This window comes from Heterodontus francisci, chromosome 47 (genome assembly GCF_036365525.1).
Source record: "Heterodontus francisci isolate sHetFra1 chromosome 47, sHetFra1.hap1, whole genome shotgun sequence".
Lineage (NCBI taxonomy): Eukaryota > Metazoa > Chordata > Chondrichthyes > Heterodontiformes > Heterodontidae > Heterodontus > Heterodontus francisci.
The window spans coordinates 13,753,238-13,824,846 of NC_090417.1; the positions used below are offsets into that span (position 1 = coordinate 13,753,238).

General features: G+C 45.4%; 2 protein-coding genes across 3 annotated transcripts; one reads left to right on the forward strand and one right to left on the reverse strand.

Moving 5' to 3' along the window:
- Positions 1 to 11,505: 11,505 nt before the first annotated feature.
- Positions 11,506 to 45,715, reverse strand: cds2 (CDP-diacylglycerol synthase (phosphatidate cytidylyltransferase) 2). 2 transcript variants are annotated; one of them, XM_068023111.1, is made up of 13 exons: positions 45,500 to 45,715; positions 35,188 to 35,309; positions 33,501 to 33,597; positions 31,368 to 31,465; positions 29,184 to 29,323; positions 27,266 to 27,324; positions 26,567 to 26,649; positions 25,450 to 25,537; positions 23,883 to 23,951; positions 22,336 to 22,488; positions 21,951 to 22,070; positions 19,798 to 19,901; positions 11,506 to 18,147 (listed from the first exon to the last, which is right to left on the reverse strand). In XM_068023111.1, the coding sequence occupies exons 1-13, from the start codon at positions 45,557 to 45,559 to the stop codon at positions 18,024 to 18,026; spliced, it is 1,317 nt and encodes a 438-aa protein (XP_067879212.1). In that variant the 5' UTR covers positions 45,560 to 45,715; the 3' UTR covers positions 11,506 to 18,023. The 2 variants fall into 2 exon arrangements, with proteins under 2 accessions (XP_067879212.1, XP_067879213.1); XM_068023112.1 differs by lacking the exon at positions 45,500 to 45,715 and adding an exon at positions 35,481 to 35,592.
- Positions 45,716 to 47,024: 1,309 nt separating this feature from the next.
- pcna (proliferating cell nuclear antigen) lies at positions 47,025 to 51,896 on the forward strand. The gene is made up of 6 exons (XM_068023324.1): positions 47,025 to 47,381; positions 48,781 to 48,878; positions 49,713 to 49,780; positions 49,904 to 50,098; positions 50,705 to 50,828; positions 51,565 to 51,896. The coding sequence occupies exons 1-6, from the start codon at positions 47,161 to 47,163 to the stop codon at positions 51,642 to 51,644; spliced, it is 786 nt and encodes a 261-aa protein (XP_067879425.1). The 5' UTR covers positions 47,025 to 47,160; the 3' UTR covers positions 51,645 to 51,896.
- The last annotated feature ends 19,713 nt before the right edge of the window (positions 51,897 to 71,609 follow it).

Genomic DNA, 71,609 nt, shown 5'->3' on the forward strand with positions numbered 1-71,609 from the left:
TGCCTGGGATAGACTGGAGGGTGGGCAAGAGTCACAAATATTTACTGGGTGCCACCAGTAACAGGGGTATTAACAATCCAGACAATGGCATCACTGTCCATCACCCATGTCCCTGTTCTGAGAGTCATAAATACCTGGAATCGAAGTAAACTCCAAGAGTTTTGTTACACTCTGTTTGATCAAGGTGAGACTTGTTTAACTGGACGGGTCAAACTGTGACATCACAGAGCAAGTCTGACCCTCACACTGAACATCACAGTGAGATCAGACATCACAATCGGTTTGTAAACTGATTTAAATTGAGGCTGGAGGCTGTACGAGCAGTTTGAGTGAAGGAAAGGGAGCTGCACTGACCGTAACCAACTGGCTGATCTGTCTCGCAGTGAAGGTGGTCGGGGAGAAGATCTGAGCAGTTTTGTGATGGAGAAGACAGTGAACTCAGAGAGGGGAGGGAGGAAGAAAACCTTCACAAGATGGTGTGACTGACAGAGCCAGCTATTGGAGCAAATAGGTACGTTATCAATCCCTTCCATTCTTTGGTGCTGGAGGTAACATGGTCTGTAGGTAGTCATGTCTTCCAGGGGGTGAGGGAAGGTAATGGTCCTGTTAAACAGATCATGGAAATATTGCTCGAGTTCCGTTCCGAAAAAGTTTAGATCTTATTTAAAACTGTAAAAAATCTGGAGCTCAGTCTCGGCCTCAGTCAATGATACTGAAGGTATCGGTTAGAAACACTTGTCCCAAGTATTTCTGCTGTCCTCTGACCTCATCAATCCCTCGCTCCATGCCAAGGCCCTCCTCCCAGGTCAGATGCCTCAGGTACTGCCCTCTAAAAGCCTCTCATTGTGTCAGATAAGCTCCTGGTGCCAGTGACCCTGGATCACCTGATGGTATTGCAGCCATTCTGGAGCTTCACTCTGATTCTGGAGAAGGAATCAACTGATTGACTCCAGAATCTTTAATACTCAGCTAACATCAGAATCTGTGGCCAGGAACATCAGCAGAAAAGAGACACGTCCATAAGTAATGGTGCACTCTGAATCTGCATTCAGCATTTCCAGGTTAAATGGTTTAACTAGCAGTGGAACTAGAAAATGTCTAGAGATGTCTCGTTACAATCCAGTGATTCTGATCTGTTTTTTTCTTCTTCTTCCAGACATACATGGTTGGTGTCAGGATGCGCAAGAGGAAATTTCCATCAAATTACTCACAGACTGAAGAAGGTTGAGTATCAAAAGCACAAAGAACAAGTGCATCACGACACAACACAATAACAAGCAGCACATCCTGCCCCAAACCAACTCTAAATACCACAAAGGAGGGAGCAGTGTCCCTGAAATTCTCCTCACCCCATCCCTCTGTGTTCCATCCATTTCTCAGTGCCAACTCCACATCTTTTCATTTGTTGGTTTAATTTGACGGCCAATAACAACCCAGCCACTGGTCCATCTAGACACTCCTCCAACGACTGGAGGTGGTGTGAAACCGACTCTCTCTCCCTTCTGGTTTATTTCCCATTCCCACCAGGTCTATCATCCACACCAGCTCCTCCTAGATTTACTTTGACATCTATTTTTAATTGTTCATTTGGAAATTTGCCCCACACCCTCTTCCCCATCTTAGCCCCCAGGCTGGACCTTCACATCCAGCCCTCATGTCCCCGCATCGGCATCAAGCAGTAACCCTGCTCCAACTCCAGGTTCAGTTTGATATTGCTCAGGACTAACTGCACTGGCACTGGCTAGGACCCAGTCCGTACAGTCAGCTCTGACCAATATCGGCTGGAGCTCCACCTTGGGACTGAAGTTGAAGGTCTCGAGGGGGAACGCTCCGGTTGTTGCCTCGATTGTGTAGAGTGGGACCAGCTGGTTCAGGCCACTCGCCTGCCAATTGCTGCCATCCCCTCCGCACAATCGGGTGAGGCCCCGGTACCAACGTGTACCGAGACCTCCCAGAATATGAGGAAGAGTCCTCCCCTGGCACCAGCTGGCCCTGAGGAGTCCATGCTGACTGGTGCCAGTATAAGGCTGGTTCCCCCAAGCGCCACAGCTAGTGTTGGTGGTCCTTCACCAGGGACATCTGTGATGCCCTCTGGTGACACCAACCCAGCCCTTGGACGTTGGTCTCCAGTTGGCGGCAGCTTATCTGGGGGACACCACCCTTGGGGGACTCGACCCCACTTGGGGTCACCTATGTTGGGGGTGATTGCCACTTTGGTGAGAGCAGTCGCAGGTCTCCATTCACTTTTTATAGATCTGTGTCTGCCTCCTCACCTCTGTGGCCTCACCTCCAGCCACTCCCTTCAATTCCTAAGGGGTATCTAGGTTCCAAGGGTTCTCCAATACAGGGAGGGTACGTGTGCCTCACTGGCACCTCCCCCGAGTGGCAGGGGATCATGTCTCGAGGGTTTATCTCCATCGGCCCTCGTGTTCATGAGCTCGTAGCTGATTCAGCCGCCCTCGTCTCTGTTCCCAGAGACTTAGTATTGTCAACCTTCCCTGTCGGTTGAGCCCTTGGAAGCTTCTTGGAGGCACCTCGCCTCGGAAGCCCAGTTGGGAGCCTGAGTTGGACCACGACCTCCAGTCGTTTAGGCTTTCATGTATTTAACACAAGGGTGACCTCGAGTCTGAAACTGTGGCTTCCGGAAGTCCCTTCACTTGGAGGTTTGAGTCCATGCTTGGGGTTTTGCAAAAGGCCACAAGCATCGACCTTTGCTGGATTCTTTTTCCCTTGATAAGCGTCCTCCAGTTAAGGCCAAGTTAGACAGTATCCATAGGACCTCCAGCACCCTGCTTCACACCTTGCAGTTTACTGGTATCTGGTCAACTGCAGTCGTGAAGGTATCAGAAGGAAAGTTATCGCCTGGTTCCACCCACAAGTGGGATCTGGCGCAGCTTCCTGCAGGGTTTGGCACATCTCCGCCAATTCCCCAGTGGATCTTGCAACACTGATTAGTATGGCCAAGCACCTTGGGCTTTCTTCAGGTACTGCAGATGCCCCTTGGTGCCGAGGCCTTCTTTGGTGAGCAAGTGGAGGAGCTGCTGCGGCAGAACCTTCAGGCATTCCCCAATTGGCATTTAAGATGTGGACACTGCTCACTCCAGAACTTAGTCTGTCGGCCCCTTCCATCAACCCACCATTCCACTCACATACACATACACTCACTCTCACCAATCCACTCACCTCCAACAGCCTTTCCCAGGCTGTATCCGGAACGGAATGTCCTTTGTACCATGCTAGCTCCCTGCATTGCAGATTAGGACCTGGAATTCAGGCAGCTAGCGACACTTCATCTTTGATACCCTGTCCGGCTGCACCCCCCCAAGCTGTGATCCTGCCTTTGCCAATTGCCGGAGGGTGGATCACTCTTGGGTTAACGAGACCAGAAGTAGTGAGTATCCTCTGAATTGGCAGCTTGAGCCTCCATGTTTCTCACAATGTGGTTTGCTTTGATGCTCAGAGGAACCATCTACCAGTGGCCATTCTGGCAGGTGACACCATGGTCTTTTAGTATTGGGACTGAGAGTCAGGGATAGTTCTCCAGAAGAGAACTGTTGGGGAGATTTCTCCAGGTGAAACTTCTGGATAACTATCCCCACTGCCAGTAATGTTTCCACAGCTCGCCTTTGTCACAGCATCTGAACTTGAGCTGATGCTTTTGGGGAACACTGTCTTCTCCAGGTTCTTCAGCTAATGCTTTGACAAATGGGTGATGTTGGGGGAGGTCACATTCAGGATGAATGGGCTTCCAGGCCAGTGGGCGTGCTTGAGCTCACTTGGCATTTCAACAGGCTCGGTCAGGGTGTGAACGGTATATTAGGACAGTGTGCACTTTCAGACTCGGGACGGCGGGGTAAGTCAGTGTGTCTGCAGACAGACAATATGACAGTAGTCCGGTATGTCTACAGGGTGGGACTCCCTCCTGGGTCCCTCTGTCAAAGCGATGCGTTGCTTCCCATTGGTGCTTGTAGGACGGGGTGACACTTTTGCTGCCACATTTGGCCGGGGTGAACAACACAACAGTCGACACACTCAGCTGCTGTGTAGTTCACCTTCCGAGTGGATGATCCACACTGAGGTGGTCCAGAATATCTTCAGGACTTGGCGGGGGGTGGTTACCAGATCGATCGACTTGCTCGTATCACCGGACAATCCCCAATCTGCTGGGGGACCTCAGGCAGTCATGGTGGAGACTGGACTGTCTGTGGTTCTTTCGTTTCGAGATTCTGTTGCTCAGGGTAGCCTGATCTCCAGGATGCTCGGGAAATTTACAGCAGATGGTGGTTCTGGTTAACCTTTCATTGACCTCACAAACCGTCCTCCTACATCCTGGTGTTGAATACTGCCGGTCTGATTTCAGGAGCCCACGGAGAAAGCCAAGTTGTTTGGAGATTGAAGACGACCCTACTTTTAGGAAGGGAAACATCAGTTTTCATTCCAGCGTCCTCCACACACGGCTGGACACTGTCCAACTGGTACTCAGAGTGAGAAGGGTGGAACCTGCATGGGAACAGACTCCGGCTCCCAGGACAAGTTGATGAAAGTGAGTGTTATTCATGGGAGCCAGCGCCAGAACCAAACTGGAAGCTGAAGGAGATTTGGGTCTTTCCAGCTTCTGATTGACGGTCTGGCTGTTCAGATAGAATGCCCATCAGATTAGGGTATAGCAGCAATGTGGCACTCATGGTTGTGATGCTCACTTTTATCATGTCTGTCCTTGGTCTCTTTAGCCCCTGTTCACAGACAGGCCTCTCCACCCTCCTCGTCCTCAGCACTACTTGGTTCGTCGGCAGCAGTGCATCGAGAATGTCTGAATGATGATCAGCGCCCTTGGAAGCTGATCCTTTGCAAGCTGCTCCCTTGTAAGGTTCTCTTCATTCTCCGAGTGACGTGGCTTTTTCCACCCACCTGGGTGCCCCTTGGGAATTGGAGGGGGTGTTTGGTATGTAGTTTCCTCGTTCTGGGTTGTCTTTGGGTGTCAACAAGCTGAGTTCTGGGGTGTGCTAAAATTGAACACAGCACAGGAGCCGGGGAGGGACGGAGGGAGGGGAAAAGCATGTGGGCGTGCCCTCCACGGATAAGGCATTGAAAAAATGTCTTAAAAGGGAGGTCACGCCTTACGAAATTTTCCCCAGGGAAATTGTGCCGATGCGTCCCGATAATTAGATCCACATTCCCCCCCATTTGGCCGTCAATATTTCAGAGCTGATGTTCCATCCAAACATTGCTGGCTATGTAACTCAGTTCCAATCGACTGAGAGCCCAGCACAGACTAAAGGAATGGCATCAGTTCCCAACAAATTCAAAGATGTCACAGTTAGGACTTTTTTGAGAAAGGATTGGGGAAAGTTTTCGTTCAAGTTGGAACGACACAGAAGTGGGAACCCTGGACAGCCCATCAACTGGCTTCAAGTCAGTACAGAATGCTGGGCTTGTAGCTGCTATTGCAGAGCTAGAGTGCAGATGGTTGGAGACTAGGCTCTGAGGCAGTGTGTTCAGATAGTGTCTGGGAAAGCTATTGTCTTGGAAAGCAGTGGCTGAAGAGGGCTAGAGTGATCTCCTGGACTTGTTTCGATCGCCTAAGGGGGTCGGAGAGGAATTTCCCAGATTTTTTTCCCGAATTGGCCTGGGTTTTTCTGTCTGGTTTTTTGCCTCTCTCAGGAGATCACATGGTCTAGGGTGGGGTGGGGAGTCAATCTGTGTTGTGATGACAAGGCATCGCCGTTGTGTGGGACGTGCTGGACGGAGCAGACAGGAACCTGTCCATCTGTCAATTCTCTCGATCAAGTCACGTTAATTCAACGACTTCAATGTGAAATCTGGAAATAAACGTGAATTCAAATTGGACAAACTTTCTGTGTTTTTTTCTGATTTGTGCGCGGGCTAGAATAAGGACCAGAAAGGGATCAGTAACACTGGCGAGGCCAGCATTTATTGCCCATCCCTAATCACTCTTGAGAAGGTGATGGTGAAGCCACCTCCTTGAAGAAAGCTGTGTGGCTTGTGAGGCTACTTCAGAGGGCAGTGAAGAGTCAACCACATTGCTGAGGATCTGGAATCACATGTAGACCAGACTGAAGGACATTAGTGAGCCAGATGGGTTTTTACAACAATCCCCTAGTTTCATGCACACCATCACTGATACAAGATTTTTAATTCCACGTTCTGATTTTATGAATTGAATTGAAATTCCCCAGTTGCCTTGGTGGGATTTGATCTCGTGTCTCTGGATTATTAGTCCAGCTCTCTGGATTACTAATGCAGTAATATAACCACAATGCCACTGTATTGCCCTCAAGCTGGGCTACTGACTGGGTGAACTTTCTGATACACATACGAGGTAAGACCTCAACTCGATCCCCAGTCTGCGACACAAACATATAGAAAGACTATCAGGTCCATCACCCCATCCAGTAGAACCTCACGCTCTCATGTCCCACCTGACATATTAACGCTATCTCTTGGAATGGAAAGGACCCTCACCAATTCAGGAAAATCCTCTGGGCAGCTGCTCTGTCAACACCCTGAGGCTCCAGGAGGACACATCATAATCTAACCTGGCCACTAACTCCATGTAACTCACAATGTCCTCTCAGGACCTTAGCCAGTTCCTCTTTTAAAGGTCTCTCAGTTGCACGTGTTTGTTCCAGAGGGCGACGAGCCTCTGACAAGTGATGGAGTGGTACAGCACAGAGAATGACCATTCGGCCCATCGTGCCTGTGACAGATCTTTACCGGAGCCGCACACCCAGTCCCACTGCCCTGTTCCCTCCCAACAGCCCTATCACTCCCAATAACCCCCAGTCCTCAAGGAGACATCCAATTCCCAGCTGATGGATAGAAATTCTGTTAACCAATTCCCAAAGTTCCTGGAACCAAATCCTTTGGAAGCAAACAGGGAACTTGGCTTATTTAATGACCGAGGAACCAACAGAATTTTCAGGGAGTTCCTCCAAAGTCTGATTAAACAAAACATTATGGAAAAGAAATCCTGGGGGAGGGGTTGATGGCTGAAGAACTGAGTGGGGGAAACTCAAGCCTGACCCAAACACACATTGGTGGGAAGCAAAGAGATATACACTAAATACATGGAGAGGAGGGGATAGCAAGACAAGGGCAAATATAAACTGGTTCGAAGAGAAGTAAAAAAAAAACACAATTCGGCCAATGAACAAAAGAGAAATATTTTAAATAAACCAATGGAAGTCTGGATGGGAACAGGGGTATTTAATGATGGACATGATACTACAGCAACAACATATTTATATCATATCGTACAACATCCCAAGGTGTTTCACAGGAGTGATAGCAAAAAATATCAGACACTGAGTCACAAAAAGAGATATTGGGGCAAGTGACCAAAATCTTGGTCAAAGAAGTCAGTTTTCAGGAGAGACTAAAAGGAGGAAAGTGAGATGGAGAGGCGCAGAGGGTTTCGGGAGGATATTCCAGAGCTTAGGGCCCAGGCAGCTGAAGGCACAGACACCAATGGTGGATCAATTAAAATCGGGGATGTTGAAGAGGCCAGAATTAGAGGAGTGCAGATATCTGGGAGGGTTGTGGGGCAAGAGGAGATTACAGAGATAGGGAGGGGAGAGGCCATGGAGGCATTTGATAACAAGGCTGTGAATTTTTAAATCGAGACATTATTTGACTGGGAGCCAGCGTAGGTCAGTGAGCACAGGGGTGATATGGGAATGGGACTTGGAGCAGCAGAGTTTTGGATGACCTCAAATTTCCGGAGGGTTGTATATAAGGGACCAACCAGGAGTGAGTTGGAGCTGTCAAGTGTAGAGGTAAGGTTTGGGGAAGGGCAGTGGAAGAGGGTTTCAGTAGCAGATGAGCTGAGACGAGCAGAGTCCAACAATGTTCGGGTGCTCGAAATAGACGGCATTAATCTCCAGGCACTGATGTGTGGTGGGAATCTCATCTTGGGATCAAACATGACATCAAAGTCGTGAACAGTCCCGTTTAATGTCAGACTGTTGCCAGGGAGAGGGACGGAGTCAGTACCTTGGGAATGGAGTTTGGAGCAGGGACTAAAAACAATGGCTTCAGTCTTCCCAATATTTAATCGGAGGAAATTTCTGCTCATCCAGTATTGGGTGTCAGATAAGCAGCCTGATAATTTAGCAACAACAGAGGGGTCGAGGGAGGTGGTGGTGAGGTAGAGCTGGGTGTCATCAGCGTACATGTGAAAACCAACGCTGTGCTTTTGGATGATGTTGTCAACGGGCAGGAAGTTGATGAGAAATGGGAGGGAGCCAAGGATAGATCCTTAGGGAATACCAGAGGTAACTGTGCAGGAGCAGGAAGAGATGCCATTGCAAGTGATTGTCTGGCTAAAATTAGCTAAGAATGGAACAGGTGGGAACAGCCCAAGGATGGAATTTGTGACTTTGATAAGCAGGTAATGACAGAGAAATCACATAAATATTCAAAAATTACTTGGCTGCAGTATTTGCCAGGCATACAGGACAGGTGGACATGACACCAGATGATGAGATGAGAAATGAGATAACACTTTAAATGTGATGATTTAATATTTTAACTCTCTTTATTTGAAGAGGATAAAATCCCTGTTAAATCCAGACAGATTACACCTGCGTATTTTTAAGAATAAATTCAAGGGAAGAGATAGCAGACATTACTACATATTATTCATGAATCATTGGAGAAAGATGTCGTGCCAGAAGACTGGTGGACAGCTCACGTTATATCTGTATTTCAGAAGGGAACGAGAACATATCCAGGGAACCATAGACTGGTCAGCTTAACATCAGTGGTAGGAAAGGAGAGAGCAGAAGAACATCTAGAAACCAAAAATATAATGATAAATAGTCAGCATGGATTTCACAAGGGAAAGTCTTGCTTGACCAAACTGGTTAAATGTTTTGTAAAGGTAACACAGAGAGTAGACAAGGGTAATGCAGTAGATGTAATTTATCCAGATTTTTTAAAAGGCCTTGGATAAAATACCACATAATAGACTCATGAATCAGGTCAAGGGACAAGTTGCAGAATGATTAGTTAGCCGACTGCAAGACAGAAAGCATAGAGTAGAGGTAAAGGGTTGTTATTCAGAATGGCACGAAGTGGGGTCCCACAAGGAGTGATCCCAGGACAGAGTGTTTCGTGAACTTGAGTGCAAAGTCGGGAGTTTGATGCAGGTGGGAATTTAGCAGAGAGTATGAAGGAGCTGCTGCTTTTTGTACTTGATGAGTGCTCTTCTGTTGTTTTAGAGCTTGGAGACTGTAACTCATCTCACTAAATGAATAACGCATTGACTAATGAAATGAATAAGATTGGACAGACATGGCAGGAATGGTGTTGTGCCTTGACTGCAACATGTGGGAGTCTGCAGAATGCATTGTTACCCCAGACAGCCATATCTGCTGTTCGTGTCTGCAGCTCGAGCAACTTTGGCTTAGAGTTACTGAACTGGTGACTGAGTTGCAGACATTGCGGACATCAGGGAGCGGAGATTTGCCTGAACACTTTGTTCTGGGAGGCAGTCACACCCCTTACGTTTGGGAGAACCTGAGGTGATCAATGGTCTGGGACAAAAAGCTGTGAATGCAAGTCCGGCAGCTACGGAGATCCAGAATGTAGTGATCAATGAGCCTCATCCCTTGACTTTGACCAACGGTGCAGGACACCATTCAAGTGTGGGGAGTGAAAAGGACTAATCGGGAACAGTATAGTTAGGGGGATAGATACTTTTCCCTGCAGCTGCGACCGGGAGCTCCGAAGGTTGTGTTGCCTGCTGGGCGCCAGGGTTAAGGACGTCTCCTCAGGGCTGGAGATGAACTTGGAGTGGGAGGGTGAGAATCCAGTTGATGTGGTCCACATACCAATGACCAACTCGGAGTAGATTGTATCAGTGTTTACCGAGGAAGAAGAATCTAACAATCTAATCTTTACCAAGGAAGAAGCCGAGAGAGTCGAGGCAATGGATAAGGTAAAAATTGAGAGGAATGAGGTACTGGAAAGGCTGGATATGCTTAGCATAGATAAGTCACCGAGTCTGGATGGCTTGCATCCCAGGTTGTTCAAGGAAGTGGGGATGGAGATAGTGGAAGAGATTTCCATAATCTTCCAAATTTCCCTGGATATGGGTGAGGTGCCATTGGATTGGAGATTGGCAAATGTGACACCCTTCTTCAAGAAAGGGGGTAAGGACATTCCTCACAACTACAGGCTGGTTAGTTGAACATGAGTAGTGGGCAAAGTTTTGGAAAGAACAATGAAGGGTTCAAAAAAACAGGTCCTTGGAGAGGTTTCAGTTAATTAAGGATAGCTAACATGAATTTGTACAAGGCAGGTTATGCTCGAATCATCGAATTGAATTTGTTGATGAAGGAACAGAGAAGGTTGATGAAGGGAATGCAGTGGATGTTATCTGTATGAATTTGAGGAAAACATTCGATAACGTACACCATAAAAGGCTGGTTAACAGAAGTGAGGCCTGTGGAACAGGAGGGTCTGTGTCCAATTGGATAAAAAATTGCCTTAAGGACAGAATGGTTGTTTTCAGGAGGATGGTAGACAGTGGTGTTCTCCAAGGGTCAGTGCTGGGACCACTGCTTTTTTTTTGGACCTTGGAATAGGGTAGAATTTCAAAATTTGCTGCTGATACCAGGAGTGGCCAAGAGTAAGGATAATATGAACTGCCTGCAGCAGGACAGAGATAGGCTCAGAGAATGGGCAGACAGGTGGCAGATGGAATTTAATACAGTCAAACGTGAGGTGATGCATTTTGGCCGAAGAGATCGGGTGAGACAATAAAGACTTCATGGCACAGTTCTAAAGAGTGTGCAGAAACAGAGGGACCTGCGGGTGCACGTGCATCCATCTCTGAAGGTGACAGAACATAATCGAAAGAGTGGTTAGGAAAGCATATGGGATCTTGGGCTTCATAAATAGAGGCATGGAGTACAGAAGCAGGGATATTATGCTGAACCTTTATAAAGCTCTGGTTAGTCCACAATGAGACTATTGTGTCCAGTTCTGGTCGCCACACCTTTGGAAAAATGTCGGAGGTGCTAGAAAAGACAACATTTAGTGCCCACCCTGAGATGAATTGAGAAGGTGGTGTTGAGCCTTATTCAACCAATGCCCTTTGTGGTGGTTTGATAGACCTGAGTAGCTTGACAGGCCACTTGAAAGGGCAGTGACGAGTCAACCGTGCTGCTGTGGGACTCTGTCACATACAGGCCAGACCACGTAAGGATGGCAGGTTTCCTTCCTTCAAGGTACATAGTGAACTGGTTGGGTTTGAAACAGAAGATTAGAGCTTCCTGGTCTCTGAAAGCACAAGAAACTACTTTGTCATTTCATAAGGTACTTTTTATTTGCAACATATATAAATAGTGTACTCTTTAACACTGTCATATATATATATATATATATATATATGTATAATATATATATATACACACACACTAAATTTGAAATGTTTAATACAAAAACAGGCACATATAGGGCAACACATGGCAGCAGGTATCACTTGAACTGAATGTTTAATACTTCACGCAGACACACAGAAAGAAGCATTAATAAAACAAACAATTTAATCAACCACATCACCTAAATAAAGACTGCATTCATCTGTTCTGTAGTCTAACTGGTTCTAAAGTCATGCTGTGCCTGGCCAACGAGAGGTTTAAACATTATTGCAGTTTCCTTCATTTTAATACATTAAATATGCAAGACTGTTGCATTTCTGAATGTGCTTCTTTTGGCCTGTCATGTACAACTCAACGTGTCAGACTAGAAATTTAGCTTATTGCTTTGAAAGCCGTCATCTTCAGTATCAGAGCTCACGCTGGGGAGTTCACTCACCTGCTCGGTCCTGCATATGTTAGACACTCGTGGGCTCTTAGGATTTTAGTTCCCACCTTCCCAGCTTCTGGTCTCCCACACCTCTCTCCGTCTGCCTGTCCCCGTACCCCTCTCCTCGGCTCCCACTCTCTGTGGCAGCACTTGTGATCTAGTCAACGGCATTACAATCGCTTGGCAGCCACAGTGACTGATGGGTGTCCTATACATACGTCACAAATGTTACTGGATGTAAAGCACATTTTACACGAGTAGATATTGTCAACTGAGCTGTTGCATCCCAAAACTGAATTTATTAGGTCACCAATGTGATTGATGCCAGGAAGATTTTTTTTTTAAGTTTGGCAATTCACGTAGAAGGAAATTTTGAAAAAAAATTTGGATGAGCAATGTGTGAGATGATCCAAATTGCACGAACAGGATGCCATACTTGTTTAAGGAGCTGTGCCCAGGTGGCACAAGGCTTTGTGTCTGCTAATGTCGTGAGTTAAAATTCTGCTCTGGAAGTTGCCATTCTGAACCACATTGAGCAGGAAGACGCTGAGTCGAAGTTCTAGTCTCTCCCAGCAGGAGGGAGTAAAGCACAGAGTACTGATAAAATTCTTGTGGCCAGCTGTAATGGGCTTTGCAGCCAGCTGTGACTTCAGCGGGGTCAGTCCAGGCGGATTTAAAAAAAAAAGAGGCGAATCTTATCCAAGAATATTCCCAGAAAGTAAGAAAAAAGCTGCATCAACATTTTTAATTTTCATCTCCCCTCAAAAGCATTCCAGTTAGTTTGGAAGCTTTATTAACTGGATGCAAGTCTGGGAGTCGGAGCTGGGAAAGTCATTCAGTGTCAGCATCTCACAGACCTGGCTCAGAGGCAAAGTAAAATATCCCTCAACAATTCATCTTAATCCCAAACTCTGAACAGCACTTCATATTGTCCCCACACTTGCTGTCCATGTATCCTCTTCCAACTGTGAGACTTAAATCAGACGGACAAACTCCAACATCTGCAGAGAGGACCCTCTCTTTATAACCTGCCCCAGCTCCTCAGAGTTACCAGGTGTCATTCCCTATCTTTAAAGCATCGGCTACATGAGTTAAATTTGTGGCTGTGCTATTTTAACTCATTTATAGCTCTACAGTCGTGTTAAGATATCAGGAACAGGTATTTTAATTTTGTCAAACAACAGGCCAAGAAGGAGCAAGATGTTGAACCTCCCTTCAGTCAGACAGACACAACACTTACTCAGAAGGTCTTCATCTAATGAATGCCGTACAACAGTGCATGGACATTATTTAAGGAATTGAAACACATCACAGAGTTTCCACAGAACAGAAAAGAACATTGCATTCCAAAACCTTGAATTAACACAATCCCTGAAAGCTCCCTCACGCCCCACACCATTTTTCAATTTAGCTTTTGAAGAAATACCCCCTGAATTTAAAAAAAAACTGAAAGCCATTGACTACTGCTGCTCTGATTCTGGTTGGCATCTCTCTTGTCGACGTTGGGGTAGGAACAGTGCACTGGAAGCAGGGAGGCAGAGTGAGGGAAAGAATCACTTTAGTGCAAGCCACGGGGCCTGGTGACCAGGTACCACAGGAAGTGACGAGGAAGCCAATGTGTTTCGGGTTGTTAGGCCGATATGCAAAAGTCTTAATTCCTGCGGGCAGGAGCCAATATCCTTCATTATGACAGAGTTGCAGTGAGATTCTGCAGAGAATAGTTAATTATTTTTTCTAATTGAGCATTGCATTGCCATTATCACAAGTGCTTGCTAAAACTTTTCCTGCATTAATAGCCCAGGTGACAGTAACAGCTTTGGCACTTAGCTCATTTACTTCTGTTTACTGATGGTGTTAGCAGTGGTAATCCAGCAAGGCCAGTTGCCAGAGTGATCTTCAGAACATTACTTGGTCTAAAGGGTTAATGTGTCCCAGCTACCCGACAGCCGAATTTCCAGATGTGATGCTGAAACAGCTCATGTGTCGAGATGCTGCACTACCAATGCAAACAGGATGAAATTTAGCTTGAATTTGGCAGGGCCATGGGATTCTCATCGTTCGAATCAAACAAGGACTTCAGTTCAATTGTAAAGGGAAGTTTGTCTTTTTAGGCAGTCATTTATACCAGTTTTTTTGAAATAATAGACCAAATCCTAAACAGTCGAACAGCTTTGTCCTTCATCGAGCTTACAAAAATATACAAGCTGTTTGAAGAACTGATTTTTTTTTTTAACATCACTGATTTTTCAATGGACTTTTTTTTAAAGATTCTCTCAAAGTTTTCAGGTTTTTGTTGAAAGGTTCAATTTTGACACAGGGATACTGTAGAATTTTCTGGTCTACACATGTGCAGCCACTTGGTCCTGGCCACTGTGTCCGTAGGCTTCCACTCTCAAACTAAGCACAAAACTTGATTCAATTATGTTCTGTAGACTTTTAACAATGACTCTTCAATCAAAAGCTAACAATAGAAAAATTCACAGTCGATGAAAAAATACTGGGAACGTTTTCACGCTGAATATATTTGTGCTGTCATGCAGAAATCCTGCAACAGTAGACAACTGAAAGGATTCAAAGGGAAGGCTACTGCAATACATTTGGGGTTCTAAACCTGCAAGCCCTCGACCAGTTTGCACGGCACAAGAGAAGCTACGAGCTCAGAATTTGTTCTCCCGCTCAAATCCTTGCTCAGATCACGGCCTGCACTAATTTCCCTGGGCGCTCGCTCCCCATGCAAACAGGGATTGACTCCAAGTCTAGCAACTGGCCAGAAGCATTCTGAGAATTCTCCAGGTTACAGATCTTGAGAATTCCCTTTGACGAGTCCTACACTCTTGAGCAATTTTAGAAACTTGACCTTTGCTTGATCAGGGCATTTTAAAAATGATCTCCAGGCAAATGAGCTGGTCTCAGTCAGAATATACATGGAATTCAATAAGCCTGTCATTTGATGCCAAGACCATGTTTTCATAAAAGGCATTTTTATTTTCTATTCATTCCAACCAGACATAATTTCTCTCAACAGCGGGAACTACCAGGAAAAAGTCTGGGAAATACTTTACTGTCCTGGCCCGAATTTTATTTCAGTGAAATTGCCAAATTGATGCTGACTTGTCGACTCCGAGGCACCAGATCCGAGTTGAAACTATCCCAAACTAACTTTATGTAGCAAGATATCTGCCACTCAACCAAGAGAAATCACAGCATTCTGGGATGGTCTGAAATCCGAGTTTGAGATTTGGCTGGACAATGTCCGACCAGCTGGTTCACACTTCAAAGGGAAAAGGGAGCCACACTGACGCTTGTGGCTTTGTCCAAGTGGTTTCAAGATGTTGAGGTGCATCCGCAGTGCAACCTAAGCAATAACGCCGTTGGTTTACAGGTTGAACATTAATGGCCCTGCCAATAACCAGTCACCCCCTTGCCACTATCACTGAACACTGGCATTCCTGTTGCTGTGACCTGAATTAATCAGTTCTATTTCATCAATTTCAAAGCAGGACCTCTCCAAATCAATAAAGTTGTCGTGGCTATCTCAAATGAGTGAAAGTGAACTGGAAAAATAACTGTTCTGAAAGAAACTTGCACCAGACTGAATCAATACCTGAGTGGTTCGCACTCGTACTGTCCCATCACACACCCACTGACCAATCCCTCCTCACAGCACCCGATCCCAACTCATCCACCCAAGAGAAAGCAACTTTCAACCAAGTTCTTAACTCTGGCACAGTGATTCTTCAGACAGCTGCTCCCAATAATTTGCAACCTTCTTCTGCACTCACGTACACCAAGTCTTTCATCACTTTCACATGCACCTAACAATGCAGCTCTGTAATACAGAACTTTAAAAAAAAAACGCTACTGGAGTGCTGAAAAGAGAGAAAATAACACAAGCAAAAAGATGCTCATTAATGGCACAGGATATGACAACTTAAAACATGTTTGTCTCCTTTCATTCCCCACTGAACAAAAGCGCATGAAACTGTGCAGTGAAGTAGACTCCACAGCAGGTCAATCCGAAGGTGTGTGCACTTAACTGTTCAGAAGTGTACCCTGCCTAGTTTACACAAGGATTGTCGACACGGCATTATCAGAATTGTTCTGGCAGCAATGGCAAAGCCAAAGACAGAAAACTGACCGACGATGGGGATCAACAGAGGAGTTCAGCAAAACGGGCCAGGTGACAAGGCAGCTCACGAAAAATATTACTTGGAAGAACGGAATTTCTCGCTCATCCAGCTTTTGTTGGATATCTAATGAAATGATCACTTGCACAGTCTCCCTGGACTATTTTCCGTCACACAATATTTTCCACCGCTGTCCTGTTTGCTAAGTGGGATTTTCCTACACGGCTATTACATCAAATTCTATATCTAATCCACCCTAAACATGTCCGAGTACACCTGACCGCATAATTGAAAAAAAATGTGGCAGTACCTGCCTTTTGGCACTGCACGGTCCTGGAGATGCTCCCCAAGAAATGGACACCATCCCCACACCACAGTGACCTCCCACTTTGAAGGACGTTGTGAGGTGTACAGCCAAGCAGAGGCTTGCCTGCTTTTGTGCACCCCACCCCCACTTCAATGATTAGAGAGAGTTAATCTGATGGCAGTTCTGCAGCCTGTTCTGAACACACTCAGAAGCACGAGACTCCACTGCCCGCCTTTGGCACAGCATTGCTAATTCAAACCTCCCTGTCCGTAATATATAGTTGAGCTGACTGACAACGTATTAAGATTAATTGAGCACAGATACAGGCCAATTGTAGAAAATCGGTACGGAGTTAACAGATCCCATCTCGGCTGCAATAGATGCATAACAGTTCATCTCATTGTCCTTGGGTTAGAGGACAGTAGGTTAGCCAGAGTTCCTGGTAACTGTCCAGTATGTCTGTATGGACACTGGGGATGGAGGGCTGAATCGGCCTTTGCTGTGATGCCCTTTGTAGCAGAGTAGTGCTGACACCGTCCACTCCTGCCGATGAAGAACAGCCACGAGGCTGAGGTACCAGAGGAAGCCTGCAGCTCTTGGAACCAGCTCAGAAAAGGAATCACTGACTCCCCAAAAGGTGGACTGAACAAACTCAATTTGCAGTAGTTCTCTTGCCAAACCTTAACATGATGCCTTAGTTAAGATTACAGATAATATCTAAATACTACTCAAGTGTATTTACTATTCCTTTCATATATATATATATATATATATATATATATATTTTATATATATATAGATACTATAGTTCTGTCAAAGTTTACATTTGCCTGACTAATTGATGGAGATAGTGTGGTGTGTTTCATGGAGATATTTGTCTTAAAAGGGACCGGATCACCCTTGAAAATTTCAACAGAAACAGACAATGATTTTAGCAGTGGTACAATGTCACCAAGTTTAAATAATTTGCGATAAACGACATGCCATCTGGGGAATTCTGTCCCTCCGAAACATGTCCGAGTACACCTTACCGCAGAAGATTCTCGAATCTCCGCTCTCCCTGTTGTAATCGCTACTTGTTTCTACTAGTCTCTTCTATCTACTCGAATACAGCCAGTGTAAACTTCATATTCTAAGCTTCTTCAGCTAGCTCAGGAAGCCCTACTACGAATGCAAATGTAAAACTGCATGTTTTTCAAAACTACACGGCCATGACATCAAATTCTATATCTAATCCACCCTAAAGCATACATTCGGGCTCATGAGCAAGTAACTGTGGAAAGTCAGTCAGACCCATCATACGAGACTCCTGTGCTGGTGCACAATAGGCTCAGATTGGTATGCTACTGGACGAAAATCCATGATTTATGCACAGTTCAGATTCAGCCTCACAACTGCTCAATTGCTTTGCATTTCAAACAGCAATGGTGAATCTTTTGTTTTAAAAAAGCTATTTGTGTGTATGTGGGTTTGATGGTTAATCATGGACTCAGCACATCAGTGGCCATCACAGCTTTTAACCTTCTAACAACTGGCTGAGAGCCCATGATTAAACTCAAGCCTACTTAGTAATTATTGCGTCAACCAGTACTTTGCTACTTTGCTTTGTGTCTGAAGGGATTTGGACCTCTTGATTACATAAAGAAATTGCTGGTAGGATGCTAGCTTGGACGCACTGTGTTTGAGAGGAAGGTCACAGGCTGGATCAATCCTCAGGCTGTTTCGCTGCAACCGCTTCAGTGAACTCCCCAGTCCTATGCCCCAGCCGGGAGTGCACCTTTTTGCATCAGGTTGGCCTTCAGGCTCTTGTATATCTGTAGCTGTTGGTCCAGGCGGAGGGCTAGTAGTTGCTGCAGCAGTTTACTGGGATTTGGGCCCCTATCAAGAAAGAGAGAGATAGAGAGACATATCAACACAGACCCATTCGAAACTCCACTTCTAAAGGAGTTCTTTTCAAGCTAGACTCACCTAGAGGTGGAAAACGGCCCACTGGGAGAAGAAAAAGACTTGCATATATAGTGCCTTTCACAGGATTTCCCTCAGCGCTTTACAGCCAATGAATTCCTTCTGAATTATAGTCACTGCTGTAATGTAGACAACGCAGCAACCAATTCGCAAACAGCAATGTGAAAATGATCAGTTAATCTGCTTTTTTAAGTGATGTTGTTTGAGGAATAAACACTGGTGAGAACTCCCTTCTGTTATTTAAAATAGTGCCATGCGATCTTTTATTTTCAGCTCGGAGAGCAGACGGAGCCTCGGTTTAATGTCTTACCCAAAAGGTGGCCTCAGCACTCCGTCGGTTTGCACTGGGAGTGTCAGCTGAGATTTTTGTGCTCAAGTCTCCAGAGTGGGACTTGAGCCCACATCCTTCTGACTCGAGGGAAGAGTGCAACCAACGGATTCATGGCTGACACCACAGGAGCTCGCAAAGGGAAACTGCACACATCCCATGATTCATCGTCCACTGATGGGCATGGAATGCAGATGCTCCATTCTGACAGTTGTTACTGCTAGGTATGTTTCAAGCGCAAGCAGTCGGCCATTGGAAAATTTACCCTCCAATTTATCCAGGCAGTTGCACAGTGCAGAAACACCAACTTGCATTGATACAGGACCTTTATCGTAGGAAAATGCTCCAAGGAGTTTCACAGGCGCGTAAACAGATGTCTAGAATTGACACGAGCTAACAAAGGTGATATTAAGAGAGGCACCTGAATCATTAAGTAAGGGAGCGATCTGATGAAGAGGAGGGGTTTAGGGAAGGGAATTCCAGGGCTTGGGCCCTTGATGGCTGAAGGCACACTCTCAAACAGCAGGGTCAAGAATAAGAGCGGCACAGTGGCGTAGTGGTTAGCACCGCAGCCTCACAGCTCCAGGGACCCGGGTTCGATTCTGGGTACTGCCTGTGCGGTGTTTGCAAGTTCTCCCTGTGACCGCGTGGGTTTTCGCCGGGTGCTCCGGTTTCCTCCCACAGCCAAAGACTTGCAGGTAAATTGGCCATTGTAAATTGCCCCTAGTGTAGGTAGGTGGTAGGGAATATGGGATTACTGCAGGGTTAATATAAATGGGTGGTTGTTGGTCGGCACAGACTCGGTGGGCTGAAGAGCCTGTTTCAGTGCTGTATCTCTAAATAAAAAAATAAATAAATAAAGAGGTCAGAGTTGGAGAAAGCGAGATCTCGAAGGATGAAAGCCAGAAGAGGTTACAGAATTAGGCAGGGGCAAGACATAAAGGACAGTAACAACTTAGTCATTGCACCCACAACCACTCAACTGACAGCACTGAAAGATGACAGTCCTTTCTCTCAGCACTTCATGGTCGAAGTATGCTTTTGTTCCACACAGCAATCATGTCCGTTTGAGCACTGGGGTGTTACATAATTGCAAGTTAAATAGATTTACCTAGCGCCTTATCTCAAAACGCCTCACAGCCAATGAATTCCCTTTAGAAGGTTAAACCTACCTACTTTGAGTGCTCATTGTCACTACAAGGAGCTGTAGCTCAGAATCAGTGGAAGTCTTTTACCTGATAAAGCTGGCAATGTAGACATTCACAAAGGTCGCCATAAGATATTGGCAATCGAAGCGGTCCATAATCCCACCATGTCCGGGTATGGTGTCAGCAAAGTCCTGGGAAGAAAAAAAAAATGGCCAATTCGATCACGCCAATATCACATTTTCCTTGCTGTTACCAGCCATCTGCTGGAAGAATAAGTCATCGGAAGAGCAAGCGCTGACTGAAATTGTGCAAATGTCTCAGTTTGCTTTTTAAATCGTGAACGACCTATAAAATACATTGTTGTGTTCAAAATTGCTGCAGCAGTCATCGTAGTCCCTAACTAAATCAATGACTTCTAGCAGGGAGACCTTTGTGAGATCCCCTCCTGCAGATGTATCTTTCAGCCATCTTAACCAAGACTGACTGGCTCCTCCGAAAGGGTTAGGGATTATTCGAGGAAAAAAGTGGGGTTTTGATAATACAGTGCTATGGAACCATTGATGGGAGCACTCTTGGTTTTCCACGTGGCCATTCCAACCCCTGATAGTGGGGCGGATTTCATTCAGCAGTTTTTCACAACATTCTTAAGAAAAGATGCTTTCAGTGTCCAGGTAAACACAAGGCACCTTGAAGAAGATAACAAAGAGGAGCAGGAGTTGGCCATGTGACCATACGCTGTGCCATTCAGTAAGATCATGGCAGGTCTTCCACTTCAACTCCCCTTTCCCGCCCTGCCCCATGCTCCTTCATCCCCTTAATGTCCCAAAAGTTTCAATGATCTCAGTCTTGAATATACTGAAAGACTGAGACTCACAGCCTTCTGGGGGAGAGAATTCCAAAGATTCACAACTCTCAGTCAAGAAATTTCTCCTCATCTCAGTCCAAAATGGCCGACCCCTTATCCTGTGACTGTGACCCCTCGTTCTCAACTCACCAGGCAGGGGAAATACCCGAGAAGCATTTATCCTGTCAAGCCCCTTAAGAATTTTATATGTTTCAACAAAATCACCTTTCATCTTCTGAACTCTGGAGACTTTATAAAATGTTTTGGGAACAGCAGTTGCAATGGAACAGTGTGTACGGTTGAAAATACATGTTACACATACGAGTCAGTACCAGTTACAAACAAGCGTTGCATCTGACAGAGATAACATCACAAGTGGTGCCCAGGAACCATAAAGTAGAGCTGTGGGAACTTGTGTTAAGCACCAAGGTGGTGAAATTCTTCCCACTGCTAATTTTACCAATTGTCAGATTAGTAGTTAACAACAAACCCCACTTTGTACTCGGTTCAACTTCTGTACTTATCGAGATTATCGACAGGAAGGATTTCACCTCTCAAGTAACTTTGCCATTTGAGCTCCTCATTAAAAATAATCCACATCATTGCCATGGGGAACTTTTCTCCTCCAAACCACATGCCCTCATCTTCCAGGCTGAGTGGCATCTATACCAGGAGGGCAAGTGGCTGCTGCTGTTCGGAGGCTCAGGATGGCAGTCCAGGAACAACCCTCTCATTTTCTCTTCATCACTGCATGCTCCCATTGCATGGAGCTGGAATATTTAAAAAAGGTAAAATTTGCAGGGCAACAGGGAAAGAGCAGGGAGTGAGACTAATTGGATCACTCTTCCAAAAGAGACGGCACACACGTGATGGGCCGATAGGGATGAATGAGTTCAATTTGTGGCGAGATCAGAGAATCTTGGACTGTCCTCTTCAGAGCAGAGACAGTGAAGAGGAAACTTCCTAGAGGTATTCAAAATTATTACAAGTTGTGATGGAGCAAGTCAGGAAAAGTGTTTCCTCTGGCAAGGGTTGGTAGCCTCAAGTCGTAGATTGAAAATAACTGGGTTAAGGTATGGAATGCATGAACTGGAAGTGTGGCAGAATCAGATTCCATAGCAACTTTCAAAAGGCAATTGGGCTCATAGTTGACTAATTTGCAGGGTTATGAGGAAAACAATTTGGGGGATGGGATCGAACTTTAAAAGAGCCCGCAGAGGCATGACAGACTGCACGGGCTGCCATCTGTGTTGTAAGATTCTATGATTCTAACGGCCTCTTTGTGTGCTGATGATTTGATGGGTGCATCTCTTGCTGTGCATGGCTGCTCCGAAACGTTGCACCATCTCTCCTGTTTGCCCCAAACCATAGCCGCCAAGCCAAAGACTAAAAATACCTTGATCTTGAATGCTCTCTTGAAACCACTGGCAAAGAATCCTCCAAATGGGCTGATCAGTGAAGCAAAGGTGGAAAGGGCAATGCTGTGAATCTGGAATGGGTAGAGCCGGATAGTTTCCTATTGGAATCAGACAAGAGAAAGCACAAATAATTCACGGATAACAATTTTTGCCCTTTCAAGTTTGAATATTTAGCTTTAAGGGGCTGATTTTCTGAGCCTTGTTCACCACACCCACACCCACACCCACACACACACACGAATTTGCAGGCAGGTTCATTTCTGTCCTGTCAGGTTGATGGATTAGAAAAGACTGCCCAGCAGCACAAAGACAAAAGATCAGCCCTCAAAACTTGACAAACTGACAAAACTATTGTGCACATACCCAGCCTATAATGGATTGGAGAAGAGAGGGGATTGTGTAATCTTGCAGTTGGAACAGCTCTGGTGGTTCACAGTCCACAGTGAAACTGTTTGCATCATTGTTGAACTCAAATGGGCAGACAAAGTATTTGTAACCTGACATCACGTAGGAAAGCTGCAAGAAGAGAGATGGCAATGAATAAAAACAGCAGGCCAGCATGAAGGTTCAGGAAAAGGCACAGATGTGTTGCAATACCACCAGCTTAACTGAACTAACCCCCCTTCCAACCAGAGATCCTTTCGTGCCTGGATCCATTTAGTTTCAAGCTGTTTAACAATGGTCTTAACTTGTCTTGAGGCAGGCACGTTAACAGTAGATTGAGTACCGCAAACGTGTGACTGTAAGTGACCTAGCCCGACATTGCCTCCTGCGTCATGTATTATACAACCAACCCAGACAAACCTCCTCAGAATCATAGAATGATGAAGCACAGAAGGCCATTCAGCCCAAGGTGTGTGTCAGCTCTTTCAAAAGCAATCCAATTAGTCCCGCTTCCCCCAAATGTTTCCTTTTTGAATATTTATACAATTCCATTTTTGAAAGGTACTACTAAATCTGCTTCCACCACCTGTTCAGGCAGTACATTCCAGATCACAACAACTCACTGCAGAAAAAAATTCTCCTTGTCTCTCATTCGTCTACCAATTGCCTTAAATCTGTGTCCTCTAGTCCTGGACCCTTCAGCCAGTGGAAACAGTTTCTCCTAATTTACTCTCAAAACCCGACCTGATTTTAACACCTCTATTAAATCGCCTCTTAACCTTCTCAGTTCAAAGGAGAACAACAGTTTCTCTCGGCTCTCCATGTAACTGAGATCCCTCATCCCTCAAACCATTCTAGTAAATCTCTCCAAGACCTTCCCATTCATCCTGAAGTGTGGACACAGCACACAGCTGTAGCTAAACAGCAATCGATAAAGATTGGGGAAATTGCAAGTGCAAATCGACAATCCTCTTGTTCAATGGCTCAATATAGCAGCCCCACTGTGTAGCAATACACAACTTGCATTCTGCATGTTCCTACACTGAGCAATCACACCTCATTTCGAACCCTTTATGAATTTGCACACCTCTCCTATTTACTTGCTCTGTTCAAAAGAGAACAACCCCAGCAACTCAAGTCCTTCAATTCTGGTCCCATTCTCATAAATCTCCTCTGCACCCTTTCTAAGTCCCCCTTTTTTTCCCAGAAAAGGAGACTAAATGGTCTCCAGCATTGTCTTTCAAGTCCAACTCTTAGCTCGGTGAGTAAGTGACTTGTGCCTATACCTCTCAAAGTGGAAGGGAGAAATTCAGAGAGAAACATTTTCTCCACATCTTCCAAAGCCGATTTTACTGGCTATGGCATTCTGTGTGTTGTTGCTGCTGCTTTTCTCAGGTACCCGGTTTAACATTGAGACGTCCTGATTAAAAAGGGGCAGTTGAGAGACAGGATCGGATAAACAATTGGGAGTGGCTCCATGCTTGTCATTCTGACCCTGTACAAGTGATCATTTTGTTGACTCTCACCAAACCGCCAAATAAAACAGTTGCGAAAAATCCTCCGATAAATCCTTCCCATGTCTTCTTGGGTGAAAGCTGTAAAAACACAAACACATCTGATAATCAGATCATTTTTACTACAATAGAAAACTGAAAGGGTGATAACATTTTGTGACTTGGTCTTTCAAATTCCCATAGTTTAGCAGAAACTGCTTTGCAATCATAAGTGGACACGCGTACCGACAGGAAAGGTGAATGTGATGCCACTGTGTCATCCAGCTGTGTGACAGAATGGCCAGACGTCTGGCTGTCCTCTCTCTCCCTCTGCCCTCACACCCACCACGTCTCATCCTATTTGGTCCCGATCTCGGCCAGGGTGAACCTGAGTTCAGTCACGGCAAGTGCAAAGAAGTGGAGGCCATTCACACCACCTCCGTCACCCCTTCCACAGAAACCTACGATTCCCTTTACAATAGCATCCAATACTTCTTATATGACTCCAGAACACTTGCCTTCCGCACCCTGGCTGAAAACCATTCAAGTGCTGCGTTTGTTTGAAATGCTTCCCGACGTCAGTCCTGAACTTGGCTGTTACCGATTTGTCCCTCTGTCTTGTACTCATGGTTGAACCTCAGGAGGATTAATGGGATCCATTTCACTTAGTATCTCACATGCCTCAAGGAGGTCTCTCAGTTACCTCATCTCAAGGCAGAAAACTTCAAGTTCTTCTAACTTCCCTTTGTGACCAAGTATTTCCAGCACAGAAACAGGCCAGTCAATCCAACAGATCCATACTCCACCCCTCTTCATCTCACCCCAGCAACATCTCCTTCTCTCCCTCAAGCTTCCCCTTAAATGCATCCAGATCATTTGCTTCAACTACTCCATGTCGTAGCAAATTCCATCAGAGTCCTCTCAGACCAGGGATCAGCTTAGTGCTCTTTCTCTACACAGTTTCCAGGGCGAGCATTTAGTTGTGTTTCAGTAACTGCTGGCTGCAGCACCAAACACTCTCATCTGGCAATATGCCCTCTCCCCAAGCAAGTTCAACACTTGCCTTTTTTTGCCCCAACCCGAAAAGCCTTGCTCTTAACTATTCTATTTCATGGGCCCACTATTATATTATTTTCAGAGCCTCTGTTACTCCTTCACTGCTTCATCAGGTTCTACCAGTTTAGCAGCTGTAAATTTGATCAACTAACATTGCATCATTGGGTGACGACAATTCACATTGCGGCCTGACTTCCGCACTGGCTTTTCGATTCATTGTTCGCTGCACAGAGATTTGTTGGAAAGCCATTTACTCTCGTGCCAGCATCAAGCATTCCCAGGTCAAATAGAGAATAATTGTCACATGAAGCTCTGCCTACTCTACTCCACCACATGCCTCAGTGTTCACCAGAAGAAGACTCCTTCTGTACCTGGGTGCCATTTTCCAGGCCAACTATCCTGTGGCCTCCTTGCAGTGAAGTCACCAAGTCAATGCAAACTAGTCCTGAAGTGGCTACTTGTATTATTGCTGGAGTTCAAAACAAAAACTCCAAGTTTCTCTGTGAGATGTGACAGATAATGTCTCGTCGTCTCCCCAACTGACCTTGATGAGTGGAGTTCGCCCGAAGAAGAATCCAAACATGTAGGCCATGATGTCATTGCAGATCACGCAGGAAATGGGCACAATGAACCTGAGAAGCAAGAAGAATGGTCAAAGATAAAACAACATTTGGGCGACACAAAGACACCTGCATCTTTCAGCCACTTGGAGCCCAAGCCATTCATCTTGAGCCACCAGAAGCAGCAGCTGATAATTCTATTCTGAATGAGGCAGCACTCTGTGAAGCTCTGTCCATTACTGTAAACTGCAGCAATCTGTCAATGGAACTCACAACATTTTTATTGTCGGCCTTCAGGTACCAGGACTGCATTACTCAATCGGAGACCCACAACCAAGGCTGTCCCCAGTTTACCCTGCAGCGGGCTGGCTCCAATGTAAGCTTGCAAGAAAACCAACAGGGGCAAAGGCCTGCATTTGTTCTACCTCCGATAACAGCTCTTGGGACCCATAATAAGACAGGATCAGGGCTCAACTGGAGGTTTAATGTTCATGTGCCTTATACTGAAGAGTGCCTAAAGACTTATGGCCTTAGAAACAGTGCTTTAGCAACAAGAATCTTCAATATTTGTTGAGCATGGAGTCCCAGTAATGCCCACATGTGCTGAGACATGGTTTGGTGTTTCCACATAACAGGATAATTGAACAATGAAATGTGCTAGTGGGACCTTGTGGTAACATCATTCCTGCAACACCTTTAACGCTTGTGCTTTAAACAAGATGCTCAGCAACAGCCAATCCCCGAAGTAAAGTGAGAAACTAATATCACTGTAAAGCAAGATGGCTGATTGTGCACAGCTCAAGATGACCAAAGTGCCACGTTATCAGTCAATGATTTCCAAAGTAATTCATTGTGTGAAGTGCTCGGAGATATATCAACAATGCCATAAGGCTCTACGCAAATGCATACGTTTCTCTTAACACTGATGATGATGTACAAGAGCTGAAAAATCCCACACAAAGAAAACCCATGATGGAGAAAGGTTGAATTTGGCAAAAGTGTGGGCAAATGAAATTGTGCCAACTGTTAAAATGGCTGACGTTTACACACACAATTTAACCAAGAATGGACAAACGAAGAAAATACTGAGTTGTCACATACCAAATCATTCCCTCAAAGAGGTTGTGGATGATGAGATGAGATTGAGTAACTACAATCAGCAACGTCACATGGGTCCAGCCGAACTGTGAAGGAACAATGGACATGAGGTAAACCGCTGGGGAGGGTTAGAAAATCAGACAAGCTTACAAATATTTAAACCAATTAAAATTTAAACAAGTGAGAATTGAACAGGCCATAAACTGGGGTTCCAAGTAGGCAACACAGCATCTCAATAAAGCTGCTACAGGCACTGGGACTGAACCCTGGCAAGACTGATCATCCTTTGAAGGTGGAATGAGTATCAGAACTTAGGATGTAGGAAGGTGCATGAATTAGGCAACTGTGCCTGTCTTCTGACACTACTGAATGGTTGGCATGGATACTGGGATCAGCTCCGTGCCCAAGAAACATCGAATGTGGAAGAGAGACTGGTCTTGGTGGGTGATTATTCTTTCTCACTCTGCCCCATTCCATTACCCCAGCAAAACAAAATCCACTTAGGGCAAGAGTCAGTCAGGTTCGCCTGTGTCCCTCCCCACAAATGCAGAACTCCCCTGTATGTCCCAGCTTAAGGCTCATCCAAGATGCTGACCAAACCATCCCAGTTGGCAGATTGTGATGATGTGCAACACAGGGCCTGGAAGCAGTGGCGGGGGACAGTTCAAAAGCGAATTGAAATTGTGTCAGCAGCTTACGTACCATGTAGAATTGCAGTCGGTAGTGCTTCTTCACCAGGCTCAGGACAAACATGCAGAATCCTAGGAACAAAACCAAAGGCAAAGTCATTGTCTCGTCTCCTTCAATGGATTTGCCGAAACAATGTTGTCCCATTCAAATGAATGGGGAAGGCTGGTTCTCAGGGTGGCTGTCCCTTTGATACACAATTCCCCAATAGTTCAGTTGGTAATTACCCCACCACCCATTGTGGAGCTGCTCTGTACTTTCCAGGATGATCCAACATTTGATTCTCTGTCTCCACTGAGACAGCAATTGACAATTATTTTCAGCAATGCTGCACTCGAAAGGGGGCATGAAAAATGAAATCTACAGCACAGAAACAGGCTTTCAGTCCAACAGGTCTGTGTTGGTGTTGATCCTCCGTGGGAGCCTCTGCCCACCCTTCTTAATCTATATCGGCATATCTACGCTATTCACCTCAACTACTCCCTGTGGTAGGAATTCACATCATTCCCTGGGTCAAGAAGTTTCTCCTGAAGTCCCTGCTGGGTTTATTAGTGACTACCGAACAAAATCACTCCTAACTGGTAGCCACATCTCACAGTGAAACTGAGGCCAGGATCAGTCTTGGATGTGATTCCCAGCCATGGTCAAATAGCAGCCAACATTGCTGAGCTCACATTTGAAAACTGGTCACTTGGGTGGGGTAGCAGAAAGCATTTAGTGCCTGCAGAACACAATCCCAACAAGGGGCAACAGTTTCAGAAGACAGAAGGAGAAAGGATAAACTTTGGAGACAAGTCCTCTTTCATATTGACTACAACGGTCTTGTTCAGCTCTGCTATCCTGTAGAGTCCTGAACTGTAAAACTGCACAAGTTAAATTCATTCTGCTACTTCCCTGGAAAAGCCTGAGCTGTGATCCTCTGCCCCATTGCACGGAGGGAAGTGATAATCTGATTCAAGAGTTGAAATGACCTCAGATTACAGCCTGCACCCCGAACAGTTGCTGAAGATTATTTGTAATCCAAGAGAAGATTAGCTTTGAATTAATAGTCAGCATTTTCTGTCATGGCAGAATGTCACCCAAGTTGGTTTTCAGATAAATTGCGGTACAAAACACATTTAATACAATCCTACTAACAGCTCGCTCCAGTAAAAATAGGTGCACATTACAGATTGTTCCAGATGGGACTATACATCACTGATTCAACAATGAAGTATTTGAGAGAAAAGACAAGGCCATGTTGGAAATGTTGGTGACAGCCAGTCAGCATCCGAAGGAGAGTTGAAAGCTTCAAGTGGAGACTCTACATTGAAGAATGCACATTCAGACTGGAGCAGTCTCCTTAATAGACTACAAAGGGGCTGGTTGTCTGTGTGCTTCTCTCAATTCTGACAAAGGATCTCCACTGGAAATGTCATCCTCTCTTCTTTCTTTCCCCTTTCAGATACGGGTGGAATTCCTATGACATGAATCACAGCAGCCTGAGCTCTGCAGTACAATGATGCTGAGGGTCAATCTGACCTGGCCCTTCAAAGCAGTTCCTCAAGTCTAAAATGGAAAATAGAGGTGAACGCCAGACCACAGCTCTTGTGAATTTCAAACCCCACATCAATGGCTGGCTTTCTTTGTTCTGAAGCTGACAAAATGTGATGTCGGGTGTGTGACGTGGGACACAAGCATCAAAAGCCTTAGCCTTGTGTAGGGTGTGTACTTCCTTCCTGTCATACTTGACGTTTGCTGTCTCGATGCGCCCCATATATATTTGAATGTTCAATTAAATATGCAAAAAAAAATGTTTACCACCAAATCCTGTGTGCCCAGTCAGACAGAATGATGTGTTGCTATTGTTTAATAGTTTGTTCTCCATTGACTGACAGATTAAGTGGTCCATCCAGTGTTATATTAACAGATTGCAACAAGCAAATAGCAGTACCTGCCAGGTAAAGAGCAAAGGAAATGAAGCGATGGTATTTGCTCAAGATCCGCAGGGGCTCCTCTCTCTGAACCAACGCGAAAAACGTGTCTGTAACCGTTTCCCCATAGAAGAAGTAATTAGCACACAGCAAGAAATACCTTCAAGAGAAAACAGTGCAAACATTTCTATCAAAACTCTTCCAGCAGTAGAAAATCACACCCTTCCGGGACACGAAGAAAGACCCTGTGTCAAACACTGAGCCATTCCCTCCTGTGCTTGCTGGCTTACATTGGCTCCTGGTCTGGGAACATGACCATTTTAAAATTCTCAAAACTTGCCCTTTTCACATCCTCGCATGGCCTCACCATCTCTGCAACTTCTTCGAGCCCCCCAATCCTCTGTGATCACCGAGCTCCTTTGGGGAAGAAAGACAGTGGTGTCGTGGTAATGTCACTGCACTTGTAATCTGGAAGCCTAAGCTAATTCCCAGGGGACACAGGTTCAAATCCCACCACAGCTATTAATTTATTAATTCATAAAAATTTGGAATTGAAAACTAGTTTCAATAATGGTGCCATGGAACTATCCTGGATTGTCATAAAAACCCATCTGGTTCACTGATGTCCATCAGGGGAGGAAATCTGCTGTCCTTACATGGTCTGGCCTGCCTGTGACTCCAGATCCACAGCTATGTGATTGACTCTTAACTGCCCTCTGAAACGGCCCAGCAGTTATCAAGGGCAATTGGGGATGGGCAACAAATGCTGGCCTTGACAGTGACACCCACACCCTGTGAAAGATTGAAAAACATTGAGCATCCTATGCATCCCTGATCATAATGGCTCTGTGCCTTCAGCTGCCTGGAATTTCCTCCCTACGTCTCTCTGCCTTTCTCTTCTGTATTTTGACAGTCGTTAGAGCCTACCCTCTTGGATCAAGTTTTTGGTCCCTTCATAGCTCGGTGTCAAATTGTGAGTGATAATGCTCCTGTACAGCACCTTGGGACATTTTAGTCTGTTAAAAGTGCTATATTCATGTTGCCTGCTCTAAAAATGGTATTCTGAGCAAATGATGAGGAAACCAACATGGTGAAGAACAACACATGGGGCTAATTAAATAATCAGACGAGGCCAGAAAGTGTCGGAATAGCACGCAATATAAACTGTCCTGTGTGGTCCGTTTATGTACCTGCAAGTGCAATGTCAGTTCTGTACAAGCTCACATTGGAACTAACTGGACTTGAGCAACTGAATGCTCTGACTGAGCTAGTTCATCTTCATTGTAGTCCCAGGCCTGTCCAGGGGACCAGAGCTGATAGGACCTGAATGTTTCCAGCAGCTTGAACATCTTAACTTAGTTAACTTTTCAATGGGAATCATTCAATCAGTTTTTGGTGAGGATGCATTGTCTGCCTTTTGTGTTCGTTGTTCGTCCCTGCTAACCATATGAAGAATTATACCCCGGGTTGGGTGAGCTTGCGGGCACGAGCAAAAGACAATCAGAAAGCAAGTTAGAATATTACATTCATAAATTCAAAAAGGCACAAATTAACTTAGAACAAAGAGAGATTTTTTTTTTGCCAGTTAGCTAAAGTGAATATTACTGCTGTCACCAATGCTTACAAGAACCAACACAACATTACAACAAGATAACATTGTGAAAAGTGTTGCAAATCAGCTGGGGTGAAATATGGATTTTTTTTTAAGATAAAGAAACTTAGGGCAGGCCTGAAATCCTTAGCATGGCTCACCCTTTTAATGGGGAGGTGAGGGATGTCACTAAGCAAGGGAGCACTCAGCCAGGCTTCCTGATCCATGCCATGATCCAGTCACTACTGTTAGAATTTGAGAGGACAGGACTGAACACAGCTTTGGGTTCCACTCCCGCTAGCCCACCTCTGCCAGTTAATTTGCTGCTACTTCCTCTCGGGCTGAATTTTGAGTACCATAGGCCAGCCTGGGTCAGTGAAATGGTACCTTGGTACGAGTCAGCTTCGTCAGGAGAACTGGAGACAAAACTGGAGTGGCAAAACAGAGTCGCACTCTCTGATTAAAAACAGAATAACGCCTGTGGCTGTTCCCATGAAGAAATGCATGCATCTGTGTATTAATTTCTCATGATGCTCGGAGCTTAATTTTACAGCCATGTTTTTCAACCGTGCCTTTCTTCCTGTTTCTACCCAAATGTCTGTCATGTGCTCACCAGCTAAGAGTCCGGAACCATGGCAGATGGTAGGAGTGATAAACGTTGTATCCAATGAGAATTATCTCATGAAAGCATTTGATCTGTACACAGAAGACCTAAAGAATTAGAAGAAAAAACAACAAACTGATGAATAGTGCCTTTTGTTTCAACTTCTGTTCAAGCCCGAGTGCAGGAGGCGTTGTTGCATTGTTGCAACTTATTGTTGCATTGAATGAGTAAAATCAGCACTCTTCGATAACAACCATCAATATTTGGTATGCGATAGATATCTAGAGATCTATTATGTAGAGGGAAATACTTTGGCTCCAAGTATATTACGAAGGCTTCACAGAACACTCCAGACCACAAATTTCCATCACCCTTGAAACCCACTGTATTAGTGTTCTTGACCGACACACGTGGAGTTGTGGGATCATTTTAATTCCAAGTCATTGAGCGCACAGGATCACTGACTGACCTCTGATTTGAAATCAAGTGTGTCACAGGGCGTCAGCTTAGAAATGGCACTGTGTGATATTATTGTGCTGAAGCTTAATGCATTCAGATCAAATACCCTCTGTCCATGGAGACTTAAAATAAGTGGGTTAGCAGTTGCCTTCAAATTGTGCACAAACCAAGCTGTTTGTAACACCACTCCCTACGGTAACAATCGCACAACGCCCTTTCAAGCCAGTTCAATTTATTCACTTTAAACTCTGAGCACAAAGCTCAGCTCCGACTTCAGTGTCATGTCGACACTCAGTGTGTCCTGGTCTCTTTTACTATTCCATTATACAAGTATTTGTGTTTATTTGCTGATCATGTTCCTCACTTTTTGGTACTGTTCCGATCTATTGCTATCTGATCTCACTGTGATTTTAATGTTCATGGTCTGCCCTTCTGCCAACAGACAGAGTTTACAAAAAAATCCGATAAAGTTTGCACCAGGACACCAAGAGATTGTTTTACTGATGAAAATACACATTTGTGGAACTCCAGTCTGTTGTAGCAGTATTTTTTTTTATTGGGAAACAGTTTTCATTGAAGTATTTTGCAATAGCATATGTTTACAGGGTCATACAATTTGCTCATGTATTTTCACTCCCTTCCTAATCTACTGTCTCCATCTTAACCTATGATATCAGATTGAACTCCAGAAATTAGGTCATAAATTTAGAAGCTCCCTTATGACCTTGCAGTCAAGGCTCTTGCACCTGTCTGGAATGAAACTATACAGAGCAAATGGGCCTGAGTTTAAAGACTGGTCGCTTCAGAGTTAGCAGACTTCAGATGAAACATCAACTGATGTGATCCAATTACACTTGGTGCATCTGGGCTGACGAGGGACAAAAGCAGTCAGAATTCCTGCTCCTGGTCACTGACTCATGATGACGTGTGTGTGTACATAGATCAGGCAAGAACAGCAATGGACACCAATGTGATGCTTTTCACAGTTTAAGCCTGACTGACTGAGGGATAGTCCCGTCTTGGTTCAGCTTGGGCAGCACTATCATCTCTCAGTCAGAAGGTTGTGTGCTCGAGACCCACTCTGGAGACTTGAGCATGTAATCGAGGGTGACATTTCAGTGGCGGACTGAGGGAAATGCTGCACAGTCGGAGGTGCTGTCTTTCGGTGAGACCTTAAACCAAGGCCCAGTCTGCTCTCTCAGGTGGACCGACAAGATTCCAAGGCACTATTGGAAGAAAGAGAACAGGAGTTTCTCCCTGATGTCCTGGCCAGCATTTATCCATTAACAACAGATTATCTGATCATGTATCTCATTGCTGGGAGCTTGCTGTGTGCAAATTAGCTGCTGCATTTCCCTAAATTACAACAGTGACTACTCTTCACAAGTACTTCAGGGGCTGTGCAGCACTTAGGGATGTCCTGAGGTCCTGAAAGATGCTATGCACATGCAAGTTACTTTCTTGGGAACGAGGCAGTAAATGGAAAATGACATGCAAAGCGAGTATAAATCACCATTTTAGGAGGAGAAGGGAGATGACTGGAATAAAAAGCACTTCCTGCACACATGGGTGCCCAAGAGCTTGACTGGCTAAACAAAATTCATGGATATCAGTTTTAATAGAGAACCCTCGAGACCAGGTGCACATAGAGCAGAGTAAGCTAAGTGTGGCACTGTAACCTACTATCATCATTAGAACCATGGGTCCTAGGTAGATGATGACGAAAAAGAAAGTGATCATGGCCAGCGTGAGGATCCCTCGCACCCACCAGTTCTTCCATCTGTCAAGAGAGAGAAAAAGACAGCTTTACAATTCCAGCACTGAGGATTCATTCGAAATCACGCACACTGAGTCAATGCATTTCTGTACCTTGTTCACCACGATTCACCAATAAGTGTCAGCTTGGCACTCCCCTTGAATGGCAAGCCCATGGATTTAACCGCAGTGCAACCGCCACCCCCCACTTCCCCACAACCCCCAAACCCTTCCAGACTTGTGCCCCGAACGTAGGCAGACTCCTCAGTGCAGTACTGACTGAGGGATTGCTGCACTGCGGCTGTAATGTCTTCTGGATGAGACATGAAACCAAATTCAAATACAAAAGTCACTAAAAGTAGCAACACAGGTTAGTAAGACCATATTAAAGCAATAACTGAAAAGCAGAAAAGTTAAGCTTGTATTGAGTTTTGGTGAGGCCACACTTGGCATATGGTGCAAAGTTCTCATCACGATATTATAAAGAAAGATATAGAGGCACTGGATAAGATGCAAAAAGTATTTACAAGAATGATAGCAGAACTGAAAGATCACACCGAGCAGGAAAGATTAAACAGGCTAGAAAAGAGAAGGCTGAGGGGGTGACCTAAAAGAGGTCTTTAAGATAATGAAAGGGATTGATCAGGTCGATGTAGAGATTTTCCAGTTGTGGGGAGATCAAAACTCTGGGCTATTACTAACAGACAGTCACTAATAAATCCAACGGGGAATTCAGAAGAAACTTCTTTACCCAGAGAGTGGTGAGAATGTGGAACTCACTACCACAGGGAGTGGATGAAGTGAATAGTATAGATGCAGATTCCTGTCTGCGCTATTTTTTTCTGAAACTGTTAACTCTGTTTATTTTTGTTAAAATCACACACACAGAAATCGGATATGAGTTTGTTATTAACCAGTGCCTGAGGAACTCGATCCCCCAAAAGGTCTGTTCTTCTGAAATGAAAACTATTCCTCCGATCTTTTTTTTGCTGCCACCTCGTGTGCTGTGGAGCCTTCTGCTGCTGAAGTTGCATCGTATTTACAGACCAGAGACAGGTCATTTGGCCCAATGGGTCTACGCTGGTGAAGTTATTGATGAATTTTTCGTATAAGATACAACTCAAGCTGTGACCATGCCCTCTATTCCCAACCGCAGAGTGCCAGAGGTGGGAAACAGCAGGCGAGTGGGTCTAATTGGTAGCTCTTTCAAAGGGCTAGCACAGGCCCAAAGGCCTCCACTGTGCTGTACTGATTGATGAAAACAGTTGAGAGTATTTGTTCACTCCAGCTAGCTCAATTTGAGACAACGGTGAAATGGGGTGTAGGGTGCTCAGTGGGGAGGTGCGGGGGGGTTGGGGGGGTGATTCACAGCTCACCAGATGGGAATGCCATGGGATCAGGTGCTGCTTCAGTTTAATGGCCAGTAAAACTGGGCATGAGTATAAAACAAGCTTTGCATCTGATCCCATCAGTTTGCTAACAGGAGAGTTAGCTTAATATGATCCCCGTACAGTTGCCAGGTCATTCCAAGTTCTATACAAAAGGGACTGACAGCGCCCGATGCCCATACACTTCACAACTTTTTAAACTGTTATCATTGCCAGTAATACTACACCTTGAAGACAGGCCTGACAGAGCTTTGTTCAGCATCTCTGGGGTGTTATCAACAGAAGAAACAGTGTCCGCACTGACCGAGTCCAGTTTCATCTCGCTTCCAGATGTCGTCGACGTTGTTTCCTATACACACACACACACAAACAAACAAGAAAATAAAAACGTGGTGGATTCATTGAAAATCTGAATTTATAGCAAAATGCTGCAAGAGCACAGCAAGTCAGTCAGCATCTGAAAGAGAGAACTTAACGTTTCTGCTGAAGGGTTGCATTTGACATGGGAATCCTATCTTACACTTTCAAATGCTGATCACACTGCTGTGCATTTCCACCATCTTCTGTGTTTTGTCGTTATGTGTAAGTTCACAACCCAGAGGTAGTTCACCAGAATTTGAAGACACAGTACTTCCCATGACTAACACTAGAGACCAGAGTGAGTAAGAGTGTGACTAGTTTGATGCACTGCACAGTATGTTTTTAGTAACGCCTTGCTGTGCTGGGAGTTTTACTGTGTGTGGCTAAGAGAGACAGGAAGCCTTTATTGCTCCTGATCGGGGTGGCCCTCCTACTTGCTACCCCGGTCCATCTTTTTCAACTGTATCTCTGTGTACCACGCACCTTTAAGACTACACCCAAAGCTGCTTTGAAACCAGATTCCAGTGGGTGAATGGAAGTTTTGAAAGCACCAAGTGAGAGTGGGAATTCAGAGACATAATAGAAACTGGTCACAAAAACCCACGCCGATCAAATCTGAAGTAACTTTATTGCAATGTGCTCCAAGGTTAAATGTTTCCTGCACCAAGAGTGGCAGGATGTATATGGGAAATGAATCCTCATCACCAGGGGACTGGCCAATAGGGAAAACAATGCTCTGTGCTAACCTTGCAGAGTCATGTGCAGACATCCAAAGGGAGCCGAGACAACAGAATGACTTCGATCAGCAGTTGGGGACAGCTGCAATTCATCCTTTCCAGTTTAGTTTAGTTTAGAGATACAGCACTGAAACAGGCCCTTCGGCCCACCGAGTCTGTGCCGACCAACAACCACCCATTTTACACTAATCTACACTAATCCCATATTCCTATCACATCCCCACCTGTCTCTATATTTCCCTACCACCTACCTATACTTGTTTGGGGTGTTGAGACAGGTCGAAAGTCTGAAACATTTTCCAACCAGTGGTAAAATAAATGCTTTTTCTCTTCAATCATTTGAATTTGAAATAACCTCAGCTATCAATGCCTGCGAACATGAGGGGAAATAGTTGATTGTGGTTGAACTGTGTGTGGGAGTCAGAAGATAGTTTCGACTGAGATGGAAAGTTAAGAAACAGGTGAGCTTCTGAGCAGCTCCACACTGTTTGCTACCACCACTCGGCTTCTATGTTTGTCTCTTCCCATTTCAAGTCGAAAGGTTACTTTTCCTGCCGATGTCATCTTGCTCAATCTGCCACTCGACATCTGCCTGTGCTCTTTCCTTCTGCACTGATTGGACCCATGCCAAGATGGAATACTTGACTTGTTTTAGGCTTAGAACTGACTTAACTGGTGACGTTGTGCCAATCAGACGCTTACATTTTGCCTTCTCCCTGTCGGCAACAATAGAGTATCAGGAATGCACTCTCTTGCCATTACCTAACCCAAGAGGTCTTTGTGTGTGTGTGTGTGTGTATGTGTACACAGTGAATGTCAACAAGCTGATGATGGTGGGCAGTATCATGGCCAAGGCTCTTCCTGTCCTCATCAAAAGTTCACAAGCCAACGCCTTTCCAGCAAGGAGAATATTCAGTCTGGGCCAACTCAGCAGCCCTGACCTTCCGAGTCCCTCAGGTGCAATGCCTTGCTGAGCGTCCATCTCCTTTTTACTGCAAACAAGTTGCTTACAAGGCACAAAAATCTTTGCTGTTATCTTAATGTCTTTGACCTCTCAGTGCCGTGCAACTATGTCAAATACCGGTTATCAGATACAGTGTCGACTAAATTGCAGATTAAGGACTCCGAAATAAATTTAACAGGAATTCAGGGGACAGCATGAGACTGGATAAGAAGCTCTGTTTAAAAACAAGAAACACTTTGGAGAGTGAAGAGTTCAGTGTTTCAGCTGCTCAGCTTTGGAATTCTCTCCTGAAACCCTTGTTCCTCTCTCCTCCTTTTAAGTTGCTCCTTAAAGCCTACATCTTTGGCCAACCTTATGTCACTCCCAAATATCTCTTCAGTACCAAATTTTGTTTGATAATGTTCCTGTGAAGCACCTTAGGAGATTTTACCACATTGAAAGCTGCAATATAAGTGCAAGTTGTTTCCACTCTGCATTTATGGTCTGCATGCTGCACTGACGGAACTTGACAATCCCACAAATTAAAACCAAACTTGCTCCTCCTCAGTCCAGCTTCAGATCCTAGCAACTTCTTTGTGGTGTTTTATTTTAACCCCATAAGTGAGGTGGCACATGATCAGGTCTGGGTGACACCCTGCTTCACACAGTACTGCTGACAGCGACACAGTTCAAACACTTATCACGAGCTCAAATTCAGCAACAATATTGGGTCCAAAATGAGTCAGTGATAAGGGCACTGAAAGTATTTAGAATGCCACCCTTTGGTGATTTTAAGAGGAGTGAAACTGAGTGAACAAATTCATGCTTCAAGTTCAAACAGCAGACAGATTAATGCCACACAAACACATCATGTTTTAATTTGCTAATGAACTGAGCCCTTCATTTCTGTTCAGTGTCTGTTGATTGTTAGAGGAATGTCCAATTAACTTGAACCTCCAATGTGCAGTATGGAGACAGAGGCCAGTGGAATAGATTCCAGTTTTTTGCTAACACAGAGTGGATCGCCTCTCTCCCCTGCAGTTTTCTGTCTAATGAAGGTTTCTAGCCGTGCACCCTGGACAACAAGTTCGTCGAGTTGGAGCAGAGGAAATCATGGCAAGCTATTATGCAATGGAGGGTGGAACAGCCGAACCCAAAGTTGCCCTCATTTCATAAATAGCAGCAAATACTGTCAACAGACCAACTGCAATTGGGACAAACTCTGTTCCAGGTGGTGTTTGAACACAGCACCCTGGATCCCACTCAATCAGCCAGCATTAAAGAAAAAGAACCCTGCTTCAGCCTGTGTCACCCGTGACTCAGCTGCTCGCACTCTTGTTTCCAATTCACAAGGTTGCGGGTTCAAATCCCACCTCAGAGATCTGAGCACAAAAATCTAGGCAGATATTCCAGTGTGAAAGGAAGTGCTGCACCATCAGAGGTGCCTTCTTTGGATGAGATGTTAAACCAAGGCCATGTTTGCTCCAGTAGCTGGATGTAAAAGATCCCATGACACAACTTGGAAAAGGAGCATGGGAGTTATGCCCTGTGTCCCAATATTTATCCCTCAATCAACAGCCTAATGACCGATTATCTGGTCGGTGTATCGCATTTCTACGTGTGGGAGCTTGATGTGTGCAAATTGCCTGCTGTGCTTCCTACAACAGTGGCAACACTTGTAAGAGTAGTTTATTAACTGTAAAGCGCTTTGGGGCATCCTATGGTCGTGAAAGGTGCTACAGAAATGCACGTCTTTCTTTCATCCTGTGCAAGATAAATTGCTTCATTGGCTGACCTTACTAATGCAAATCGGAGTACAATTTGTTTTCCAGTAAATCACTGTACAATATTAGCATGAGCCACTTTCTTTGACATGTGACACGGTGAAATGAGCGTGCAGGAGGAAATTTGAACTCAGAATTTCCATGTAAGGGAGTTGCAAAATAGTTTTGAAAATTTGACCGAAAGCATAATCAGACTGGAAGTTAGCAAATGTAACAACGTTACTCACAAATGGACAGAGGGAGAGAGAGACAGGCCAGTCAGCCTGTCATCGGTCATCAGCAAAATGTAAGAATCTATTATTAAGGTAGTCTTAACAATGCACGCAGAAAAGCATTGTATGATCAGACAAAGTCAACATGATTTTACTAAAGGGAAATCAAGATGACAAATTGATTCGAGTTTTTTGAGGATGCAACTGGTAGGGTAGATGAAGGGGAACCAGCAGATGGAGTATAATTAGATTTCCAAATGGCATTCAATAAGGTGCCACACAAAAGGTTAATAGGCAGGATAAGGAGATGGGAGTGATATATTAGCATGGATAAAGGATTGGTTAATGGACAAGAAGCAGAGAGTCAGGAGGAATATGGCATTTTCAAGTTGGCAGGCTGTGACTAGTGGAGTGCTTAAGGATCATTGCTGGGGCCTCAGCTTTTTACAATCTATATTAATGATTTAGACAAAGAGACGGAGAGTGATGTATCTAAGTTTGCTGACAATACAAAGTTAGGTGGGAATGTTAGCTGTGAAGAGAACACAAAGAGGCTGCAAAGAAACGAAGACAGGTTAAGTGAGTGGACAACAAGGTGGCAGATGGAGTATAAGGTGGGAAAATGTGAGGGTTATTCACTTTGGTTGTCAGAATAAAAAAGCAGAATATTTTTTAAAAAGGCATGCAACTTGTAAATGTTGATGTTCAGAGAGATTTTGGTGTACTCGCACAATGAACACAAAGTTAGCAGGCAGGCACAAGAAGAAATTCGGAAGGCAAATGGCAGGTTGGCCTTTAGTGCAAGGTCATTGGCGTACACGAATAAGATTGTGCAGGGCTTTGGTGAGACCACACTGGAGCAGCGCATGCAGTTTTGGTCTCCCTATCTCAGGAAGGTTATACTTGTATTGAAGGCAGTGCAGCGAAGGTTGACTCACTTGGTTCCAGGGATGAGAGGGTTGTCCTATGATGAGATGCTGTGCAAAATGGGTCTACACTCTCTGGAGTTTCGAAGGATGAGCAGTGATTTTGTTGAAATGTGCAAGATTCTGAAAGGGCTTGATCGGGTCGACACTGAGAGGTTGTTTCCCCTAACCGGGGAATCTGGAACGCGGTCTCAGGACAAAGGGCCGATCATTTAGGAGTGAGATTAGGACATTACTGCACTCGGAGAATTAGCTGCGAGTCTCTGGCTTGTGGATGCTCCATCATTGAGTACATTTAAGGCTGACAGATTTTTGATCTCTGAGAACGTAGGGATATGAGGAGCAGGCAGTAAAGTGCAGTTGAGGGATAAGATCAGTCATGATTGTATTGAATGGTGCAGCAGGCGTGAGGGATGCATGGTCTACTTCTGCTCCTATTATCTTTATTCTAACATGTATCTTTGAGAGAGAAATAGAAGCAGCCAGCAGAGCTCTGTCATCTTAGTGGACAAGTTACAGAGTCACTGGAAATCTGCAAACCTGCCATGATGTTTAGACTGCATTGAATTTGTTTTGGGCTTTCCCCATCTTGCTGATTTTAAATTTTCTTGTTGGATCACCATTTCACAGGCAGCGGCCACCTTTCGCGGCCTTGCTTGCCCACCAGCTGTTTGACTGCCTCAGCCTTCAGCCCAAGGGTTGCAGTGATCCTTTTCAAAAGACTCTAGGATGGTTCGGAGAGACAGGATAAGGTGTTGAAATTCTTCCTTTTGCTGCTCATGGTCTGTCATAGCTCAGAGACAGAGACATTCACAGATCTCTTTCTCTTCCACCGCTGTGGATGATCCTGGAAGCAGCACTGTGATCCTTTCTTTCCTCAATCCATTCAATAAATCAGGGGAAGTTCCCAATGACACTGACCACTTGTGAGCCAAATTCGAGCGAGCTTATGAATGTCAAGTCCTTGAGGTGCAAGTTTGAAGGAGAGGAGGATGCATTGTCTAGACTGGGATAAGAATTTTAAACAGCTTCTACTGAGGTAGGGTGGGGGAGAATGCTCAAGATGCTGATTGGCCTGACTTGATAGTGAGGCTCGGACCGAGTGTTAGAGTAGCCCTCAACACCCATCCAGGCAAGTGGAGAGTATTCCATCACACTCCTGACTTGTGCACTGTAGATGGTGAACAGGCTTTGGGGAGTCAGGAGGCGAGTTCCTCACCACAGAATTCCCAGCCTCTGACCTGTTCTTGTAACCTCAGTATTTATATGGCTACTGCAGTTCAGCTTTTGGTCAGGATGTTGATAGTGGGAGATTCAGTGATGGCAATGCCATTGAATGTCAAGGGGCAACGGTTAGATTCTTTCTTGTTTGAGATGGTCACTGCCTGGCTCTTAGGTGACAAGTAACATACGCGGCACACATCAGCCCAAGTTTGAATGTTGTCCGGGTCTTGTCACATGTGGGCAGGGATTACAATTGAATTGAACACTGAACTGAGGGAGGGGATTTCAAACACAAAACCCACCTTGATTCTCCTCTGTCTGACCTAGACGGGAATTAAAAATTATTCTAAACTATCCTTTCAAAAATCTTACCTGATAGAGGTACAGTGGGAAAACTGTACCTCAAAACATAACTCATCCAAACGATCCTGAACCTTAGTCTATCCCAGGTGGACAAATATTCGAACCCTGCAGAAACTGCCATTAAATGCAGAAAACTGGAATGATTGCACAATCAGCTTTGCGAGGAATGGAGTCAGTCCTAACAGCACAGGAGGAGGCCATTTGGCCCATCTAGTACACGCTGGCTCTCTGTAGAGCAATCATATCCATCCCTTTCCCCTTAGCTCTATCCCCTTAGCTGTTCCAATTAAGTCAATTGTCCCATTAGCCACCCTGGACTTGGCACAAAGCAGAGAGTTATCCATCCTAACGATTTACAGTGAAACAGAGGGGCGCTTTTCTGAAGCATTCTGATATGCGGCAGGTACCCGACTGCACACAGGTAGTAACAAGGAAAGAAACACTCCCGTCCCCTTCAAGGCAGTGCTGAAAATGAAGTGGGACTATCGAATCAATAAAAGCATAGCGACAGGGACAAGTCACTCAGCCACTGCAGCCTTTTCCACCAGTTAGATCAGATAGATTCTCCTACCTTACTTTGCTCCATATCACTCCATAGCCTGACCGAAAAAGATAATCTATCAATCCCTTGTGTGTGAAGAAGTGCTTCCTGACATCACCCCTGAATGGACTGGTTTGAATTTTAAGATTGTGCCTCCTTGTTCTGGACTCTGCCATCAGAGAAAATAGTTTCTCTCTATCAAACCATGTAATCGTCTTCAACATCTTAGTTCGATCTGCCCTTAATCTTCGATACTTGATGGAATGCAAGCCTAGGCCTCGCAAACCGTCCTCATAACTGAAGTCTTTTCGCCTTCAGCGTCTTGCCTCATTATGCAGGTTACACAGCAGTTTCCTGTTCTTCAGCTGTCAGACTGAACAAATCAGCTCCAGCTACTGCAAGCTAGTTAACAGCAGTGTGAAGAGAAGACACTGCTTGCCTCTTCACTCTCTCATATGTAAACCATCCCACAACTCATCCCATCGCCACAGGCATCTCTCCAGAACAGAGAGCAGTCAATTCACACTTTTAACAAACATTGCAAACTCCTTTCGTTGGATTCAGATTCTCCATTTCCACTTTGGGATTTTTAACAAACAAATAAAAGGTTCAGAAAATGGAAAATACTGAAGGAATTCTCATTAAAAATGAACATCTAAAGTTCTTAAAAGCAGAATTATTTCAGTTCTTTTTCAGTTCATGTTGAACAAAAGTCAATTGTTATCATGTTTAACCAATTTATTGGAGTTTTCTGAAGGAGTAACATGCGCTGTGGATAAAGGGGAACCCGTTGGATTTCCAGAAGGCATTTGACAAGGTGCCACATAAAAGGTTATTGCGCAAAGTAGGAGCTCATAGTGTAAAGGGTAACATATTAACATGGATAGAAGATTGGCTGGCTGGCAGAAAACAGAGTCTGAATAAATAGGTCCTTTTCTGATTGGCAGGGGTCTGTGCTGGGGCTTCAACTTTTTATATCAATGGCTAAGATGAGATGAGCAATGGCATGGTAGCTAAATTTGCAGATGACACAAAGATAGGTAGGAAAGTATCTTGTGAAGAGGACATATGGAGGTTGCAGACCGATAAAGATAGGTTGAGTGAGTGAGTGAGTGAGTGGGCAAAAATCTGGCAGATGGAGTATAATGCAGGAAAATGTGAAGTTGTTCACTTTGGCAAGAAGAATAAAAAAGCAGAGTATTTCTTAAACAGAGAACGACTGCAGAATTCCAAGGTGCAGAGGGATCGAGGTGTTCTAGTGCATGAGTCACAAAGTTAGGATGCAGGTACAGCAAGTAATAAAGAAGGCTGATGGAATGCTATCCTTTATTACGAGAGGAATTGAAAATAAAAGGAAGGATGTATTGCTTCAGTTATACAGGGCATTGGTGAGACCACATCTCGAACACTGTGTGCAGTTTTGGTCTCCTTATTTAAGGAAGGATGTAAATGCGTTGGAGTTCAGAGGAGGTTTACTAGATTGATACCTGGAATGAGTGGGTTGTCTTAGGAGGAAAGGTTGGACACATTGGGCTTGTTTTCACTGGAGCTTAGAAGAGTGAGTGAGAGGAGACTTGATTGAAGTATACAGAATCCTGAACGGTGGATGTGGAAAGGATGTTTCCTCTTGTGGGTGAGTCCAGAACTAGGGGCACTGTTTTAAAGCCAGAGGTCGCCCTTTTAACATGGAGACGAAGATAAATTTTTTTCTCTGAGGGTGTGCGACTTTGGAACTGTCTGCCTCAGAAGGTGGTGGAGACGGGGTCATCGAATATTGTTAAGGCGGAGGTAGATAGATTCTTGTTAGATAAGGGAATCAAAGGTTATTGGGGGTGAATGGGAGTGTGGAATTGGAGACACAAGTTCTGCTCGGATTTGCCACCTTCAGGGTTGAAAGGGCCAAGCTCATCTGGCCTTTGCCCCTGAACTAGATCCTCTGGCACGACAGTTCACCCGCATTTTACTACTAGCACCTCCAAAGCCTGCATATCTCCCTCGAGTCCCAGCGACTGAAACCTCACTGGTCCCAGACACACCCTGGATTAGTCTCACATGCCATCTAATGCCCCAGGCCTACAATGACATTCCGGATCCTGTGGGTACGAACATAGGAACAGGAGTAGGCCATTTAGCCCCTCGAGCCTGTCCCGCCATTCAATGAGATCATGGCTGATCCGCGGCCTATCTCCGTACACCTGCCTTTGACCCATATCCCTTAATATCTTTGCTTAACAAAAATCTATCTATCTCAGATTTAAAATTAACAACTGTTCTAGCTTCAACTGCTGTTTGTGGGAGAGAGTTCCAAACCTCGACCACCCTTTGCGTGAAGAAGTGCTTCCAAACATCTCTCCTGAACGGTCTGCTCCTAATTTTTAGACTATGCCCCCTAGTTTTAGAATCTCCAACCAGTGGAAATAGTTTATCTTTGTCTAGCCTGTCTTTTCCTGTTAATATCTTGAAGACTTCCGTCAGATCACCCCTTAACCTTCTACATTCCAGCGAAAACAGGCCTAATTTGTGCAGATCTGAGTGTTGACTTGGGTGTATCTACACTGGATGAGGGGTGGCTTGGGCTGGGGGAGAGGGAAGTGTTGGGCGGGTGGGAATGTGTCTGGGGTTTGGGAGAAAGTTTTGGGAAGGTGCCTGGAATCGGGAGTTTGTGTTGGTAGATGTGTATGAGTGGGGGGGGGGGGGGGTGAGAAATATCTCTGGGATTGAGGATGGAGATTTGTCTGGGATCGGGAATGTGTTTGGGAAGAGGATTGGGATCAGGAATGTGTTTGGGATGAGGATTGGGGATGTGTGAATGTGTTTGGGATGAGGAGTGGGATTGGGAATGTGTTTGGGAAGGGGAATTGGGATCGGGAATGTGTTTGGGATGGGGATCGGGAATGTGTTCGGGATGGGGGTCGGGAATGTGTTCGGGATGTGGACTGGGATCGGGAATGTGTTTGGGATGGGGATCGGGAATGTGTTTGGGATGGGGATAGGGAATGTGTTCGGGAAGGGGATTGGGATCGGGAATGTGTTCGGGATGGGGATCGGGAATGTGTTCGGGATGTGGACTGGGATCGGGAATGTGTTTGGGATGGGGATCGGGAATGTGTGAATGTGTTTGGGATGAGGAGTGGGATTGGGAATGTGTTCGGGATGGGGATCAGGAATGTGTTCGGGATGTGGACTGGGATCGGGAATGTGTTTGGGATGGGGATCGGGAATGTGTGAATGTGTTTGGGATGAGGAGTGGGATTGGGAATGTGTTCGGGATGGGGATCAGGAATGTGTTCGGGATGTGGACTGGGATCGGGAATGTGTTTGGGATGGGGATCGGGAATGTCTCGGGGATGGGGGCAGGAGGAGATGGGGCCCCTACCCCGCCCCGCTGAACCCATCCCTTTAATTTAAAGGGGCAGGGTGAATGAAATTTGCCGACCGGCGCCTCTCACCCGCTCGTCCGTCGTATCCTGCGATTCATCATCGCGGCCCCGGCGCCTCAGATCCGTCATTGTGGCTCTCCCGCCGCTCGGCGTCCTCCGCGCTTCACTGCCGCTGACAATCCACTGGAGAGCGGGGACTCGAGAGGCTCGAAAACTCGCCGCCGCTCAGCAACCGCCGCAGCGCCTCGAACCGAGCAACAACCCTCGCGAGAGCTCCGGACCGGGACCCTCCCAGCGCATGGGGGCGGTGCAGAGCGCTGGTTCCTGGCGGTCCTCCCAGCGCTAGGGGGCGCTGGTTCCTGGTCCTCCCAGCGCTAGGGGGGCGCTGGTTCCTGGTCCTCCCAGCACTGAAACCCTGGTTCCTGGTCCTCCCAGCGCTAGGGGGCGCTGGTTCCTGGTCCTCCCAGCAATGAAACCCTGGTTCCTGTTCCTCCCAGCGCTAGGGGGCGATGGTTCCTGGCCGTTCCAGCACTGAAACCCTGGTTCCTGGTCCTCCCGGCGCAAGGTGGCGATGGTTCCTGGTCCTCCCAGCACTGAAACCCTGGTTCCTGTTCCTCCCAGCGCTAGGGGGCGATGGTTCCTGGCCGTTCCAGCACTGAAACCCTGGTTCCTGGTCCTCCCAGCGCTTGGGGGCGGTGCAGAGCGCTGGTTCCTGGTCCTCCAGACTTCAAAAACAGAAGAGAATGCAGTCAGCTTTCTGAGAAACACGAGCCCAGTGGTTTGAAGCCTTGTCTTGGTATTTTTCCTGCTCTCATTTCTCTCTCCTGTCTCCTTTTGCAAGAATATTTCACATAAATGTCACAATTCATCTGGTTGGGACAATGTTGCCCAAAATATGAAATTGCTGCATCCTCCCAGTGCAACAAGCCTGACTTCTGGTTGGTTCAGAGAAGTATCAGTTCACACAGCTCTGGGCAATGATGCATCGAACAGGAAATGTTATCTTTATAAAATGGAGCTAAATTCTTTCCAACAATAACAATTGCAAAAGCATTCATTGCAATACATGAACAACGTCGACTTTCTTTTTTTTTTGGAGAAATTTTTACAGGAGAATTTGTAAAAATTGTCATGCGTTGAATGGGTTTCTTGTGCAGTCAGAGATAAAATGAGAAAAAAGAATGCAAGAATCTGGCCTGGTCCAATCTAGACCTCCTTTGTTATCTCTTGTCCCACCCCCACCTCACTTGCTTATAATCTGTGACATTTTTAATATTTGTCAGTTCTGAAGAAGGGTCACTGACCCTAAACGTTAACTCTGCTTCTCTTTCCACAGACCTGCTGAGTGGCTCCAGCATTTCTTGTTTTTATTGCAAGAATCTGGAACTGATTCTCTAATGACAGAGTCATTTGCATCTGTCAATTTCCTAGAAATTTCAGTGTTCGTATAGATTGCAACAGTGTCCAAGAGTTTTCTAGCAAAGTTTGCGAAAGGGTTTTGAGTTGCATTTAAAACACTTTGGAAGCAGAATTTGGCGCCCTTGCCATATACGGCAAGGCTCATTTGCATGAGGTTATATCAGGAAGTGAGAGCTGTGCAGGCCTTCTCATTTCTTGCTGGGACTGAGTGCTGGCGAGGTGGTTTTTTTGTGGCGTTCTCTGTTGCTGATCTCCCATTATTTTTTCAGTGGTTTTTTTTTTTTTGCAAGCGTCTGATCCTCTGGGCAAAGATGTTTGAGGCTCGCTTGGTGCAGGGTAGCATCCTGAAGAAGGTGCTGGAGGCGCTCAAGGACCTGATCACCGAGGCTTGTTGGGACATCAGCTCGACCGGTATCAGCCTGCAGTCCATGGACAGTTCGCATGTGTCCCTGGTGCAACTCACCCTCCGCAGCGATGGTTTCGATACCTACCGGTGCGACAGAAACCTGGCCATGGGGGTAAACCTCAGCAGGTATGTATGTGTGTGTGTGCTTTTTTTTTATTTGCAAATCTGTCTGAAATATGCTAACAAAAGGGAAAAGTAGACCTAATGTTAGAACAAAGATGGTAAATCGGAGCAAAAACATATTTTGATATTTGCACCTTGCAGTAAATTCTGCAAATATTCAATTGCGTTGCGGGTTATGTTTTTGAACTTGCACTAATGCGACAGAAGGATGATGAGTCATTTTTTTTAATGGTTACGCGGCTGAAATAACTGCAAGGTCTTTGAGTTGAAAGTGCAGTTGCTTGGAGTTTGATCCTGTGTTTGCATTGGAGAGGCTTGATCTCTTTGATTTTTTTTTCTTTTAACGGGGAGAAGGGCTTACCGGGCCGCTTTCTGAAGCTCCCCTTCGCTGTTTTTTGCTCCATTTCCCTCTGCCCTTTTTTTTTTGTTACAAAAAGGCGCCACTGGGCCGCCCCTGACGTCATTTGCGCGCGAAAGGACAAAGCTGCGTTGGCGGGAACTTCATTGATTCAAAAAAAAAAGTTTCAGTGGTGGTGCTGCAGGGACCCGCCTGGTCACTTAGATCCCTTAAATCTTATTGAACTCCAGTCTGTGGGACGAGGGAGTTAAGCTGTCCTTTTTTTAAAATTTCTTTCTGCTTTTCAGATTTAATTCCTGCACTTCATAATGGTGTTGCTAAGTCTCATTTGGGTATTATTCCACAGACTATCAAAGTAAACCAACCCCCCTCCCCAGCTTCTCGCCCCTGGGCATAATCTCCCCCCCCCCCCCCCCCACCCAACCTCAGCTCCTCGCCCCCGGGCGTAACCCTCTCCCTCCAGGTGTAAGTCCTCCCTCAAGCTCCTCGCCTCCCCAGGCTTAACCCCCCACCCCCTCCCTGCCCAGCTTCTGGCCCTGTTGGGTACCCCATCAAACCCCTTGTCCATAGGTGCAATCCTTCCCCCCCCCCCACCCCCCCCCCATATCAGCTGTTCACCCCCAGGTGTAAACACCCTCCAACGCCCTGCCCCAAAGCTCCTCGCTCTGACGATTGTACGTGTTTCTACCTTAGCAGAGAATGTCAGTTTTCTATCAGACCTCTTGTCAAGGTTGATGACCCCTGCTTCTGCCCAAATCCAGTGCCAAAAGTCAAAACCAAATTGGCTGGAAATCCTGAGAGGGTCTGGCAGCAGATGTGGAGAGGGGAAAAACTGAATTCCAGTTGATGTTACAGGTCAAGAGGTCTTCCAGTGAGAAAGGAGTGGTACAGAATGCATATCAAACCTGCATAACCGCATTGTGTGGAAGGTCATCTTTTTAAACAGATGCATTGGTTCATTTTCCGCGAGAAAGGATTTGCTCGGTTTCCAGTTAACTGGTAAGATTGACCTGGATTCTGCTTTCCCCACCCCCCCCCCGACAGCATGTCGAAAATTCTGAAATGTGCTGGCAATGAGGATATCATCACACTGCGAGCAGAGGACAATGCAGACACGCTGGCACTGGTCTTCGAGTCGCAAAGTGAGTATCAGAGACGTCTCTTCTCTGTTCCTTCTCTCCAGTTTGCCCCTTCCAGTAGATGTGTGCCAGGCGTAGTTGTTCCACAGCTGGTACGAAGGTCAGTTGGGTTCCGTTTAGCTCTGAGGGTTAAATGCGAGAGCTGTGTCACGTGGCACACTTGGAGAGGCCAGAACCGCTCGGTGTTTATGGAAAAGAGGTCATATTGGCTCGAAAACCCGATTTGAAGGGGCCCTCTGATCCCTTGCATAATTGTCGAATGGAATCTTGTGGCACAGAAGGAGGCCGTTTGGCCCATCGTGTCTGTATCAGCTCTTTGAAAGCTATCCAATCAGTCCCACTCCCACAGCACCAAGTTTTTCTTTCAGGGTGGTTATCCAGTATCGTTTTGAAAGTCGCAATTGGATTTATTCCCTCCATCCTTTCAGGCAGTGCCTTCCAGGCCACAACAACTCGTTCTTTTCAAACAAAGTGCTCGCTGATCTCCCTACTGATTGTTTGTTTGGCAGATTAGATTAAATCTGTCCGCTGGTGACCAAGCCTCCAGCCAGGGCAAACGGTTTCTCCCTACTGACTCTCTCAAAACTCTTCAGCGTTTTCAGCACCTCTTGCATTTCTCCTGAAGCTCCTGTGCTGGCAGGGGAACAGCCTCCCAGTTCCCCGTGTCTCTGCATATCCCTGTGATTGTTCTGGCCTTGCTAAGCTTCTGAAAGTTTGCTGCCCACAGTATTCCGTTGATGGATAGAGCTTTACCAGATCAGATCACTGGAATAACAGTGAAATGAAGTAGTTCTGTCTGGCCAGGAAAGTTTGTCTGACTATGTCTCTTGATTGCAGATCAGGAGAAAGTCTCCGATTATGAGATGAAACTGATGGATTTGGATGTGGAGCAGCTTGGAATTCCAGTAAGTGTGTTTGAGCATTTTCAACCATGCTCCTGATTTAAATATGAAAGCTGCTGCATCTGTCTTTTTTTTATCGTGTCTTAATACAATCGGACTGACCCGCTCTGACCTGGTGCCATTCAGGAGCAAGAGTACAGCTGTGTGGTCAAGATGCCCTCTGGAGAATTTGCCCGGATCTGCCGAGACTTGAGCCAGATTGGTGATGCTGTCGTGATCTCCTGTGCCAAGGATGGGGTGAAGTTCTCTGCCAGCGGGGAATTGGGAACAGGCAACGTCAAACTGTCACAGACGAGCAACGTCGACAAAGAGGAAGAAGCAGTGAGTGCCTTTGATTGCATGTCAGGTCTTGGGCTAACATGAGAATGAACTGGTTTGCTTCATGGATTTGAGTCGAATCAGATGTCAGGATAGATATGCATATTTAACAGCTGCCCTGCAATATCCCAGTTTGCTTGTGCATAGAGGTAGAGAGATTTATCTTGTGGAATTTTCACTTCAGTCAGTACCTGTGTCAGTGCTGAGAATTATCACAGCTCTGGGTCACATTGCTGAATCCAAGCTCATTCTCGTGCCTGTTTCTGGCACTTGCAGAGAGCACCCACAACATCAGTTACTACACTAGAAATCCTTGTGACTTCAGAGAGAGCGGGTGCTTTTTTTAAATTTTGGGTAGGCTCTGGCTTTGAGTGCAGGCTGCCAAAGGGCTCACTCCTGTTTGTCTGCTGTACAAAAGGGTGGTGCTGAAGATTCTGTTCCTGGTCTCTGTTCTTGTTGGACGGACTGGCTTGCTTGCAGCCACACTGAACTGAAGGAGGGGGTGTGAAGCAGCTGTCTCCTCTGGGAGTGTGTGGCTGAAGCTTGTCGCATCGAGAACGGGTTTTGAGGTTTTTTGCAGTTCAAGTCAAAATCTTTTTGTTTTCTCAGGTGACCATCGAGATGAATGAGCCTGTGCAGCTGACCTTTGCCCTGCGGTACCTGAACTTCTTCACGAAAGCAACCCCTCTCTCCCCGACGGTCACGCTGAGTATGTCTGCCGACATTCCTCTAGGTATGTGTCCCAGGGACTCCAATTCCACCACGCTGTGCACACTTCGCAGCAACTGTACTTGTTCGAGTCTCCCCGTTTATCAGGCCACCTCGCTCCTGCAGTGGCTTCATGCTAGTTTTATTTCCAGCTTATCTCAGCAAGCTGCTGTTGGTTCCTGACTGAATTCAGATTGGCTGTGTTCTTCATGAAACTGTTGGCCTGTGTTCGAGACTCAGACGTGGGGAATGATTGCTGGGGCTGAGCTGTCAGAGTTGGCCAGTACCATTGCATTGTGTCGTAGCATCAGCTGAGGCACGGGAACCTTGTGAGTTCAAGTTCCACTCAGGAGGCCTGAGTGCAGGAGTCCAACCTGACACAGCCAGTGCAGTACTGAGGGAGTGCTGTGCTGTCAGAGGTGCCATCTTTTGGATGAGACGTTAAACTGAGGCCCCCCTCTGTGCACTGGCCCTATTTTTGGAGAAGAGCAAGGGAGTTCTCCCAGGTCTCCTGGCTAACATTCACCCCCTCAATTAAATTACATGATCTGGTCATGATCACATGTCTGTTTTTTTGGGAGCTTGCTGTGTACGAAATGGCTGCCATGGTTCTGACATCTTGAAAAGTCATGAATTGGTTGTGAAGTGCTTTGCAACTTGCGGAGGTCATGCAAGGTGCAAGTCTCTGTTTTTTCTCTTTGATATGTGTACTCCTGAGATAAGAGTACATGATGTTTGATTTTATTTTTTTTCCTTTCTAGTGGTGGAGTACAAGATTGCTGACATGGGACACATCAAGTATTACTTAGCACCCAAGATTGAAGATGAGGAGACCTCTTAAGATTGGAGCTTGGATGGTGAAGGCAGTGACCATCACATTGATGTGGTTGAGGCGCAGAGATAGCTTTGAAGCCTCTGTGAAAGATCTTCCCTGGCCTTGCCTCGGTTATAACTTTCCCCTTAAACGTGCTCACGTTGTTGTCCTTTCTGAAGCTTTTGTAGATATTTTATGTAAATATGTTTTCCAACTTTAAATTGCCTTTTGTAAGACGGAGGGTTCAGTGAAACAGCAGAAAATAAAATGTCTCAGTGATTCTGGTGGCCTGTCTCTCCAATGAAAGAGAAGGGGACAGAAGGGAAGTTGGGAACTCACCAGTCTTGGTGGAGGAGGGGAACTGAGTGTTTGTAGCTTCTGCTCTGGATGAATTCGGGTGAATTGAAGGCAATGCTGAGAAGCTCTTGCCCTGTCAGATGATGGTGACAAGAAACTGGGGTATGGTTGCATAGTGGCTTTGTAACTGGATTAGTCATCCAGAGGCTTGAGTTCCAAGTGGGCAGCTGGAGAATTTCATTTCAGCCAATGATAAATGCTGGAATATGAAGCTCGTCTCCGTAATGGTGACTCTGAAACTGCCAGACTGGTTCACTCATGCCCTTTCGAGAAGGAAATATGGTGTCCTTCCCCGCTCTGACCCCTGTGACACCAGACTCCGAGCATTATGGTTGATCATTTCTCTCTGATGTGTCCAAGGCAGCCAGTCCAGTTAGATTGAAGGGGGCTTCACCACCAGCTTCTTGAGGGCAATTGGGAATGGACGATAAATGTGAGTTTGTCACCACATCCTGGAACTGAATTTGAACAAGTGACTAGCCATGAGCTCGGTTGAAAATTGCTGGTTAGGATTACTTTGGCAAATAATTCAATCTCCGGTCTATTTTTAATGTTTTAAAACCCTGATTGTACTTTTCACAGATCTCTGGCAATCCCAGCTGTTAAGTGGAATTGGATCTAAAGTTGCACATTGTGCATGAATGTATTGGCAGTTTTGTACCCATTCTCTGAAGATTGCTTTCACCCTCAAACTGCTGTGTCTTAATATAATGTCCCACACAAAATCCAGGACATCATGATTTCACGAAAACTGGTCGCAACTTCCGCCGTCCACATTGACAGTCGAGTGTGGAAATCTGGAAATAACTGCCAGTGATTCGCCACTTAGCTGTCGAATGCTGTGTTTCGCCCAGCCTGCAATCAATTACTTCTGGATTTCCACACTCGACTGTCAATGTGGACTGCAGAAGTTGCTGGAAACCCCTCAACATATTGCACCTTGAGTTTTTTTGGCAGTGAACAAAGTTCATAATTTAAACTGAAAAACCTCTGTTTCCCCTCCCCCAATATGACATTGGTGCCGTGTCAAGTTTCTCCAATCATTAAAAAATCTTTTAAGTTTAATATTTGTGTCAACCTTAATCCCATGTGCATGTCTCAATCATTGATTTTGTTCTCTGTCAAATGTAACGAAAAGGAAAGGATACGTCCACCTTGCCTCCTCGTTTGCTGTCTGTGAGAACACTTGAATGTGATTGGCTGCTTACCCCACTTGGTGACTTCAGTTGCTGTTGGTTGGCAGATCCCTTGAGCTTGGTGTCACATTCAAACTAATGCTGGGAAAGGGAAAATCCATGCCACTGATTGTGAAATCACGGTCCTTGAGGTTTGACTTTGGAAACATGTCATTGTGCTGGTTCTCAACCATGACAGTTGGACAAACCAAGTGCGAGGAGGTGCAAGATGTTGCATTTCTGCAAGTGGGAATTGGACATGAGACTCACTGCACATACTTTGTGTGTTGTCTGGTTGACTGGTCCTGTCCTCAGAGTTGCAGCACCTGTGTTATCCTGAGCAACTCTACAGTACTTTGTCTGATAGGCATTTTGTCCCTCCATGTAAATTTCATCTTCCATTCATTTGATTTCCTTTGATATTATACTTGGTAGATAAGCAAATTGGAGGTGACAAATACGTACCTAATCTAATCACAAGAAATCAAGCTGTAAAAATATTACAAATGGTGGAAACTACCCAATGGTCAAAAAAAAGACAATTTTTTCTTCAACAGCAAAAGTGAAAGGAATGGTTTCTCAAAAAAAAAATAGGCTTTGCAACCCAAAAGCAATAGGTCAAAGTTCACCCAGTGCAGTTGCTAATCAAGTTAATAACTTGTGATTGTTCAAAGTGATGAATGATTCTCGATGTTCAGTTAAGTTTCATTTGTCTGCTGATTAATTTTAATTTCCATCAACTTTGTCTTGCCCATTGTCTCTCGAGACAAGGAGGCCAAAGCACATCAATATGGCAGGAGGTTGCAGGATGTGAATCATTTCGGGGCCTGGAACATTTCTGCCTGCTCGTATCTTGGGCCCTGCCACCGTCAGCTGTTTCATCATTGACCTTCTATACATTATCATGTCAGAAGTGGGGATGTTTGCTGATTGTTGCAATGTTCAGCACCATTAAAACATTCTTCAGGTCATAAAACAGTTTGTAGCTGCATTCAGCAAGACATAACATCCAGGCTTTGGCAAGGCCTATTTCCGCCACACAAGTATTAGGCAATGACCATCTCCCCTTTCGTGTCCATCTCCAACTAACCCCCCCACCTCCCCTTCAGCCTGGCGGTGGGGGGGGGGTCACCATTGACCAGAAACCTCTGGATCAACCATGTAAATACTGTGGTTATGTCAGCCATTCAGAGGTTGCAGCAAGTGATTCACTCCTCAGAGCCTCACCACCACCTGCAAGTCAGATGTGCTGGAGTGCTCTCTATTTGGGTGGATGGGTGCAGATGCAATACCCCAAGCTCCATGGGGAAAAACAGTTCACTTGGTCAGCACTCCATTTAGTGGTTAAACGGTCACCACAGGTGCACTGTTTCTGTGTATGATCCATAAGGGGTACTGCAGGAACTTGCCAAAGCTTTAACAACATCTCCCAAACACAATCTCTGTCACACCTCCAAAGGCAGTAAGTTGTCATGCAGGCCCCCATCTGGCAAGCATAAGGTATATTAAATTTGCCACATGGATGTTAAATTTCAAATTGTTGCTGGGAAGAAGAAAAGGCCTGTTTACAGTGCTTGTCGATAAAGGAACGACTCCCTGCTCCAATTCAATCCACAAACACGTGGTCAGACCAGTTAGTCACGTGGCTAACTGGCTCTTGCAGAGTTTTTAAATTGGAGGGACAGTGTTTGAACTGGCAGAAGACTGGACTGAAGAAGACCTCCTGTCTACCTGTCTGTTCCCATTGCTTTCTCACGGAACTGAAACCCACAGAAGACATATGAACCCCAAGAAAGACAAGTCTCCAACAATGAACAGGGCTTAAGAAAAATACTGGGCCCCAATTAAAAGCAAGAACGATCTACAATCAGTGACTTGAAGACGCGTAACAAAAGCTCTTCAGAGATTGCCTCAAACTTTTCCACTTTATTCTCTTTTGTGTCCCGATCTGCATATGTGTATCATGTATACATGCAAGTGTACGCGCGTCGTTTATCTGTAGGCGTCAACCGAATTAGAGTTTAAGTTTGAAGAAATTTCAATCTTTAAACCTAAGAAAACCTGTGTGTTCGTGCTCATTTCTTCGCCTTCTAATTGGAAAGCTGTGAACAAGGATTCACCAAAGGGGAGCTAAAACACAGTGTGTTTAAAAACAAACCCTGTGACAGTCAGACCAGGTGAAGGCTGAAAGGGAACCCCAAGACTTCTTTCTCACCTGGTCGTAAGAAAGGACATCGGAACCTCCAACCTAACTTGGACATATTTCATCACCACTCGTTCATTATCACTGGGTCAAAATCCTGGTACTCCCTAAGATCATGGTGAGAGTCCCTTCAACACTCAAACTGCAGCAGTCAAGAAAGCGGCAGCTCACCGACACCTTCTCAAGGCAAACTAGCGATGGGCAATAAGTGCTGGCCTTCGCAGCAATTGCACAGGGGTTTGGTGAGACCACTCTGGGAGGATTGTGGGCAGTTTGGCCTCCTTAACTGAGGAAGGGAAATACTTGCCTTGTGGGAGGTTGAAAGAAAGTTCACAAGACTGCTTCCTGGAGTGAGAGGGCTGTCAGCTGAGGAGAATGGACCTGCCTACATTCTCTGGAATTGAGAAGAATGGTAGGTTTTTCATTGAAACGTAAGATTCTGAGAGGCTGTCCACTCTGGCTGCAGAGTCGAGAACTAGGATCCACAGTCTCAGCGTTCGGGCCAGCCATTTCGGACTGGAGAGGAGAAATGTCTTCATTCTGAGGGTTGTGAATCTTTGGAATGTTCTCCCCCCCCCCCCCCCCCCCCCCCCGAGGAATGTCAATGCTGAGTCATTGAGTAAATTCAAGACAGAAAGATTTTTTTGGAAACTAAAGGAACCGAGTCACATGGAGATTGGGGGAGGGGGAATGGAATTGAGGCGGGGGATCAGCATGATCCCATTAAAGGTGCAGGCTGAAAGGCCTATTCTGGCTGCGTTTTGTTCGTTACTTAGGGATAACCTGGCCACATGATGGCAGCAGAAGATAATTTCCTGCTGAAGCTGGAATTTATTTTTATTCATTGTGGGATGTGGCCATCGCTGGCGAGGCCAACATTTATTGCCCATCCCTAATTGTGTTAACTGCATTGAGAATTCATCAGCACAGTTCAGAAAAAGAAACTGCTTGAAGGCTGGCACAATCTCTGGACATCATCACTCTGAGTTTGCTTTGGTCTGCTTTTCATGTTTGCTTTGTCATCATAAGCAGAACTGAGCCAAGTACAAATTTCATAGAATTGTCGAAGGAGGCCATTTAGCCCACAGCTTGCTCTCGAAGTGCAACTCAGCTAATCCCACTCTCCACCTTTTCCTCGGCAGCCCTGCTAATTTTTTCCTTTTCAGATAATTATCCGATACCCCTTTGAAAGACCTCGATTGAATCTGCCTCCACCACACTCTCAGGCAGTGCATTCCAGATCCTAACCATTTTTCCTCATTTCACATTAGGTTCTTTTGCCAATCACCTTGAATCTGTGTCCTCTGGTTCACAATTCTAACGCCAATGAGAGTAGTTTCTCCCTATCGACCGTGTCCAGACCCCCTCATGATTTTGAGCACCTCTGTCAGGTCTCCTCTCAACCTTCTCAAAGGAGAACAAACCCCAGCTTCTCCAATCTATCCACGTACCTGGTGTCTCATTCCCGGACCCATTCTCGTGAATCTTTCCTCCACCCTCTCTAATGCCTTCACATCCTTCCGAAAGTGTTGTGCCCCGAATTGGACACAATACTCCAGTTGAGGCTGAAGCAGTGTCTTATAAAACTTCCTTGCTTTTGTACTCTCTGTCTCTATTTATAAAGCCCAGGATCCGGTATGCCTTAACACTTTCTCAACCTGCCCTGCTACCTTCAACAATGTGTGCACAAATAGCCCCAGGTCCCACTGCACCTCTGTCCCTTTTAAAATTGTAGGCTTTATTTTATATTGCCTTCCCTCATTCTTCCTGCCAAAATGCATCTCATAAAGCTTCATCAAATGTTATCTGCCACTTGTCCGCCCATTCCACCAACTTGTCTATGTCCTTTTGAAGTTCTACGCTATCCACCTCACAGTTCACAATACTTCCAAGTTTTGTGTCATCTGCAAATTTTGAAATTGTGTCCTGCACACCAAGGTCGAGGTCATTAATATATATATATATATATATATATATCAGGAAAAGCAGTGGTCCTACTACCAAGCCCTGGGGCTACATTCTTTCTTGTAGTCTGAGAAACAACCATTCACCACTACTCTCTCTCTTTCCTGTCACTCAGCCAACTTTGTATCCATGTTGTACGAACATACGAATTAGGCACAGGAGTCGGCCACTCAACACCTCGAGCCTGCTCCGCCATGCAACACGATCATGGCTGACCTGATTGGAACCTCAGCTCCACATTCCCGCCTGCCCCCAATAACCTGATCAAGAATCTACCACTGCCTTAAAAATATTCAAAGACTCTGCTTCCACTGCCTTTTGAGGAAGAGAGTTCCAAACACTTACAACCCTCTAAGAGAAAAAAATGTCTCCTCTTCTCTGTCTTAAATGAGCGACCCCTTTTTAAACAGTGTTTAAAAATTGTTTGGGGCAATTTAATAGCTTGGATAGAGGATTGGCTAACCAACAGAAAACAGAGAGTTGGGAGAAATGGGTCTTTTTCTGGTTATCTTGTGTATTAACCTTCTGTGCAGCACCTTATCAAATGCCTTCTTGAAGTCCAGATATACTACATCCACAGGATCCCCATGATCCACTTTGCTTGTGACAGCTTCGAACAACTCTAGCAAATTAATCAAACATGATTTACCCTTCATAAAACAATGCTGACTCTGATGGATTGCATTTTGACTTTCGAAAGGTCATTAAAAGGCATTACATTAGCTTTTTTCCAATCCACTGGAACCTTTCCCGTATCGAGGGAGTTTTGGAATATTATAACCAATGGATCCACTATCTCTGCTGCCACTTCCTTTAAGACCCGAGGATTTGGGCCATCAGGCCCTGGGGACTTGTCTGCCTTCAATCCCAATAGTTTGCTCAGTACTTTTTCCCTAGTGATGATGATTGTTCTAAGTTCCTCCCTTTCTATAACCTCTGCATTACCTGTTACTATTGGGATGGTACGAGTGAAAACTGAGGCAAAATACTGATATAGTGTCTCTGCCATTTTTGTGTTCCCCTCTATTAACTCCCCAGTCTCATCCTCCAAGGGACCAACATTCACTTCAGCTACTGTCTTCCCTTATCTCTACTCATCGATGCTTTTGCTATCCGTTTTTATATCCTGCGCTAATTTTCTTTCATAATTTACCTTTGTTCTTTTTATTACTTTTTTAGTAACCCTTTGTTGATCTTTATAAGTTTCCCGATCTTCCAGCCTCTCACTAGCCTTTGCAATATGGTATGCTTTAGTTTTTGTCTTTATGTTATCCTTAACTTCCTTGCTTAGCCATGGATGTTTTTTTCCCCCTCTTAGAATCTTTCTTCCTCTCTGGAATATATTTTAGTTGGGAGGAATTGAATATCTCCTTAAACATCTGCCACTGCTCATCAACTGAATTCGAGTTTAAGTTGAACAAACTTCAACTTTACACCTAATTGGAAAACGGTGAACAAGGATTCACCAAGGTGGAGCTAAAAACAGTGTGTGTTTAAAACTAAAACCCTGTTCCAGTAAGATCAGGTGAAAGCTGAAAGGGAACCCTAGACCCCTTTCTCACCTGGTCGTAACAAACCTCAGAAATGACAGGAAGTGCTTCACAGTCACTTCCTCTGGAATGCACTCACTCTGATGCAGGTAAATGCTGCCTCCATCAATGCACACATACTGCAATGAACTGACTGACCAGTTCCTCTGTATTTGGCCATTTTGCTTGAGAAAGGATTTTGGGTTAAGGCACCAGCGGGGATTTTCTGCACCTCTGGCAGCACCATGAGATATTGGGGCAGCAGACAGGGACTTGGTGGGATATATCTGAAAGGCGGCACCCCTGACAATGCAGACCTCCCTCAGTATTGCTCCCTTGAACCCAACTGAGCCAAGGTGGGTGTCACTCACTGTTGAATTGTTCTGCAGTTCTCTTTTCCTAAGTGCACACTGCCTGTTGCTGTATTCAATTTCAATGATATGAGGCACATCCCAGTAACTCATCCAAATAAGCTTCCTTCATTGATGGCACTCACAATGAGGGTCAAAAGGGCATTCAGCAATGCAGGGGTTGGACGTTGCATTACATCCAAACTTCACTATGTCCTCACAGGGGACAGTAGCAGGTACAGGAACACAGGTTAGTTTTCACTCACTGCCAGTCCAGAGGCACAAACACTGATTGAAATGCATTGTGTCCTTCCCACGCTGCTGCTGTACAGGCACAACCTCAGAGGGAGGGACTGTCCCTCCAAGGTGCACTCCTCACTTCCACACTGAGCAGCACACTTACACAGAAAACTCTTGCAGCTTCTCTGAGACAGGCATGGCCCATATGTGACCCTGCAAGGGGGGAACTGTTACATGGCTCAGAGTGTAGCACTCTGGACTCAAAAGCACAAGGGTGTGGGTTCAAGTCCTGGTCCAGAGACTTCAGCACAGTACTACAGTCTAACGCTCCCAATGCAGTACTGAGGGCGTGCTGCATTGTTGTTGGTGCTGTGTTTCAGACGTGAAGTTAGACTGAGACCGTATCTCAGGTGGATATAAAAGATTCCAGGGCACTGTTTGGAATAAGAGCAGGGGAGTTCTCCCTGATATCCTGGTCAATATTTATCCCTCAATCAACATCACTGAAGCTGATTATCTGGTCACTATCACATTGCTGTTTGTGGGAGCTTGCTGTGCACAAATTGGCTGCTGTGTTTCTGACATGACAACAGTGACTACACTTCAAGAGCATTTCATTGGCTGTTGAGCACTTTGGGACATTCTGAGATTGTGAAAGACACCATAAAAATGCAAGTCCTTTCACAGGAAACAGTTGAGGTGAATAGTATCCAGGTATTTAAGAGGAAGCACGATAAATAATACATGATGGAGAAAGGAAGAGAGGGATGTAGGTTACTCGGGTGAGAGGAGGCTCACCAAAACCAGTTGGGCTGAATGGCATGTTTGTGCGCTGGACATTCGATACATCACCTGTGTAAGTTTTTTTTCATTCCTTCATTCACAAAATGTGTACCTTGCTGGCAAGGCCATCATTTGTTGCCCGACCCTAATTGCCCTTATCTGAGTGTCTTGCTGAACCATTTCAGAGGGCAGTTACGAGTCCACCACACTACTGTGGGTCTGGAGTCACAGAGAGACCAGACCAGGTAAGGACAGCAGATTTCCTACCCTGAAGGACGTAAGTGAACCAGATGTGTTGTTACAAAAATCTCCTAACTCCATGTTCACAATTACTGATTTATTCTCAATTTATTAATTTCACTAATTGAATGTAAGTTCTGCCACTACCGTGGTCAGATTTGAACTGCTGTCTCCAATCTTTCGCGTAGCCTGTGGATTACTAGTCGACTAAATTAAGTACTCTGCTCCCCTTGTCTAAAGAGTGCTGTGTAGAGATGTCCTTGGACAGACCCACATGGTGTATAGCAGCAGAGCCTAGCCAATGAGAGCTGGTGCAATGTGTCAAGCACATTGCCGAAGGTCTCTGTATGTTATGCTGCAATGGACTGTCCTCCTCTCTGAAGTCAACACAAGCTGTACTCACTGATACTCCTTATCTCATGGACGAGACAGTGGGAAAAGTGTCTGTTTGAAAGCCTCAGAAGGGAATGTTCCACTGCAGATAATATCTCCCAAGCTGCAGCATCGGAAGCACAAGAAAAGCTGACACAAAAGTGTCCATTCTGAGCGTTCCAGCCCCCAATATTTCATACTAAGGAGGTTTGTGTACCGTCACCTCCAGCTCTACCTTGTCTCGGAGATAAGGATCATATTCCCTTTGGAATGGCAGTTTCAAACTCCTATCTGGATGGTGCATTAACATGGAAATGACAATGATGACTCCTATCATTGATCAATAGGAGACCATTCGGCCCATCGCGTCCATGCCAGCTCTTTGAACGAGCTATCCGATCAGTCCCACTCCCACCCCACCCCCTCCCCGCCCTGTCCATAGCCCTGCAAACGTTTTTGCCTTCAAATATTTTTCCAATTCCCTGTTCAAAGTTGTTATCACGGTGACTATGTGTCGAAGTTACTTCATTGGCGGTCAAGGGCCGGCACGGTTATGGTGGGCCGAATGGCCTCATTGAGTGCTGTAAGTTTCTGTGATTCTATGTGATCCCCTGGGCTGGTTTCAGTCACCTGAGAGAATTGGAGAAGAGTTTTTCAGAGAATTTTTTTTCCTCTGAGTGGCCTTGGATTTTATTTCCCCCTCTGTTTTGTTTGCCTTTCCCAGCAGATGACACGGCCGCTGAGGGTGCAGGGGGAGAGTGAAGATGAGTGAAAGCTTGAACTCCTACATTCTTGCGAGGAAGATTCCTCTTTTCCTTTCAAAAATACCTCAAATCCATGAGGGGCCGGGGGCTTCACCATTGGACGCCCACTGGGGTTTTGCCACTCACCCTCAGGGGACCCCTTGACCCATGGCTCACATTGTAGTGGTTCTCAGCCTTTTTGTTCCCAAGTCCCCCCCTCTGCCACCACCCCCCCAACTCCCATGTTATAAAAATTCCACGGACCCCATAAGACAACACAAGTGTGTTTTCCCGTCTAACAATTAGCTAAACAATGAGCTGTTTGTGATTATTTTTATTTTCTTTACTAAATGTGAAATGCTGCTGAGCAACAATTCTGTCACGACATGCAGGACAAGTGCACGCCCACACTCAATCTTCCTTCTGGCTCAATTCATTGCTGAAATTCCAGCTTTGCATAATTAGGTTGAAGAAAGTGTCAGCAATACTTTGAGTGCCACAGAAGAAGCAGTGCTGTGTTGGTCGGGGCATTCACACAACCATATCTCCAGCAAATTGGTTCTGAGGGAGCTCTGATCTGATGAAATGTCAATGAGGTCTTCGAAGACGACAGCTGAGCTTCAATCTTCTCACTGAAGGCATTTGCAGCCCACAGCTGTGTGAAACATTGTACCGCCATGAGTTGTGGAAAATAAATATTGCATTTGGTGCGTAGTTCAGAAAGATGAGCTACCAGGTGTGGTCTGATTTTTTTTTATATCAAAGTCGACCTTTTTTTTGTTTGAATGGAAGAATGTAAGAGCTGAAACAGATGCAGACCTCACAGACAAGAACTTTCCAAACTTGCTGTTGCCTCTTGAATGCATCAATTCTCTCCCACTGGGCAAAAACAGAAGAGTTCACCGACCTTGCATTGTTTGATGCAGCTTACTTATTGAACTGAATATATCTGTCAGGTTGGCCAGCGATGCACCATCATTCAGTACCTCGGCAAGTTCAACTTTCCTATCAGCTACCAAAGTACATCCCCATTCCCTGAGATGAAATGGACAGGTCAGACTTCTGCCTCACGATAGCCATTACACCTCTGTATGCAGGAGGATGGTATCCACATAGTCCGAGGAACAGCACAACACCAGAATGCTTACTAGTCATTGCTGCAGCCTCACCAGTGCAAAGCCCAGTGCAATTTATCCAGCTGATTTCTGCTGAAATCATTGTTTTGTTAAATATATTTTTTGAGGATTCATTTTTGAAAGATTGAAGAAATGTTAAACTTTGGGGTTTTCAAAGGGGGTCATGTAAAGACCACTTGACTTCCAGCAACAATAACAAACCTTTCCAGGAAACCACCTGACTTCCAGCTCAATAAACAACAGAGAACTTTGGACACCTAGAGAAGTTGTTCACAAAGAAGTGACAGGTCAACATTTATGGAGGTCAAAAGGTTGACCGCCTGTTGTCAGTTCCGCTTTTGAACTGTTTTGAGTTGGGGTTGAACTGTCTAAAAAGGAAGAGAACTTCCAAGGAGAGAACAGAATTCCCAAGGAAGGAGAGAAGACCACAACCCAGCTCAGCTTGCCAGTACCTCTCTAAAAGACCCTGAGAAGTCCACTGTGTCAACTCATCACACCTCCTGTCTTTGAAGAAAAGCCTGCTAAATTAATTATCAACGCCACCTGCAAAGAACTGTTCTAAAAGATCCCAGTGACCCGGCTGTGTGTACTCGGACACCAGACTGTATGCTAGTTTTGGAACACAATGTATCTCATCTGCTGTTTCTTCAAAAATGAGCAAGTATTGAGCCCAAGTGTTTTTTCTGTCTCTCATAGAGCTCTAAAAACAAAAGTCCCTTTATTTTTCTGGATAACCAGTGTGTGTATGTGTGTGAAGGGATAAGTTAAAGAGGGAACTGTCGTATTTAATCTGTGTGTTTATGCTTTACTTCATGACTAGTTAAGACTTATTTGATAATAAACTGATCATTTTGTTTATTGAAGAAAACTAGTTGGTGTGTTTTATTCCGGCAAAAATAGAGTATATGATTGACCGTTTCAATATGTGGGAAATTATTTAATTATATGTTGTGACCTGTGGAAAAGTGGAACTAGAAGAAACAGTGCACGCCTCCCACCTCGGTCAGAATATCATGAAATCATTGTCCACTTCAGAAATATTGTCTGACTTTGCTGTTGTCTTCGTCTCTTGGCAAGGCATTAAATTTGGTCCTTATTCCACACAAAGTGAACATGGGCGAGTAAATGGCATTTTCGAAAGGTCCGTGGATTTCTCAAGATGTAAAGTCCTTGTCACGCATTCGATTCACACATTGCAAAATGTGCGGCACAGTGGCGCAGTGGTTAGCACCGCAACCTCACAGCTCCAGCGACCCAGGTTCAATTCTGGGTACTGCCTGTGTGGAGTTTGCAAGTTCTCCCTGTGTCTGCGTGGGTTTCCTCCGGGTGCTCCGGTTTCCTCCCACCACCAAAAGACTTGCTGGTTGCAGGTTGGTACGTAAATTGGCCGTTATAAATTGCCCCTAGTATAGGTAGGTGGTAGGGAAATATAGGGACAGGTGGGGATGTGGTAGGAATATGGAATTAGTGTAGGATTAGTATAAAATGGGTGGTTGATGGTCGGCACAGACTCGGTGGGCTGAAGGGCCTGTTTCAGTGCTGTATCTCTAAACTAAACTAAAACTATGTTGTCTGACATTAAATCAATCTGTCGTTGGACGTTGGTAACTGTTCCAATTCCTTGGCCTTCTGCTGACAATTTCAACGGCACACAGCATTGTCAACTCCTCGGCAATTGTATGCCAGTTTTTTTTTGTTCCAGCAATTTACTGCCCCACGAAGTCGGCAGTTGTGGATTTCATTCCTGCTTTGGGTACAAGCCAGTTGCTCAGCTTTTCACTCAAAGAACCAACATGGCTTATTTTTATGCATTTCAGGCTTGGAAATGAAATGTATTTGCAGGGTCTAGAAGACTCATTGGACAGTACTTGTCAACAGGTTCCACACTGCGGTTGGGGGAAGTTTCTGCTTCCAGTACAAATAAAACCAAAATTCTAGGTACTGTCTTTGTATTTCCAATAACATTGCAGGGTTCAGAACAAAAGAAATAGGAACACAAGTAAGCTGCTCTGCCCCTGAAGCCTCATGTCATTGTAAAAAATGTTTGTGTTGATTTTGATATCCCTTGCTCTCATTATCCATTTTTGTAGCTCTCACCATCTGTTTTCTCACCCTTTGCTGTCCTTCGCATCTTTCCCCTTCCCCAGGATCTGCGTGATTTTTATTGGTTTAGGAGATCTCGGAAGGAATGGTCAAAGAGCTGGCTTGGAAACAGAGTCTGAAAGGAGGGGAGTGAGATGAAGCGGTGGAGATGTTTATAGGGAGGGAATTCCAAGGTTTAGCTCGCATTGTGGGTCAATGGAAGTGGAAGAGGCCAGAATGTGAGTTCTTGGAGGGTTGTAGGGCTGCAGGAGATTCGAGGTATTGCGAGGAGCAAAACCAGAGAAGGATTTGAAAAGAGAATTTGAAAATTGAGTTGTTGCTGGACCTGGAGATAATTTAAGTCACTCAGCACAGTGGGGGGGGGGGGAGGTGGGTGCCGGGGGGCGTGGGTGGTGATGGATGAATGGGACATGTTGTGAGTTAGGACACAAACAGCAGAGTTCAAGATGAACTTAGGTTACTGTCGTGTGGAAGATGGGAGGCCATGCAGGAGAGAATTGGAATACTTGAGTCTTGAAGTAACAAAGGAATATCGAAAAGTTCAGGAGAAGAGCTGAGTTGGATGCAGGGATGAACAATGGGAGAGGCAGGCTTTGTGATGGAAACCATATGGGGTCAGAAGTTCAGTTCAGGGTCAAATAGGATACCAAGGTTACCAACAGGCTGAAGACATTGGCCGAGACGGAGAGTGAGTTGGTGGCAAGGGAATGTTGTTTGTGACAAGGATCTGAAGGAATGGCTTCAGTATTGCCAAATGTTTAATGGCAGGAATTGCAAGTCTTCCATGGGAAAGAAGGCTGACAACACCAAGATAATGTGATGGAGTTTTCAGTCGCATCTGTGTGAAACCTTACCCAGTGTCTGATGTCATTAGGGGAAGCACACTGAGGAGTAATTGCAGGATAGATCCATGGTAGGAAGAAGTAGGAGATTATCAGTCGACATGTAGTTAGGCAAAAGTGGAACCAAATGATGAGCGTGGAGAATGGAGGAGAGGCATTGGTGCAGGATGGTGTGGTCAACAGGCGACAGACAAGTCAAGAAGCATGAGGAGGGATAGTTTACCTTTGCGGCAGTCACATGGGATGTTATTTGTGACTTTTATAAAGGCTGTTTTAGTGCCGTGGCGGTGAGGGGGGGCGGGCGCGGAAACTTTATTGTAAACATTCAAAGATGTAGATCCAGGTCACAGATCTAGGAAACAACAACACATTCATGGTTCTGATGCAAGGTCACAAACCTGAAATGTTAACTGTTTCTCCCTCCACAGATGCTGCCAGACTGACTGAGTATTTCCAGACTTTTCTGTTTTTATTTTACATTTGAGGACTTTAGAATGAAGGGAGATTAGACATGGGAGGATTGCGTGCAAGGTCAGATGGGTTGAGGGTGTTTATTTTTGTGGGGAAGCATGTTGATAACAGCATTGCTGAAAGGGAGGGGGCAGTAACTGATGAGAGGGAATCATTGACAGTGTCAGTTAGCACGGGGGCCAGCACAGGAAGTTCGGTGGTCAGCTGTTCAATGGGAATGGGCTCAAGGGAGAAGGATGGAGAAGATGAGCTCAGAGAGGGCACATGCAGAGAAAAACTCGAGAAAGCTATGGATTTCGGGCGAGAGCTGGGGGGTTGTGGGGGGAAGATGAGCTTGGTGGGCTCGGGGAATGTGGCTGAATGGACAACCTCAATCTGTTCACACTTGTGGGAGCTGAGGGCAGAGGAACCAGGGGAGAGGGTCTGAGGAGAAGCTCGGGATCATCTTGGCACTCCAAGACGATTCTGGAGTAGTTGGCAGATGAGGCTGAGGCTCAATAGCTCCTGGTGCTTCTTTTTTTTATGAGTGAAGGGGAAATGTTTACATGGGAATGTTGCAGCACTCTCCCTCTCAATCACTGAGAAGAATTCATCACGGATCATCTTTTCAACGCCAAGCTCTTTGGAACTCCGGAGCATCCTGCAAACTATGGCTGGAAGTAAGATTCCTGGACCGTAGGCCCAAGTTGAAGGCATCAGCATCAGTTTACTGCGAAAGCTGCAATTGATATCATGATGCCGATTTTGGTGAGGGAAAGACCCTCAGTGGCACTGGGCCTAAGGTACCACAGCAGAGATCTGCAGGAGCTCACAAACAAACAAACCCAGTACGGTGTCTGCCTTGGCAAAGGTCTCTCTTTGTCCACATCGCCCCTCAAAAGAATCCAATGGCAAAGATATTCAGAGCACACAACGAAATGTGTCGTTCAGACCAAGAAACCATTTTCCTGGTGTGGTGATGGCAGCAGACAATGCCAATAACAGGAGAAAGAGAACTGACCAACATTTCCAGGACAGGTTCCATCTACAGCAAATATAAGAGGGAAATAGTGCTCCCAGTGACCCCCTGACTGATGGCAAACCCTTACTGGGACTGTGGCTCTCCCTCCTCCCCATCTGGATCATAGCCTATTCTGGCTTATGTGGATGTTAATGGAGGATGAATTGATGGTTACTTGGATAACAAAGTCCGATTGGAGTTCTGTACTGATTATTGGGAGTTATCTGATGTGACTGTGTGCTAAGAGCAGAACTGCAGGCTTTCTTGGTTTGTCAACACACTGGCTGAACACTCTACTCTTCTTCAAATGGGATGTTTGACATCCCTTGAGGCGCCTGAAAAGTCAATACAGGGCCTCAGTTAAACATCTCATCCAAAGGATGACACCTCGAACAATGCAGCACTCCCTCCGTCCTGTCCTGGAGTGTCTGGATGATGTGCTCAGGTTCTTCCATCGACTTGAACTCATAAATCTCTGGCTTGGAAGCAGACTGAGTGAAGTTGGCCATCAAGTGTAGAGTCAGCTAGGGCTCAGCTGCATGCACTCTTGCCTCAGAATCCCAGGGTTGAAATATTGTCTTTAACAATAAAACTACCCTGACGTCTGCATCGTGTTATTGCTGCAACTGATGAGGATTTTTCGGTTTCACAGTGACCAAGCTTAAATCTTGTCTTGTGGAGAAAATTACATACTTACACTTAGATAGTGCCTATCACAACCTCAGGACATGCCACGTTACAGCTACTGAAGAACTTCTGTGAAATATAATCACTATTGTAATGTAGGAAATACAAGACGCTTCCACAAAGACCAAATTGCTAATGACGAGATCATCTGTTTTTGGACAGATAATTGTCTTTTTTCTGTAATGTTGATTGAGGGACAGATATTGGTCAGGACACTAACTCTATGCTCTAGTTTGAAATAGTGCCATGTTTGTGACCAATACAAACCATTACTCCACCTGCGAGGCGGATGAAGGGTCAAATTCACATCTCATCTGAAAGACAGGGCCTCTGACAGTGCAGCACTCCCTCAGTACTGCATGGGAGAGTCAGCTGAGATTTTGATGCTGAAGTCTCTGGAATGGGACGTGAAGCCACAACCTTGTCAGACAGAGGCAAGAGCTCTACCCATTTAGACACTGCGCATCAGAGCAGCCAGCTGACCAAATACTTGGATTGGACCAGTCGTTGAAAATTTCAGCAGCTCACCGAGACATGAGGTGAATTTTCGGTGAGCTTGAATATCGGTGCAATGGCCAGTGGAACAATGGTTTCCACTGTGTCACAAAGAGCCTGACAAAGAATCAGACATTGTCATGCCTACATTGCCTGCGTTATGAACGCTGGACTTTGTAGTCTGGTTATGTTTGAAAAAAACTGCGATCTTTAATGAAGTGTCAAATGGACATTCGGAGAAAAGATGTGATCTCACAGCAATTCCACCCAGAGACAAGGCAGAGGATCTTGGTTACCGTGAAAATAAGGAACCTAGACCAAAGACCCTTTTGAACGTAGGTTGCAAGTGAAGGTGAAAAATGTGGATTTATTTTGGAGTGCCAGTCAGGACCAGCAGCTGGAGTGCCAAAGCAGACACAGACAATCACAGCCTTACATGAGAGCTGAAAAAAAAAATTGGACAAAGGGCTCAACAAAAAATTTGCAAATAGGAAATGGGCGACACACAAACAATGCAGAGGATAACCTAATGAAGAAATGGGGAAGGCCACTGTAACATCGTCTGATGGTCCCAGACCACATCAATTCACCCCCGTAAACCTGTTATACAGAATACACACACATTCTTTAATGTCTCCGGAGGGACAATACCAAGTCTCTTACTGTACAGGAACACAATGATCAGCCCACCGGAGGCCATTGTGCTGTGGCCTTTGCCTACTTCGTACCATTAAGTTGTAACTGATAATGAAAACAGATATAAACTGTGCTCATTTGGACCTTGGCGGAGAAGCGCCTGGACTGTCCAGCATTGGCTCCCCGCACGTGTAATAAAGACTTGACTATTGCAACTGGAATCCGAGTGTTGAAATTTTGTAACAGAGTATTTCTTGGACCTTTCACAAGGTTGTAACACCTGAAGGACAATGGGTTTTGCTCTCCCAGACTCTCAGATTGTAACCTGAGAGCCAGGGGCTCTCAAATGCAAATTCAAGTTGCAACTTTTAATACCTGGAAAGAAAGGAAGGCTTAGGGTGTTTTGCTGTGGTCAGACTTATGGACTCTGAAAATTGTAAAAGGCAAACGACTATTGACTTTTCAGCTGGATATATTCCACAGGTCTGGGGACTGAAAGGAAGAAACAAGGACCAATAGCCTGAAGGGAGACAGACGGAGAGAGAGGTGGGGTGGTGCTGGGGGGCCGGTCCAGTAAGCTGTTTCTGAGAAAACATCTTCTCTCAGATCATCGATGGAGCAAAAAACTACCAAGATTTGAACTTGGTTTGAAGGCTCGAAGTTTTGCGAAGGAGAAAAGACAAATGGGGTCACCAGAGATTGCATTATAAATGGAAGTCCAGTCAAATGTGCTAGGAAGAAGGGAGCAAAGAGGGCGTTGGCTTTGAGAAGGACACTGGGAGATCCAACCCATTACAGCTTGGAGGAGTTTTAACTGCAAGGATACTTTATTGATGAGAACACTGTGTAAGGTAGAAATGTGGTGTGGGGTTTTCAAATGTGATCATAAGACAATGGGAAATACCTTTCTCTGCAATTTAGTGTATGAGCTACCTCCTAATGTACTGTTTGGTTAATCTTCATCTTCAGTTTAGTTGCTGCAGTAAAATTCTTAATGTGTGAAATCTTGTCATGTAATTCTTTAATTGGTCTGGGGAGTTCTCATCTCCCATTGGAAAGTTAACGGTCTCAAATGAGGTCGTGACACCTGCAGTGATCTAACGTTACAGTACTTCCACACTGGCACTCAGCTCACACATCCGTTTCTCTCTCGATTGGCTACTTCTACCTTTCCTCGAAAGTATTTCCAGGCTCTGAGCGCACCTTTCATTCAGCTGGATCTCGAAAACCATTCCCAGTGGATGTCACACTCGGCTGCACGAAGCATGAGTTTGCTCGGCCAAGCCCAGGTGAAGTCTACGTCTTAACAGGTAATTAGGATGCTGATCCAAGACAGCATTTCCTTTTTCAGCCCAGTGCCAATTTTCCCTCTTAGATCTTGGCTCGGTGTCCTTTCAAGTTGCCAACGTGAGATTTGTTAAGAGGTATTTTGTTCACTGCTTTCAGTTAAAGTGGGGAAATCTGCTAATATGAGATCAAGGTTAACATCATACAGAATTTACAGCACAGAATCAGGCTATTTTAGCCCAACTGGTCTATCTCTCCTCCCGCTCCATTTCATCTCACCCCAGCAGCATCATCTATTCCTTTCTCCATCATTGGCTTAACTAGCTTCCCCTGAATTGCACTTATAATATTCAGTTCAACTCCTCTCTGTGGTTGTGAGCTGCACTCTCTGGGTAAAGAGGTTTTTCTTCAATTCCCTGTCGGGTTTCTCAGTGACTGTCTTACATTTACGGCCCCGAGTTCTGTCTCGCCCATAATTGCAAACATCATCTCTATGTCTATCCTGTCAAACCCTCAGAAAGACCTCTATCAGGTCACAACTGAAGTCTTCCCCTTGTCTCGAGAAAAGAGGCCCAGCCTGTTCAATCTTTGCTGATGGGCAGAACCTCTCAATTCTGCCACTGTACTTGCAAATTTTTCTTTGCACCTTCTCCAGTGCCTCGATATCCTTTTTATCCCAATATGCAGACCAGAATATTTGTCCAGAAATGAACCAGTGTTAATGAAAGAGAACTTGCATATCCCATGAGGTGGGGATATAAAGGATACTCTTCGGAATTAATATAACCTTTGAGCTACGTGAGTTCTATTCAGCAACACCTTGAAGAATCATTTGTTTATGCTTAGCCCAGTAGCATCACAGCCTCATGACCACATGACCCGCAGCAAAGCCAAGAGGCTCTTCAAAGGTCAGCTAAACAGCCTCATTCCCATTGGCAATATTCTTTATCAATCATCGACAGAACCGTCCCGAGAAACTTATGGCCCAACTCTTAGGCAACGTGCTGGAGATGAATCTGCCATTCCTGGAGAGTTTGCATCCTGGTGGGGGAGTAGTTGGAGTTGGGGGAGGTGGTCGGGTTGGAGCCAGAGTGCCGGGTATTCAATTAACTTCAGGGCGGCAAGGCAAGCAGAGTGAAGAATCAGCCTCAGCCTGTATGTCTGACCGCTCCCAATCACTGTCCAGTCAGCATGGCCTGAGTGTGTAGATGCTGGGTGGGAGAATTAAGCCCGACTGTGAGAACTCTCAACGTAGCTTGGTGCTAAATACCAGGGGGGCCTCCCAGTGCCTGCACAATTTCCAGATGCAGTACAGCACTAAATGACAGCATGATATTGTGTGCTTGACAGGAACAAGTGACTTTGGACCAAACAGCTG

Coding starts and splice junctions, on each gene's coding strand:
- cds2 (XM_068023111.1), bottom strand. CDS start 45,559: ATGACGGATCTGAGGCGCCGGGGCCGCGATGATGAATCGCAGGATACG. Junction 27,325..29,183: donor CTTTGCTCTTTACCTGGCAG/GTACTGCTATTT, acceptor TTTTGTTCCTAG/GATTCTGCATGTTTGTCCTG. Junction 22,489..23,882: donor CTGTTTTATTTGGCGGTTTG/GTGAGAGTCAAC, acceptor CTCTTCTTGCAG/CTTTCCTACGTGATGTCAGG.
- pcna (XM_068023324.1), top strand. CDS start 47,161: ATGTTTGAGGCTCGCTTGGTGCAGGGTAGCATCCTGAAGAAGGTGCTG. Junction 48,879..49,712: donor ACTGGTCTTCGAGTCGCAAA/GTGAGTATCAGA, acceptor TCTTGATTGCAG/ATCAGGAGAAAGTCTCCGAT. Junction 49,781..49,903: donor TGGAGCAGCTTGGAATTCCA/GTAAGTGTGTTT, acceptor GGTGCCATTCAG/GAGCAAGAGTACAGCTGTGT.